At 42.7% G+C, this 72,089-nt stretch overlaps 1 long non-coding RNA gene across 1 annotated transcript; it reads left to right on the plus strand.

Annotated features, from left to right (window-relative positions):
- The first annotated feature begins 23,685 nt into the window (after positions 1 to 23,685).
- Positions 23,686 to 25,147, plus strand: LOC123579733. Its single transcript, XR_006702925.1, has 2 exons — positions 23,686 to 23,754; positions 24,060 to 25,147. It is a non-coding gene; the product is annotated as an uncharacterized LOC123579733 (long non-coding RNA).
- Positions 25,148 to 72,089: the final 46,942 nt, after the last annotated feature.

The following is a 72,089-nucleotide window of genomic DNA, read 5'->3' on the forward strand; positions in this document are numbered from 1 at the left end:
TAAGAATAAACCTGGGGTGGGGGAGGCACCTGGGTGGCTCAGTCTGTTAAGCATCCGACTCTTGGTTTCCGCTCAGTTCATGATCTCACAGTTGGGGGGGAGGGGTTGGAGCCCCGCTGTGGCTCTGTGCTGACAGCGCAGAGCCTGTTTGCTTGGGATTTTCTCTCTCTGCCACTCCCCCACTCTCAAAATAAGCAAATAAACTTTTAAAAAGTTTTTAAAGAAGAATAAACCTCTAAATTTAACATATTATTTCTGAAAGATGGAATTTCAGATCAGTTTTTTTGGTCTCAGTTTTTTTTTGTTTTTTTTTTATTATAACCTATGAAAGCAAGCCCTCCAGCCAGGGTTACCTTATTAACTGAGCGACTATTGAAAGTCATTCTATTGTCTAGATTCTGGGGGTATTTCAAGCAGGAAATTCCAGGCTTTCTGAAAAGGATAAAGAAAACTCATGGGGGCAAGATCAACAGAACTCCATATCTGCCCAGCTTGTCGATAGATGGCTCGAAACCTAAGTAAGAAAGACAAGGGGGTGACTGAGTGTCTGAGTCAGTTGCGTGTCCAACTCTTGATTTTGGCTTAGGTCATGATCCCAGGGTCGTGGGATCAAGCCCTGAGTCGGGCTCTGCGCTGATCGTACAGCCTACGTATGATTCTCTCTCTTCCTCTGCCCCCACCCCCACTCATGCTCTCTTTCTCATTGTCTCTCAAAATTTAAATAAATAAATAAATAAATAAATAAATAAATAAATAAATAGACAAAACAATAACCTGCACTTATAAAGCCAACAAGTAGCAGCCTAGATGTGGATTCAGGTTGCACTATATAGTGTGGGGGGGGTTAGGCAAATTGCTTCCTGGTTCTGTATCTCAGTTTCTCTATCTCAGTTTCTCTATCTGTAAAATGGGATTAATTTCTATGCTACTGTCCATCAGGCTGTTGAAAGATTAAAATAAGTGAGCCATGTAAAGTTCTCCATATGGTACCTAGAACATAGAATAAGCACTTGTAGCTCTCAGAGGCCTCTTGAAGGCAAGAGGATTTCTCCCCTGCCAAGAGCTAGAATCTGCCCCTGGGCCAGTGCTTCTCAGACTTCAGTGTGCCTTTGAATCCCGCCCCCACCCCTACGAGATGTTGCCAAAAGGCCACTTCCATTCAGTAGGTCTAGGGTGAGACCCGAGATTTTGCATTTCTAGCTAGTCCCACTAAACCAGTGCGACTGGTCTGCCAGGCTGGTATCATTAACCGTTCTGCCTCGAAGAAAACCTAACACATAAAAGCTCTTCATACCTGTTACCAATATGCAAAAGAATCATCAAGTAACTGGGAAGCTTTAAGAGTGGAGCCTTTTGGTTACTTAGATGTTCTAGTTGAATTGGGGTTAATCAGTACCACGTTTTCAGTTTCAGCTCCTGGAGCAGCCATTTCTAAAATATATTATTAGTTCACTTTTTGGCTTTGGTAAGTACAGGACATAATTTCATCTTCCTTTGATGATTTGTGAGGCACTCAGGCTTTTGCAGCGCCTCGGGTCATTATTTAGAACATTCATTTTCATTGCCTGGCTCCAAAGCCCAGGACGGAATTACAGGATAAGAAATTGGACTGAATTTGTTCAGACTCAGAGCATCAGCTGAACTCTGTTGAAGGGTTTTACATGTTTCTCCTAACTCTGGAACAAGTATCTTGCCATAAACCGAGATGCCATAAACTTCTCTTGCATAAATCAGGATGCTATTCTGGTGAAGTGAAGGGCCCAATTGTGCTCTGCATAGTTGAGTTATACACAATGCTACATGATAATCCCATGCCAGGGATGTAGCCAGGGCCTCCCTCAGATATAAGCTGCCCTGACCTTCTGTGGAGAGCGCTAAAGGGACCTTCCACCGCCATATTGCCTCACCACTAAGCCAAATGCTTCCTTCCTCCCCAGTCTTATCTTAACAAAGAATTAGGACAGCTCCCAAGCCACTTCTCAAATAAACTCAGGGCTGCTACTACTAAACATTTAGAAAACTTGTGTTTTTCTTTTCCTTTGTGGTGGTTTTACAGGGGGTTTCTGCTCCTTGGGTGGTATTTCTCAAGCTGTTTCAAACACAGCATTGGTTAGAGACCACACGAACCATGTCTCGTCTCGCCCAGCTACTTTTGTCAATTCAGTTCTCTCTATTCCCTTCCTTCTCCTTATTCCCCTCCTTCCTTTCTTCTTTGACTGTTTCTCCTCCCTCCCAGCTGTTCTTACTGAGGCAGGACCCGTGGTGGTCACACTCACCAAGAAGGCCACGTCTTATTTCCAGGGCCACTCTGGCATCCCCTTTGTTTCCAACTCTTGCCCTCTGAGCTTTCTCTGTTAACACCAGTTCCATTCTTGTAGGAACGCTTCTGACATAGTTAAGTCAGGCACCATTTCTTCTGAACGTTTCTCTGATTTGGAATCTTTCTGAATGTCTCCCTAGTCTCAGCACACATGACAAATGCTCCTCTTGGAGCCTGAGACATCATATCTGATCCTTCCATTCTGGCCATCAGTAGACATGAACGTGAAGGTTTGCTTGGACAGCTGTGCAGCACAGCCCAGGCCAATCCAAAATAAACCCAAATCTAACCCCAGAAGCTTTGAAGAATGATGTAGATTAGTTGTATCCAATAGAAATACAATGTGAGCCACTTAGGTAACTTTGAGTTTTCTAGTAGCTACGTGTTTTTAAAAAATAAATAAAAAGAAACAGGTAAAATTGATTTTGATAATTCACTTTAATCCAGTATGTTAAGAATACTATCATTTCAACAATTTTCGTTGTAAAAAGTTATCAATGACACAGATATTTTACATTCTCTTTTTCATATAATTTTTCAAAATCCCAGGCACATTTCAATTTGGACCAGCCACGCTTGAATGGCTCCGTATCCGCACCTGGCTCCTGGCTCCCACGCTGGAAAGACTGTAGATATTTAGTGATTTTCATAAGGAAGCAGGGGGAGAGGTTTTTCCCCAGCGTATCATAAAGGCTATGTCCTTAAAACCTTTTCTAGACCATTCTCTCCACCCAAGGCAACTGCTGACAATCTCTCTCCCCATGTACCCCCATCCCTTCTTTTCTTCCTTTTCCCTCCTCCCTCATAACTTGCCATCCTGGCCCAAGGGCCCTGACACCGAAAACTCTCCTGTGACCGCTTTTTAGTAGTCACTAATTTAGTAGTGAATAAAACCGACTATTTTGTTTGCTTATTCTTCAGGGTTCACAGCTGAGCCGGCGCCAGCTTGCCAGTGGCCCAGGTTTCTCGTGGGGGCCACGCCTGGGTGAGCACTGGAGCCCCCCAGCGGTGAGCAAATGAGCCACTCTTCGGATGCGTGGGGACTTTACCAAGGCAGCCGCATCTGCCTGTGGCGAAAATGCTCTGGCCACCCAGCCCACTTTTCAGAGCCGTCCTCAGGACGGAGGCCAGCCCTGCGGCCCTGACAGAGGGTGAACACGAGAGAAAGGATTCTGCTCCTTGGCAAACACCGGTCCCTCCCTACAATGCCCGAGAGCCTCGGGAGAGGGTAGGGGAACACGGATGCAAAGCAGCCCTCCCTGGACCCCACTTTTATTATATTCAGCTGCAAGGGCTACGGAATTCATCGTGATCTGTTTATACAGCTTTTCTGTCGACACCAATTAGATCTACTCCCTGCTTCTCTAAGACTCACATGGGCCATCCCCCAAAGACACGCGGGTTGAGTTACAGCTTCCAGTGGTGAGAATGGAATTGTCCGTGTTCAGTTCTCTCCCCCCACTAAGATTCCTTGTGAAACTCAGAGTTTTAAATCATGACGTTTGCTCCTAGGATTAGATGCTCTTATCTGTGGAAAATAGACACACACAATAACATCTAGGTAAGCAGTCTTGACCTTCTTAAGACATGTTGGATCCCACTGAACGACCCCTCAGTATCACTACATCCACACGAAAGATAGGATTGGACCCTGCGAGACCTATCCCCCAAATGACCCAAATTTTCACAGGAATCAGAATTCACTCAGACTCCTCAAGGTCATTCAGATCAAGAGAGGCCTAAAGCTAGTCTATTGGAACCCAGTAGTTCTTTTAAACCAATGCAGTTCTGGCAGAAATGGGTCATCCAGGGAGAGAGTGGATTTGAACTACATTCACATCACCATCTTTCACCTCATATCCATCACTCATAGAAACCTTGGGCGTCAGAGAAACCTGACTACTCTTGATACACCCTCTGTATCTAAACATTAAAAATACCTAAGAAATATCGATTGTTCTTTTCATTTTTCCCCAGCTGAATCAAGTCATTCTAACATTGAATGGTTTTTTTAATATCTTTGACACAGTCCTCCTCCTATGCTTGCCAATAATATAATGCATTAGTTGGCTGGCGAATTTTCTCATTTCTTTTCTCAACTCAGCAGCCAGAACTGCTTCTCCCTAGTTGGCAGAAGTTGAGGATGCCCACTTTTGCTGACTTTTGTGCCTGTTCATTGCCGGAAATCCATAATATTTAAGATTTTTAAAAATTTCTCATCTTTTGCAGGGAGGCTATCAGCTGTGGCCAGAAAGCCAACATTTCCTGAATTTACTCTATGCTTAAAAGGTACCCAACACAGGTCTCTACTTGCCTGCAATCCTCAAGAAACATTTGCCAGGTTAGACAAGTTATGCAAGAATTCTGTGTACAATTCAATCACCTGGAAGATGTTTTGTTGCTGTTGATAAGTATAGGAGCATGTCCTTCTGTGTGTGGTGTAGAGCTAATTCATTTATGATACTTCTCTCTGTTGATCTGGATGAATGACAATTTCTGAAAAGTTTAAGACCGTTGCGGGACAGCAGAAAAGGTGCCAATGAACTGGACTCTGCCACTAGCTAATTGTGTTCTTGGAAAGTCACTTAATCTCCATGAACCACATTTATCTTTGTCTATTAAAATAGGCGATTAGATTAGATCAGTGGCGTATGTAAGTGATGAATCACTGGATTGTACTCCTGAAGCCAAGACCACACTGTATGTCAACTAACTTGTGAATGAATAAATAAATAAATAAATACGATTAGATCAGTGGTTCCCAAAGTGCAAGTCTCACTTTGGAAGCCTCCACATCCCTGGGCTCTCCGAATCCTTGTGTGCACCTAGAATGCTATAGCTGAAACAAATGACACGTTATGCTCATATAGATATAGTTAGTTGTTTCAAATATATGTAATTACTGTTCTGATTAATAAAGTTTAAATTCATGCAAATGATTGTTGAATTCATAGGGGCATATTGTCATTGTGCACCTTCTGACCCATGCATGCTACAATACCTATTGTATCCTGGGTGCTAGATGCATGGATGCTACGTAACATGTAAGTCCTACTGAATGAGAAACCAAGATATGTTGAGGTCAAAAAGGGATGCTCGCACTTGAAAAGGCTTGAGAAATCCCCAGCAATAGAATTCTATGGCTAAACATTTCCATTTTGACAGGGGGTTATTCCATGCTGTAACTCAAAGACCAGTAAGGGAAATAACTGAGCATGGGGCAGACTTCAAGGAACCGTCAACTCTCACCACGCAGGCCAGACCTCCCCTGGTCACACTGCACTCTAATTAACTGCAAAAGCTCTTGCAGAAGAGAGGAAAATTCCAGATGGGGGCTATTACTGTCTTGGAAGATTTCTTGAGACTTTTTTTTTTTTTCCTTCTCTTTTCCATTTAACTATCAACTCACTTCTGGCTCTATGTATCTGGAAGAGTCCATCTATATTAACTGTAGCAGCCAAACATAAAGCAAGTATGTTTAATTATAGCCAAAGTATTTTAACTTGAAACCAAGAAGTCTTTTCAAAATAGGCATATGCAAATATTAAGCAAATTATACCCAAACCACAAACCACTTCTTCTGGGAACCATCTAATTATTTTTTTTCACCTTAATATAAGCCTTAGGATAATCCTGATAGTGAGAATTATTCCAAGGATGTAGGACCACATAGTCATTTATGTAAGAAGCCAAGTTTAATGATTATAAAATAAAAGGATATAATATCTTTTTAAAATGTTAATTCCAATATAGTTAACATACAGTGTTATAGTAGTTTCAGGTACACAATAGAGTAATTCAGCAATTCTGTACATTATTCAGTGCTCATCACAAGTGTACTTTTAATCCCCTTCTCCTGTTTCACCCATCCCCATGCACCACCCCTCTGGTAACAAGTAGTTTATGCTCTATGGTTAAGAGTCTGTTTTTTGGTTTGTCTCTTTTTTTCTTCATTTGTTTTGTTTCTTAAATTCTACATGTGAGTGAAATCATATGGTATTTGTGTTTCTCTGACTGACTTATTTCACTTAGCATTAAATTCTCTAGATCCATCAATGTTGCATATGGAAAGATTGCATTCTTTTTATGGCTGAGTAATATTATATATAATATATAGTAGTGTGAACATTTTAACAATGTTGGTTCTTCCAATCCATGAGCATGGATTATCTTTCCTTTTGTGTTGTCTTTAATTTCTTTCATCAGAGTTTTACAGTTTTCAGAGTATAGGTCTTCACCTCCTTGGTTAACTTAGTCCTAGGTATTTCTTCTTTTTGATACAATTATAAATGGGATTGTTTTCTTAATTTCTCCTTTCTGCTACTTCATTATTAGCATATAGAAATGCAACAGATTTCTGTATATTGATTTCATATCCTATGATCTTACTGAATTCATTTATCACTTCTAGTAGTTTTTGTTTTTTTGTTTTTTTTGTTTTTTTTTGGTGGAGTCTTTAGGGTTTTTTCTGTATATTGTGTCATGTCATCTGTGGATGGTGAAAGTTTTGCTTCTTCCTTACCCATCTGGATGCCTTTTATTTCTTTTTCTTGTCTGATTGCTGTGGCTAGGACTTCCAGTACTATGTTAAATAAAAGTGATAAGAATGGACATGCTTGCCTTGTTCCTGATTTTAGGGGAAAGCTCTCAGGTTTTCACTATTGAGTATGATGTTAGTTGTGGGTTTTTCATCTACAGCCTTTATTATGTTAAGGTATATTCCCTTTAAACCTACCTCATGGAGGATTTTTATCATGGATGGATGTTGAATTTTGTCAATGCTTTTTCTGCATCTATTGAAATGATCATATGGTTTTTATCCTTTCTCTTGATGTGATGTATCACACTGATTAATTTGAACATGGAACCACCCCTGGAAAAACTCCCACTTGATCAATGGTGAATGATTTTCTGATGTATTGTTGGATTTGGTTTGCCAATATTTTGTTGAGGATTTTTGCATCTGTGTTCATCAGAGATGTTGGCTTGTAGTTCCTTTTTTGCTTTTTGTTTTTTGGTTTTTTTTGGCATGTCTATATCTGGTTTTGGTATCAGGGTAATGCTGGCCCCATAAATTGAATTTGGAAGTTTTCCTTCACCTTCTATTTTTTTTAGTATAGTTTGAGAAAAATAGGCAATAACTCTTCTTTAAATGTTTGGTAGAATTCACCTGTGAAGTCATTTGGTCCTGGACTTTTGGTTTTGGGAATTTTTGATTACTGATTCAATTTCATTGCTCATAATTGGTCTATTTAAATTTTCTATTTCTTCCTGTTTCAGTTTTGGGAGGATATGAATATCTCTTAAAGAGATAAGAAAGGGACAACTTACTTATTATGAGTTCCTTGAAGGGTGGACTATCTTATTTATCTTTGCATCTTTGAATACTAGCATTTGTTTATGGTCATTGTTATAGATAAATATAAATGAGGAATTTCCTGAATATAAAAAAGAAAGCAATAGAATTGAAAGAGGATCTTGATGGCCCCGTGACTAAAGAGGATAGAATTCGAAATTATCAATCACAGTCTGTGAAGTTAATATGAATGATACAGAATTGAAGTTTATTTATGTGAATATGTTTTTGAAGAGCCTAGGGAAAAAAAACAGGAAATAAGCCAGAACTACCAGAACATATCAGTGTAAGTGATAGGTAATAATTTTTCCGCTATCTTAACAAAAGGACTTCCTGGGGATTGGCGTATCAGATTAAATGTGGAGTTTGCAAACTATCATGACAATATGATGTGACTAAAAATGTCAGAGGAATGACTTACAGGGACCATTTCTCCAATCTAAAGATGCCAGAGAGTAGTAGGCAGTAAAACTCTTAGCAAAAGAATGAAGCAAAATGATTAAAAAGAGAGGTGCTTTCCTGAGATCAAGATACTCAGAAAATACATGAGGTGCCTGGGTGGCTCAGTGGATTGAGTGTCTGACTCTTGATTTCAGCTTAGGCCATGATCCCAGGGTTGTGGGATTAATCCCTGCAACAGTCTCTGAGCTGAGCAAGGAACCTGCTTAAGATTTTCTCTCTCTCTCCCTCTGCCCCTCTCCCCCACTCATACGCTTTCACTCTTTCTAAAAAATAAAATTAAAAAGTTTTTAAAAACCAACTTAAAAATGATGCTCAGGAAATACAGAGTTTAGGCAAAAACAAAACAGCTGACTTAGAATGTTTCAAAAGAGAGACAGCCTTGGTGAGCTTGTGACATGTGACTAAGCAGTTAGCATGACCACAAAGAGAAACTTCAACCAAAGAAAGAATTATCTACAGGAATAATAAAAGTGGGCATCAACATTTTATTATTTAAAGTAAACCCAATCCTAGGCACTTTACTTTCTCATCTAATTCCATTTTCTCAATTCTGCCAGGGAGGTATGTGCAACATGATACCACTCCAAAGATGAGGTTGGAGAAGTTTGCCCCAACTGGCCCAACCAGAAAATGGCAGGGCCAGGATTCAAAGACATGACTCTTTGACATGATCAATGTTCAACATTACATGGCTTCCATTAGGGATCCTAATGGAAACCAAAGGAGCGAGGGATTTAAGGAACAAGAGGAGAAGTGCCCTTGACTGTCAAAAGTTTGGTGTTGACTTCTACTAAATCCATGAGAAAAGCCTGGCCGCACGTAGAAGGAAGGTGAAATGGTCCACCCTATGAAACAGAGTCTGAGCATCATTTTAAAAGGAGGAGAAAGAAGGAATTAGTAGCAGAGGCCATGACATTGCAAGACACTGTTGACAAGATTTTTGCACAAAATCTGCTGCAATGGCTGGCAGAAACAGCCAAAAGCATGATATATACAACCTGGCGATCTGCCCTGGAGAGGCAGGAAAGAGCTGACAGTTTGGGTGAACTTAAGAGAAGTCACAAAGAGGGAGTGCAAAAGAAAGTTAATAGATTTTGAGCAGGGAAAAGGCTTTGTGCTCAGACAACACAAATCATATACACAAAAACTAGACAATAACACAAAGCAGTGTGATATCAAGGAGCATGGGAAATATTACTTGTGATATAGACTATAAGGAATATAGGAAATCAGATCTTGGTGCTAGATACCGTGTGTGCATTTTACCATAATTTTTTAAAAGGTAGTTCTAGACCCAAATTTGAAAAGTATTTTTTTTAACGTTTATTTATTTTTGAGACAGAGAGAGACAGAGCATGAACAGGGGAGGGGCAGAGAGAGAGGGAGACACAGAATCTGAAACGGGCTCCAGGCTCTGAGCTGTCAGCACAGAGCCCGACGCGGGGGTCAAACCCACGGACTGTGAGATCATGACCTGAGCCGAAGTCAGACGCTTAACCAACTGAGCCACCCAGGCGCCCCTGAAAAGTATTTTTAATTAGAATTCAGTTGAGCGAACAGAAACCAGTGAGGTTTCATTGAGTAATAATAGAGGAAGGACTGGACCAAAAGTCTAGAGATTTAATATAATATTTTTAAACAAATACATTGACATTTCTAAAACGTAATTTCCTCACTAGTAAACAGGCTATAATGATAATAGGAGGCTCAGAGGATCTTTGTGAACATTAAACGCAATGATGTTTGTGAAAATTGCCAGTATTATTCGGTCTTCCTCCTCCTCATTATTATTATTCCTGCCCCAGTCCTACTTAGCACTGTGACCTTAAACAACAGTAAAATGAGAGTGGAGATGGTGAGTTAGGCTAGATTATCCCTTTAAACTCTCCCATTCTCTGCTTATATGAATCATTACTTTCTCTTCAAAATCATGTAAGTGTATTTTTTAATAGATAAGCAATTACAATGTGTAAGAACACAGCATCCCCGTACCCAGTGGATAGGAAGAGAAATTAACAAGAGAGGCAAAACTGCTCATCTAATCTCATACATTTTTTTCATAATATATTTTATTTAACCAGTATACCCAAAATGTTACCATTCTACCATGTAATGAATATAAAAATGAGTAAGGATGTGCTTGCATTTCTTTTTTTATTGAAGTACCCTTGACACACGATGTTACATTGGTTTCAGGCGTACAATACAGTTGTGCATAGCTACCGTCTGTTACCATACAAGCTATTACAATATGGTTGCCCATATTCCCTGCGCCTTTACCCTCATGACGTATTCACTCCCTAACTGGAAGCCTGTCCCCCCCAATCCCCTTCACCCATTTTGCCCATTCCTCTACCTCCCTCCCCTCTAACATTCTCTGTATTTTCAAGTCTGTTTCTGCATTTTATTTGTTTGCTTCTTTACTCATTTGTTTTCTGCACATATAATTTCAAAAGTGCCTCCACCTAGCGGTTTTCCAACTAATATATAACTGAAATCACACTCACTGCCAAGAGAGACAACCCAGTGTCACATTTTGTGTCCTGGATCTCTGGGTGATGCACACATCTCTGACTTCCAGCTATGGGTCCTCTTGATCCAACAACCCGCAGTTTAAATGATCACTTTAGGGGTGCCTGGGGGGCTCAGTCGGTTAAGCGTCCGACTTCGGCTCAGGTCATGATCTCATGGTTCATGGGTCCGAGCCCCGCACCTGGCTCTGTGCTGACAGCTCAGAGCCTGGAGCCTGCTTCGGATTCTGTGTCTCCCTCTCTCTCTGCCCCTCCCCCGCTTGTGCTCTGTCTCCCTCTGTCTCAAAAATAAATAGACATTAAAAAAAAATTTAAATGACCACTGTAATGATCCCCTATACCTCCTTGACATAGTAGAGGAAAGAAAACAGCATATCTTCAATTAAAGGTCCTTTCGGAAAGACCAGCATGGCATGTGCCATACCCTGTAGAATAACTTACATCTTGACAGTGGAACCAATCTGGCCACGCAGGCTTTGCCCTGTAGACAGATCACCCAAGTTCATTCTTCTCCAAGGTATGCCTGCAATGAATGCAGAACAAAAATTCTTCTGGACGTCCTGCCCCTTAGCATCTCTTTTTTGTGGGGTGTTCTCACAAGGACCTGGGGATTGCCTTAGAAACCTAACCATCTCAAGCACATTGGAGCTGTCATTCCTCTGGCAATTCAATACATTTTTGTTAACTTTGTTTTTATGTTTATTTATTTTCGAGAGGGGGGAGCAGCAGAGAGAGAGGGAGACAGAGAATATGAAGTAGGCGGTGCAGAACCCAATAGGGGGCTCGAACTCACGAACCCGTGAGACCCTAGCTGAAGTCAGACACTTAACTGACTAAACCACTCAGATGCCCCAATTCAATTCTTTTTAAACCCCGGTCTTCTACTGATTTGAGCCCACTTCTGTAAGTGAAAACCAGAAATCTTGTCTTATCCTGTCCTTGATTACAGACCAGACTCTTTTGCATATCTGTCCCTTAGCAGCAGGTCTTAGCTCCCAGCTAAATGACTCCTCAGCTAAATGATGGCTCATCAGTGCTGTGCCCAAGCTGAGGCCATTGGTCGACTGTTTACCAGAGAGTGAATTATTACTTCACCACCAGCAAATGCTCAGCAGGATAGTTTGGAAGAAAGCCTTAAAGGATCAGGCTTCCAGATTTCTCAAATTCCTCCTGAGTCCCCTCCCACCTCCCCACTTCAGCCAACACTAACTTCCGCTTGGGACAGGGTTATTGGCTTCTGTACTTCCACGAGGCACGTGATTATCTGACCCACAGCAGTCTTAGATTACCACTCACAGCCAAACAGGGGAAGGGCATCTCTTAACAAAGTTACAAAGTATTTCCTTCCTGCTTTCAAAGGGATCAATTTATGTTGAAACTTTTTCTTTTCATGAAAGATATGCAAGAAGCAGGCAGCCTTCTACAATTTTGACAGCCCTTGGGGCGCCTGGGGTGGCTCAATCGGTTGAGCGTCCAACTTCGGCTCAGGTCATGGTCTCCCGGTCTGTGAGTTCGAGCCCCACGTCGGGTGGAGCCTGGAGCCTGCTTCGGATTCTGTGTCTCCCTCTCTCTCTGTCCCTCCCCTGCTCATGCTCTGTCTCTGTCAAAAACAAATAAACATTAAAAAATTTTTTTAATAAAAGTAAAATTTTGATCACTCTTCTAAAGTTCCAGTGTCAGCAGTTATGTGGTCTGAGTCCTAAGAAACAACAGGTGACCCTTCAGCCATATATTTCAGAAGAGCATAACAAAGATTGTCAAGTTTCCTGCTCTTGATAGGAGGGGCGGGCGGGGGTCCTCTGTGTCCTGTGCCACACTTAGACTCATCCAAATCCTCATAATAGAGTCTGTCCCTACCAATGGCTTATTCCTAATACCAATTCTATACCTTTTTTTTTTTTTTTTTTTTTTTTTTGGTTATATAGGACAGAAAACCAATTCAAACAATCTTAAGAAAAACAAAGGAAATTTATTGGTTTGTGTCCCTGGAAAGCCCAAGGGTAAAACTTCAAGCACAACTAGATCAAAGATTTCAAACAATTCACCTGGACCCTTCTCCGTTTCTCCTTCTCTTCCCACCAGCTCAGTCTCTGTCTCTCTCTATCTCTCAGACTGGCTTGTTTGTGTTTTGTTTGCTTGTTTCATTTTATTCATGGTGGCTTCAGTCTGTCTTACTATAGATGGACTGTTCACATGACAGGAAAGATGGCCACTGGCATCCCAACCCTACATCCATATAGGTCATAGTCCATACATGTAATTTAATTCAAGCGTCCTGATTGGCCCTATTTGGATTATATATCCACCCAGTCCAATCACTGTGGACAGGTTATCACAACCAACCAGGTCTAGGTATGTACTCACTCTGAAGTGATAATTGCACCAAAAATACATGGGTTGGGGGTATAAATGTTCCTCAATCAAAAAAACAAAAACAAAAACATGACACTGAGCAGAAAAGCAAAATAGATGTTCCATCATTCTGACATACTTGTCTTCTATGCTTGAGGGCATTCCCAATATTCATGGGATGATAAAATATACTACCCAGCCATCTTTTTTGAAAAAATGTACTTGAAGAAGAATTCTAGCTAACCAAAATTAAGATATAAGAAAGAAGATGTCCAAATACTAAAAAAATACTGGCATAGTTCTTTTCCTCAGTTTTGAAGGAAACGGTTTTGACCCTAGGCTTGGGAGTTGAGTTTTATTTGTGCTTTCAGATAGATCTTGCCATCATCCATCATCCTAGGGTGATTCTTCGTCCCATTTTTTTCTCAACTATGCTTCTCCTAGGTGCCTTTCCCAATTCCTAGAAATCTGATTCTCAAGTCACATCCTTCATCATGCATGTCAGAGGGCATTTCTTAATTGGATTTGACCAGTTAAATATCATAGCTGGTACGTAGCTAGTAGGGTGGCTAAAATCCAAAAATACCAACAACACCAAATGCTGACAAGTATGTGAAGCAACAGAAACCCTCCATTCATTGCTGGTGAGAACGCAAAATGGTACGGCCACTTTCGGAGATAGTTTGGCCGTTACTTCCTAGGTAAAACGGAGTGTCACCATACAATCCAGCATTCATACTTCTAGGTGTTTACCCAAATGAGTGAAAACTTCTGTTTATAGTAGTTTTACTCACAATTGCCCAAACTTGGAAGTACTCAAGATGTTCTTCAACAGGTGAACGGATAAACAAATTGTGGTACATCCTTTCAATGGAATATTATATAGCAATAGAAAGAAATGAGCTATATTTCTGATTCTCTAACACAACCTTCTGAAACAGCCACACACAGAGAAGTACAAGTCATTGACACCTTGACCAGGATAACCCAGTGAGCTCCCTGTTTTCTGCTATAACATGAAATTCAGGACAACTCTAGCATCCCAAGGACTACCCAGATTCAGGCCTGACCAGAACAAGCTTGGAGGACCCAACACTTAGAGCTACTTTCAGGAAGATAAAATGGATTTTAGGATAATTTTTTTAAAAAAAGAAAACCCTGGGGGCGCCTGGGTGGCTCAGTCGGTTGAGCGTCCGACTTCGGCTCAGGTTATGATCTCACGGTTTGTGGGTTCGAGCCCCACGTCGGGCTCTGTGCTGTCGGCTCGGAGCCTGGAGCCTGCTTCAATTCTGTGTCTCCCTCTCTCTCTGCCCCTTCCCCGCTCATGATCTGTCTCTCTCTGTCTCTCAAAAATGAATAAACGTTAAAACAATTTTTTTTTTTAAAAAGAAAGAAAACCCTGAAATTTAGAGATTCTGAGAAAAGAGTCAACTTTAGGTAATATGCCCAAGTTACAGGGAATCCTGGGAGATGGCCAAAATTAGCCTTGTTCAAGGGAACTCCTGATCAAGAATCAGGCAAGATGTATAGAGTATCCTGGGGTGCCTGGGTGGCTTAGTTGGCTAAGCCTCTGACATCGGCTCAGGTCACAATTTCACAGTTTGTGAGTTCGAGCCCCACGTTGGGCTCTGTGCTGACAGCTCAGACCCTGGAGCCTGCTTTAGATTCTGTGTCTCACTTTCTCTCCGCCCCTCCCCTGCTCATGCTCTCTCTCTCTTTCTCTCTCTCAAAAATAATTAAATGTAAAAAAAAATTTTTTTAAAGATGTATAGACTATCCCACAAGCACCACCAAAAATACTGAGCTTGTCTCAATATAGCTACAGCTTCTCAGAAATACTGTTAGTTAAATATTTCATTTCTCTCCAGCCTGGTATCTTTCTTTTAGCTATCCTTTAGCTACCCTTTGTTATTGATTTATTCCTTGATTGGGCTGTGCTTAAAGTTTGCGGTCTGTAGATTACCAATTCTTGAAATTTACTGAGACTTGTTTTATAGTCCAGTACATGGACAGTTTTTGTGAATGTTGTATGACATGCAGGAATCTATATATTTCATGAAATAAAACTTCTTAATGGTCTATGAAGCTATGAAAAGACACAGAAGAACCATAAATGCCTATTGCTCAGTAAAAGAAACCTGTCTGAAAAGGCTACATATTGTATGATTCCAACTATATGACATTCTGGAAAATGCGAATCTATAGAGACAGTAAAAAGATCAGTGGTTGCCAGCAGTTTGGGGTAGGGAGAGGGAGGATGAATGGATTGAGCACAGGGACTTTTGGGACAATGAAACTCCTCTGTATGCTACTGTAAATGTGGATACATGACATTGTGCATTTGTCAAAACCCCTAGAATGTACAAACACAAAGAGTGAATCCTAATTTAAACTATGGACTTCAGGTAATAGTAATGTAACAACACTGATTCATCAATTGTAACAAATATAGCATATCAGTGTAAGGTGTTAATAGGGGAAACTGAGGCAGGTGTATGGGAATTCTCTGCACTTTTTATTCACTATTTTTGTAAACCTAAAACTACTCTAAAAAAATAAAGTTTAGTAATTAAAAAAAAAAACATATTTGGCTGAAGCATCTCGTGGTGTCAGAAATAAGGAAGTGCTCAAAAACAAAATGTGGTTACATCAAAGGACACAGGAGGGATGCCCGGGTGGTTCAGTCAGTTAAGAGTCCCACTGTGGATTTCGGCTCAGGTAATGATCTCATGGTTTGTGAGTTTGGCCGGATGTCAGGCTCCACGCTGACAGCATGGAACCTGCTTGGGATTCTCTCTCTTCCTCTCTCTCTGCCCTTCTGACCCCTCTCAAAATACATAAATAAACTTTAAAATAAAATAAAGCACACAGGAGCCAATCTAAAGGAGCTCCCAGTAGCCAAAGCTAGATCAACTTACAACACAAAATAAATGATGATAGTGTAAGGTTATAATCTGAAGAATAAAATAAATATTCACAAGTCCATATTGATGTATATAAATAATTAAGTAAGTAAACAGAGAAAGGATAACTTTTCCTTATACAAGAATTCCAATTTAGAAATATATAAGGAATCAGGGTCATAGAAAATCACCATTAGAACACTATAGTAATGGGGCACCTGGGTGGCTCAGTCGGTTAAGCATCCAACCTCGGTTTAGGTGAGTTCTCATGGATTGTGAGTTCGAACCTCGCGTCGGGCTCTGTGCTGACAGCTCAGAGCCTGGAACCTGCTTCAGACTCTGTGTCTCCTTCTCTCTCTGCTCCTCTCCTGTTAGCACTCTGTCTCTCTCTGTCTCTCTCTCTCTCAATAAATAAACATTAAAAAAAAAAAAGGAACAATACAGTAATAACTGCTACCAGCTAGATCTTCCAATGAATGCTCAAATTAGTGGGTGAAAGTTTGAAGAGATACAGGATATTTATATAATCTCAAGATATTGTCCACAAACTATTTACTAACTATGATGGGAAAATAGTAACTGTACAGTAGAGAAACCTGGAAGATACCACCATAACCCAGTGATCAAGGTTAACATCCCTAGTAATGAAATATATTGACTCATTTACCCACCAATGTGGTATACTGAGAAGGGTATATAATCCCGATAAGATCCTTCCCAAATTGCATAGTCACAATCTAATCATGAGAAAACATGAGGAAATCCCAAACAGAGGGGCATTCTATAACAGTCTGATCAGACTCTTCAAAAGTATCAAAGTCTGGGAAAGGCTGAGGCACTGTCCCACATTAAAGAAGAATAATGCAACGAGATTGTGGCCGGTTCCTGGGACAGGAAAGAGACGTAGCGGGAAAACCAATGAAATCTGTATACAGTCTGCAGTTTAGTTAATAGCACAGTATTAACGTCAGTTTCTTCATTTTGATCATCGTATCGTGGTGATGTAAGATGTGAGCATTAGGAAAAGTTGGGCAAAAGGTATACGGAAAGTCTCTGTACTATTTTCGTAGTTCTTCTGTAAGCCTAGGCTTCTCTCAAAACAAAAAGGGGCACCTGGCTGGCTGGGTCGGTGGACCCTACAACTCTTGATCTTGGGGTTGTGAGTTCAAGCCCCATGTTGCGTGTAGAGATTCCTTAAGAATAAACTCTTTGTTGGCACTGGGTGGCTCAGTCGGTTAAGCATCTGACTCTTGGTTTTGGCTCAGGTCGTGATCTCACAGTTTGTGGGTTTGAGCCCCACATCAGACTCTGTGCTGACAGTGCAGAGCCTGCTTGGGATTCTCTCTCTCTCCCTCTCTCTCTCTGCCCCTCCCCTGCTCATGCTCTCTCTCTCTCTCTCTCAATATAAATAAATAAACGTAAAAAAATTAATTCAAAAATAAAACCGTTGTTAAAAACAAAAAAACTATACAGAATACAAAGTTAGAAACAATAGCTGTTGTTTCTTCTGTGCTGGTGTTAGTTCCCAGTGTCTAACTTGTTCATGGGGCTGGGAAGACCTACTAACTAAAACTTTCCTCCAACACGGAGTCATGTGGAGCACCAGTTAGGTTCATTGGCGAGAAATCTGAAGAATTTCTATATTTTAAGCATTTATACTAAATGGGCCTAATACTTGGCACGTCGCCTTTCATCTGGCCCACATGTTTGTCATGAGGACGAAACGTGTCATTAAGAATAAAGTACCTATAAAGTGCCTGGCCCTTAAGTAGGCACCAAAACAAAGATAGCTCTTGTGATGGTTGCTATTTATATAATCTCGTATCATATCACTTGGTTTTAGAACTTCAGGTGACATATATTTGTCTTTATACTTTCCTGTACTTTTCAGATTGGCTGTGATACTGCTATTATAGAAACAATGGGCTTCTAGGAAAGAGTCATACCCTGTGTTTGTAATTTTTGTAAAAAAAAAAAAAAAAAAAAAAAAAACATTGCACGTACAGTCATATCACTTCCTTCCCTTACTACCTCCTCATTGCCCTCAGGAAAAGGTCCTGAGTCCTTAACACACACACACACACAAAAAAGACTTCCAGAACCTGGCCCTTCTTCCCTCTTCAGTCTCATTTCTCATTCACAACCTCACAATCCAGCCATAATTGATTTCTCTCAGTTACTGAAAAATGCCACTTTCTGTCTCCGCCAAGCCTTTCTATTATGTCTCTTTCTTGGAACACTTTTCTCCACCTTACGGCACAGGTTTATACCTCCTTATCCCTCAGCTGTCACTTGTTTGTGCATTCATTCATTGATTCCATTCATTCCACAGAATTTTATTAAGCTTCTACTTTATGCCAGGACTCTGGGGAAGAACAGTGAACAAACTAGTTCCCTCTATCATCAAGACCCTGGTGGAAAGCAGACAACACACTCACACTGGGTAATCTGAGAGGAGTTTTATAATAGGGACGAATCAAGAAGGTGTGGGCAGGGTGTAGAGGAACTACAGAGGATGGTCACAGGGGACACCACTGAGCCCACTGGGCAAAGGGAAGAAGTGGTTTGGAGCCTGGAGAGAGAGCTTGTGGAGAGGCCACCTGACAGGACTTGTGACTTTCAGTCAAGGCCAACAGCTATCCTGATGTGACCCAGAGGAATAAAATTTCCCAGCTCATTCCCCCCTTGTCCCAATCTCCTGTCGGGGCTCCACATTAGCAAAACCCAACCTGAAGCCAGAAGCAAGCACTATTGATGCAGAGTGTATAAGCCAGTCTGCTGGGTCAGTGGGTAGGACAGAGAAGGCCGAGCATGGGTCTAAAGGAGCTAATGGAAAACATTCAGCACAAACCTTGCTCTTTATTCTAGTGGAGGAAGACAAACAGTATAATAATGGCTAACATTCAGCAAAGCCAGACACATCCTAAGCTCACATAACTCACTTTCTCCTCACAATAACTAATGGATTCAAATTAACAGGTGAGGAAACTGAGGCACAAAGAGGAACTGAAGGCATCAAAGCTCTGTCTTCTTGGTCAGTTACTTTTTTTTTTTTTTCCTTTTCTGCTGGAGACCACCCTGGGAGCTAGAGCCATCAACCATCATAATTTCCCAGGACTGTCGGTTTTCCCAGGATGTGGCATATTCAGTACTAAAACCAGGACAGTCCCAGGCAACCGAGATAGTTGGTCACCCTAACCGTGGCTTTTTTCAAGCCTGTAAGAAATCCATATTCACCTCTAGGTTCCTACCTGCTTCCTTCATGTACACAGCAATCAAACATTCTTGACAGATGGACAGATCAATCCTTATACAATTCAAGAGGAGAAAAGAAATGTACCTAAGAGAACTTACTTGAAAAAAAAAGACAAAGTCACATCTAAACTCTAAATAAACCATGCAATGTTTTTGGAAACTACAAAGCAATATTTGGGGAAGATGGAAAAAAGAGGGAAAAATGAATATTATGGATAAAAGACAGAAGGTTTTTTTTTTTTTTTTTGAGTAGTAAAATAAAGCACCAAGACTAATGGTCATCGGGATAAACTGAAATACAGTTGCCAACACATGCGTAAAAAAAAATAATAATAAAATGTCAAAAGAACTGGATCAAAAAAGAAAACACATTATCGAAAGAGAAAAGGAAGAAATAGAGGAGGGGAAAATAATATTAGCATATTCTGTTACACAAAATTAATATGCAATTATAAGCATTTAAGTATTCATGCTATGTAAATGCCTTTTGCAAATGAGATTATAGATTTGCTTGCAAACAGTAAGCATGCTAAATAAACGTAAGGTGCTATTATTTAAACAACAGCAACAACGAATGGATGATATTGGCAGCCGTCCCTACAGAAGCCTCAAGCCTCCAGGAAGATACTGTCTATAAAGAAATTTACACTGCTCACAGCATCCCCACAGCTAGACCGGGGTTAGCAAATGAGAAATAAATATTCCTCTCTGAGTTCTCCCATGAATTGAAGTTGATTGGCTGGCTGGACAGTTGCATGGTGGGTTTCAGGATGGATGTTAAGGGGACAGAATCCTTGGGCTTACGATTGCTGGACAAAAATCTCTCTGTGGGACCAGGACAAATTCAAACAGGGCCTTAGCCCAAGTAAATGGCCCTCTAGCTGCGGTACTCGTAACTGTGAACACATCTGCTGTCCACTCAAGTGCCCTCCTCCCCTTCATCCACAGAGCTGATGAAGCAGAGGGACCGCAGGGGAAACTGAAGTCACTGTGTGTTTAGACCCGTTCTGCAGGACACGGCAAAATCCGAAATGGATTGTGACCTGCTGATAATCTTTCACAGCGAACTAAGTGATCATTGATTAAAAATAGCTTTGAACGTGTATCGCACATCTATTTCAGGCCTCGTTTTATTTGGAATGCGGATAGCGCTGGAAGCCAGAGCGACAGGAGCAGCAGCTGGAAATCTACTCAGACATTCTAGCCAATTCACGTCAAGCCCAGTTGGCAAAATTAATGCCATTCTGCGGTCTCAGGGAAGGAGAGATGGTTAATTATGCCCCACTGCCCAGTGGTTCCCATTATGGACACATCTGGACTGAAAGGCTCATTTGAAATCCCCAATTTCACTGCTTCCCGGAGTCTAAACCGAGTTTAAAAATTGATTTGTGAGGATGAGAGTGTAGTGCATACAAACTGGCTTGCCCACAGACTCTAGGTAGGCTCTAATGAAAGTCTGTCCTGGTTTCAAAGGCTCTTTTATGCCTTGGGTACTCATATTTCCATCGGTGTTTCCTACCAGTTCCTAAAATGCAGTATTTGGACAGGTTTCTCAGTGAATAATAAATAAAACACACACGCCCATCTCCGCACCTCCGGGCTAAGGAGTCTAGTTTCCACGGCGCCCTCAACCACTGCAGGCTGTGATGTTTTCATCTCTCTGATAGGAAGGCGGGCTGGGACCTTGTCTGTTTCGAACAGAAAGCCTTCTAAGGAATGTCTCTGCCCTGCATCCAGGGACACTGCCATTTGTTCCAAGGAAAACTTCCCCCTAAATGATTGCTGGCTCCTGTGTTTGTAGCAGGAATGGTTGAATGGAAATGGCACTGTTGGAGGTGCCATCTTTGAGAAGAGAATCAAAACAGATCCTCCGTCAAACCCAGGGTGGCTATTCAAATCCTACAGGGCTTCAAGTTTAGCAAACCGGTCACTTCCTGTTGCACTTAGATCTCAAATAACACAGGTCCCTTTGCTCCGTTCCAACCTCCCGTGAGACCAGCGGTGTTCAGAGAGCAGATTGCAGCATCAGGCCAGGCAGCAGCCCCAAGGGGGAGACGTACCTTGGTGAGTCGGGTGTCCCTACAGGAGGTGGTATCAGAAACTCTGGGAAGCTGTGTTCCCTCCCTCCCCCCCCCCTCCCTGGAGCTGCCTGATGACTACAGTTCATTTTGAATCTGTTCCTTTACAACAAACCTTTCAAGGCTTCACCCTCAGTAAACGGTAAAAGCTCTTAGGAGGGGGCAGCCACAGGCCTTCTCAGTCACTTACACCTGACGGTGGCTGAGTTTCCAGACTCCTCCTGACAGCAGGGATTCTGACAGAGGAAGAAAAGTTAGACTGGAGAGGGTGAGCACGACCTCCCCCCTAAAGGAAAGCAGCATGAGTACGGCTATTGGGAGGAGGCTCCTCTGGAGACCCTACTGATATGTTTGCCAGGAACTAACGGTGCTCAGTCTGTCCTAATTCGCATAAACAACTTGGTCGATGGATCAGCTTAATAGAAATCAGCCTTTCATAAGAATGAGGAAAATCCATCAGCTGAAGGACTTGAAAATTATAGAGAGCAATATATAAGCTTAATTTCAAAACCGTTTCCGAGCTGCCCGGCTGCCTAACAACGTGCCAGTGAATGCAGGGGGACGGAGCTGTTCCACTCCTGGGAAGCATTTAAACAGCATCTGCATTTGTTCCTGACAACGGAGCCACAGAGGCCACGTTTGCCTCAGGCAGGTGTTGGAAACGGATCAAGTTGGAGGTCCGCTGCATTCTAAGGTTCTGATGGTGTACTCAATTATCTCATGGAGACGCAGGATTCCAACCAAGGACGCTGAGGTCAGTGTGACATCACAACAGCCAAAACAGAAACATGAGCGCCGGAGACTCGTAGGTGTAGGAGATCAGGCCACAGCTCCTCTGTGCCTCTTTGAACTGCCAGGGGACGAAAGAGGGGACTGCAAACTTATCAGGCTGGCCTAGACAGGGAAGTATTTCAGAGGCAGGGTCGCTGTGAAGGACCCCTGACTCACAGCCTCACCCTGAGCTTCCCAAAGGCCATAGGAGAGGAGGTGGTAGCTAGAGGGCGGGCCTCTTGTGTTTCTCTACCATGAAACCAGTAGTGCTGAGACTATGAATGGTTCTTCCAGCCGGAACTAAAGAACCAAGTCAGGGAAAGGGATGATAGCTTGGAGTGGAATTTGGAAGCTAGGTGGCATCCAGATTCGCTCAACACTAAGGTTAAGGGTGGAGCCTGGATTCGGAATCTAATGCAACAGCAAGTGCTTGGGAGGCAAACAGATTTGCATTTAAATTCCACTTCTCCCAGGAGATTTTTGGCAAATGCCTTACACTTTCCAAGCCTCAGTTTTCTCATGGGTAAAATGGAGCTGATGATGCTTCCTTTAAGGAACTGTATGAGAATTAAATTAGATAGAGTACGGGGGAAAAAAAACAAAAGGAAAAGCTGGGCTCAGAGCGGGCATCCTGATTTCTAATTGTCCTGCTTCCTACTCCCTTTGCATCACAGTCCTCCCCGCTGGCTGCAGAATTGAATCACCGGGGAAATTTTTTAAACCATTCCTATGCCTGAGCCTCCCCTGCCCCAGAGATTCTGATGTAACCAATTCAGGATGAGACGTAGTCATCAAAATTTTCAAATATTTAAAAAATCTCCCCAGGAGACTTTAATAAGTTCCCAAGATTGGAACCCCTGCCCAAGTATATCAGAATAAGTATCGTCTTTGGATTCAAAATTTTCTATTATGGTTTGGGCAAATATTTTACTTCTCTGAGGCTTAATTTATTTAGTATTTTAAGAAGGGGATTAATATTCCAATTTTATAGAATTCCTTTGAATATATAGTGAGATATATTTCATGAAGTTCCCAAAAGAAGTAACTGACAATTAATAGATGCTCAATAAATATTCATTTCTCTCCCTTTCTTTTCTTTTTTCCCCCAAAGTTTATTTATTTATTTTGAGAGGGGGGAGGGGCAGAGAGAGGGAGAGAGAGAGTCCTAAGCAGGCTCCACACTGTCAGCACAGAGCCTGATGTAGGGCTCTATCCCACGACTGTGAGATCATGACCTGAGCCAAAACCAAGAGTTGGACGCTTAACCGACTCAGCCACCCAGGCACCCCTCTCCCTTTCTTTTCTTGTCATTAATCAAGGAACACATGTGTTAAAATATAAAATATGAATAAATAAATAAGGCCAATAGACATGACATAGTACCAATCAGACAGTTTTGAAATTAATTACTAACTCCCTTCGGCAAGAGTATCTTACCTATCTTCTGCTACGTAAGGTTAAATCCTAAGGTGGGGCTGGCAAAAATGGCATTCATTAATCCCATTCCTCCCTTCCATGCTCATGGCAGACATCACTAATCAATCATAGCACTCTTTCCCACTGACCCCTAAAGAGGCATCAAATTCCTTTACCATACAGCCTATACTAACAATTAATCAGAGCTGCCATTTGTATTGAAAGACATTTGCCTTCCCTGTCTTAGGTCATGAGCTGCCTCAAGCCTGCAAATGAAGCATACTGCAGAGAAGATTAAGTGGGCTTCCAGGTAAGTGGAGAGAGTGTGGAGTGGAGAGAAATAAAGGCAGACCCTGAGAGTGCCCAGCTCTGTGCCCCCCAATCTGTACTAAGCTAAAATTCTATGCTTTCCGGTGAGTGCAAGGAATGCAGTGGGGAAACAAGTAAACGCCAAGCTAGAAATGAAAGAACCAGCGTCTGCATGGTGCCTAGTGCACTCAAGGTGCGCTCCCCTCCTACGATTTCCAGAAAGGGCTAGCAGACTGTTTTCCAAAGCCAGCTTATTTCTCTGACTCGGAAATGTGAAACTAACTATTGCAGTGTTTCTCCCCTAAGGTGATAGGCAAGGGCTCTGACGAGAAGGCGCCCATGAAGCTCAAGTCAGCGGGGGAAAGCCCGACATCGCTGCCTGAAAGGTTGTCACAGCTGAGACCTCGCACACGCCAAGGACACATGCGGACAGCTGGGATCCTCCTCTGCTGTGCCCACCCAAGGACAGCCAGCTCTTCTGCAGAGGCTTCTGCTGCTACTCCTTGTTGCTGATTAACCCCTTCCTAGGCCACAAGCACGTTCACTTGTCATGGCACCGCCTCAGCCCCTGCTGGGCAACACTGTGTGACCACTTGGACCTGATTCCACAGCAGGCACAGGTGGTAATTCTGATAGCCTGGTATAAAATCTTTCCTTTGGGACCTTAAATAAGACAGTAACTTACTACACTCAATCTCTCCCTTCTATCACAAGTGCTTCCCTTCGTGAAAATTCAGGACCAGGCGCTGGGAAATAGAACCACGGCACACGGCACAGAAGGTGGATTTTGTTCGTTTTCTTTTTTTTTTTTTTTTTGCCTCCAAAACGTTCACCAGGCTCCTTTCCCTTCCACCCCCAGCATGGAGAAGTCAGCATAACGACTGAAGTCACAGGGCAGTGACAGCGTTTGGGAAGCCACACAGAGGGTGGACAGGGAGCCCCAAGGATCCAGGGCAGGGAGGGGTGAGGCACCAGGCAGGAAGGGTGTGGGACGTGGAGCTGAGCAGGAGAAAGACAGCTGGTGTGGTTGGGAGATTGAGCAAATAGGTAAATACACTGAGGATTATACGAGCCAAAATTCTCATTGCCAGAGAAGATATTTATAAACTGAAACAGGAAGTTTAGAAAGAACCCTGAGGTGTTGGACTGGAGCTGAGGTATCAGTATGAACTTATGGTTTTATTAGTGGGTGTCTGTGTGTGTGTGTATGTGTGTGTGTAAATATATACAGACAGACAGATAAATACAGAAATAGTCACAGATGAAAATGTGTACACACGTGTATACCCATATACACATATAATGTACAGTATACATTTCCCATCTCTGTCCACTGAGTGAGTGAGCCTAAAAGCAATGTACCCCACTACCAATTAACACACTGAGTGCCTACATGTCGGTTCCTAAATGTCTTTTATTTTTTTAAGCCAGTTTTAGTAATTTGTTTATTTATTGATATTTTTGTGGGGGATTTTTTCAGGTTTATTTATTTTTGTCTAGAGAGAGCAGGGGAGGGGCAGAGAGAGAGGAAGACAGAGGATCCAAAGCAGGCTCGGTGCTATCTCGTGAATCGAGAGACCGTTACCTGAGCTGAAGTCAGATGCTTAACTGACTGAGCCATCCAGGTGCCCCTTTATTTTATTTTTAAGTCAGCTCTGCACCCAACGTGAGGCTTGAACTCACACCCCTGAGATCAGAGTTGCATACTCCACCAACTGAGCCAGTCAGGTGGTCCCTAAATGTCCTGTATTAAAAGAAACTAGAGAAGAGACTGGGTAGCTCAGTCGGTTGAGTGTCCAACTCTTGATTTGGGTTCAGGTCATGATCTCAGAGTCATGGGATCGAGTCCCTCTTTGAACTCCAGAGTGAGCATGATGTCTATTTGAGATTCTCTCTCTCCTCTCTCCCTCTGCCCCTCCCCACCCTCTCTCTCTCTCCAAAATTTTAAAAGAAGAAGAAACTAGATGTCCTTGGGGAAATGGTGGATTCCAGGGCTGCAACAGGAAAAGTACAAGTTGAACCTGAAACATCATTTATGCCAGAAAATAAGGAAATGCTCATGAACGATGGGGAGATGTCAAAAGGATACAGGAGGCAGCGTGATAGGGTCAAATCTGGGGCAAATAGATGCTCAAACAAGAATAGTAATAATGGATTACAACCCACTGAATAAAATTGGAATCCATGTGTGCATATTCATATACACAATGAATGAATGATTGAGGGAAAAGGAAAGCGTTCTAGTAGAATGCCAACGAATAAACATGGAAGAAATGATGGAACTGGACATTTCACCATCTGGCAACCTTCATAAATGTGGTCGATTCAGTCAATGGATGCTAAGGCCAGTGGTTAGAAGTTTAATAAGGAATAGAAGATCGATTAATCTCGGAATATGTTCCCATAAAACACTAATCAATTATAAAAGCCAAAATGTTGAATTTAGGGGGGAGAGACTCAACAGACAACATGATCAAGTAATCAAGGTGAGTGGTGGGAAGAGGTGACAACATGTGCCTCCTGGTGAACCAGGAAGAACAAGCATTACTTCTGTAGAATTACTTCCCATATAGATAGATAGATAGATAGATATAGATATAGATATAGATATAGATATAGATATATAGATATAGATATAGATAGATCTCCTCTGACCAAGTAATTACATTCCTAGGTATTTTCCCAAGAGAAATGAAAGTATGTCCACACAAATACTTGTACAAGAATGTTTAGAGAAGCTTTCATCATAATAGCAATAAATCAGAAAGATCCCAGATGTCAATTAGTAGGAAAACAGACTGTCCTGTACTTATACAACATAATACTACTGAATAGTAAGAAGGAACAAACTATTAACACAAGGAGTAGCATAGATGAATCTCAAAAACACTATGCTGAGTGAAAGAAGCATTACACAACAGACATATCGTATCATTCCATTTATATGAAGTTCTAGAACAGGTATCAACGGTGGAAAAAAAAAATCAGAGCAGTCGTTGGGTAGGGGGGATGGATACAGAGGTGGAGAAGTGCCCCAGGCAAGAGGCATGAGGGAACTCTCAGGTATGATAAAGTGTTCTCTGGATAGAGGTTTGAATTAAGCAAATGTAGGTATTCGCTAAAACGTATCAAACGGTACACTTAAGATTTGTGCATTTTTGTGTACCAATTTTACCTCAAAAGGAAAGAAAAAGCACTATAAACAAATATTTAACTATAGCTATTGATATGCATGCTGAAGTATTTAGGGGAACATAAGTTGACTGATGTCAGTGACTTACTTTGAAATGCGTCCCCCGGATGAGGTGGGTCACTGGATGCATAGAAAGACAAATAGACACACGATAAAGCAAAGGCAGTAAAATGTTAACTATGCAATCTGGCTCAATGCTCCCTATAAATTTATGTTATCTTTTCTGTATATCTTAAAATTCCCACCGTAAAATGCTGAAAATACATATTTTTTAATTTTTTTTTTAATGTTTATTCGTTCTGAGAGACAGAGAGAGAGAGAGACAGAGCAAGTAGGGGAGGGGCAGACAGTTTAACGGACTGAGCCACCCAGGTGCCCGTGAAAAAGTATTTTTTTAAAAACTTGCTGTGTGGGGCGCCTGGGTGACTCAGTTGGTTAAGCATCTGGCTTAGGCTCAGGTTATGAATGATCTCGTGGTTCCTGAGTTTGAGCCTTGCATCGGGCTCACTGCTGTCAATGCAGAGCCCACTTTGGATCCTCTGTCCCCCCCCCCAACCCCCCCGTCCCTCCCTCTCTCATGCTCTCTCTCTCTCTCTCTCTCAAAAACAAACATTTTTTAAAAGAACTTGCTGTGGACTAAAAGAAGAGGAATGGTGTCACGATGGTGAAACAGCATGATGCAAAGATTTGGATGAGCTGAAAAGCCTGGGCAAGTTGCGTCGGCGTAGGTCTCCCTAGCGTGTGTGCTAAAAGAAACGAGATACAGGAACACCTGTGGGTCAGTTCTTCCCATCATCCTTAGCGTCGCCATCACTCAGAATGCCTACCTATTTGACCACTGACTGATAGCATACTCTAAAACACAAAATCGACCTGATCATTTTTATTTTGTCTCTCTCTGAACGTGTTACCAGTTAACGACATTGCATGAAAACAGCTTGTTTGATGTAAGTGAATGTCCTTTCGTTTCTGTTCTGGATCAGTAGTTATCTCCCAGGGAGTGTGCATCCCAATGGAATGTATTTCTTTTTGTTGCTAGTGTATTATACTGGCAATGCATAATATATCACACTTAATATTCTGCTACATGTTTTGTGCCTATTATATCCCTGGACAGCTTTCCATGTCAATGCATATAAATCACATCATCTGCAAAATGGAAACATGATAGTTGTGAAGAGTAATTTAGTTAATACTTATAAATAATCTAGAACAATGTCTGGCACAGAGTAATTGTTTAGTGAATGTTAACTATTGTTACTCCATTGTACAGGCGTTCCATAATTTGTATAACTTATTGATGGGCATGTAGGTTGCTGCCGATTTTTCCCTATTACAGATAATATGGAATTGAACAATCTTGCACATGTATCTTGATACATATAAATATCACTAGGATAAATTCCTAGAATTGGAACTACTACATCACAGAAAATGTATTCTGTGCCAGTCATGTATCTAGTGCTCTCAGCCAAAGCCCATCCTCCCCCATCCTCTGCTTTATGACCCTGGTGTGGGACTCTTTCCCAGGCTGCCTTGCCGGCTGACCTCGTTTTGGTCTCTTCCAGGAAGATATTGCCTAATCAGGGGCGCCTGGGTGGCTCAGTTGATTAGCCATCTGACTTTGGCTCAGGTCACGATCTCACGGTTCGTGGGTTCAAGCCCCGCGTCAGACTCTGTGCTGACAGCTCAGAGCCTGGGGCCTGTTTCAGATTCTGTCTCTGTCTCCCCCCACTCATTCTCTCTCTCTCTCTCTCTCTCTCTCTCTCAAATAAACATTAAATTTTTTTTTAAAAAATATTGCCTAATCAACCTCCAAAATGGTTGCATCAATTTAAGTTCCCACCAATGGCATATAAAAGGGCATCTTCCGGGGTGCCTGGGTGGCTCAGTCGGTTGAGCGTCCAACTTCGGCTCAGGTCATGATCTCACGGTCCGTGAGTTCGAGCCCCGCGTCAGGCTCTGTGCTGACAGCTCAGAGCCTGGAGCCTGTTTCAGATTCTGTGTCTCCCTCTCTCTGACCGTCCCCCATTCATGCTCTGTCTCTCTCTGTCTCAAAAATAAATAAACGTTAAAAAAAATTAAAAAAAAATAAAAGGGCATCTTTCTGTACTTGTAAAGTGGTGGTGGTGGTGGTGTTTAATACAACTGTAATGCCCTAATCCAGACCTTCTGAGGGAAAATCTAGAGGGGTGGGGCCTGGGTATGCATGTTTTCTAAGAGCATCACAAGTGATCTGCACAGCCAGCTATGAACATTGTTCTAGATCTTTGATTCCCAAAGTGTGCTCCCTAGATCACACCTGGGAGCTTGTTAGAAATGCAGAATTTCAGAAGCTGCATTTTAACAAGCTCCCTGCGGAATCCGCATGCACATTAAAGTTTAAGAAGCTCTGCTCTATAAAGGATGCTGTCAGATGAACAGCAACACATCCAGGTTTTGTGGGACCTAAAGCTCATATAATTTGGGAAACCTTTTTTTACCAAAAGTGAATACAAAATTACAAATGAAAATTGAGTCCAAACTGAATATTCATTTACAATGAAGGAATAAGTCACAATAAAATACTAACTTCCATAAGCTGAAAATATCACAAACATCACAGAATCCAGGGGGAAAAATGACAAAACATGTATACTATTGAACTGATAACACCCATCTATAATATTTTTCTAAATTTTTAGCCATCTTATTATATGATTAACAATTTGTTCTATAATTTTTCTATCTGTAGAGAGACGAAAAAGGTAATGCGGTCTCCGAGAAATGTTTTTCTTAATACTGATAATTTAGAAAAAGTTTTTTTTTCAACTTCCAACTCGTTACATGCAATGTCATGTCAAGTCTTTAGAGTTTTGTCAAATCTGGGATAAGCTCTCTCCAGTGTCTTTCAGCTGTGAGCTAAAAGCGTCATGGTATTTCATGTTTCTTGTGCAGTCACTAGTTTTAAATACCCTTTGTAGCAATGACACTCTATTAACCTTTCTGTAGCCCACGTCTTTGTGTGAGCCATTACTTCCATCCTTCTGCTTATTTCTTTTTTTGTTAATTTTTTAAACCTTTGTTTATTTTTGAGAGAGAGAGAGAGAGATGGAGTGAGAGAGGGGAGGGGCAGAGAGAGAGGGAGACACAGAATCGGAAGCAGGCTCCAGGCTCCGAGCGGTCAGCACAGAGCCCGACGCGGGGCTCGAACTCACGGACCGTGAGATCATGACCTGAACTGAAGTCGGACGCTCAACCGACTGAGCCACCCAGGTGCTCTTTTCTTCTGCTTTTCTATTTCTTGCCCTAGAATGTGCCAATTCACATAAATTTCCTTCTTCTGTTATCATTTTGTGTATATTTTCTTTGCCATCATGCTCCTAATTGTCTTTATGCTTTGGACCACCAAAATTTTTAGCTTCTGTTGTGATCAAATAAGAGAGTTTTCCATATTTTGAAGTTTCTGCTGGTCTTCTTCCTTTTCCAGGAGGATACATCCCTCCCTTCGTATTTGGATTTTAGCGTAACCAACCATTCCAAAAACTGATACAAAATGAATGTGAAACTAAGGCATCCACGGGAGTGCATCAAATACATTTTTAGATTGTGTCTACAATATATTGAGCTACGTAATAGGATAACCAAATTACTCTTCTAACTACATCCATTGCCTTGCTGATGAATATAGGAGTTCTGTCACCAGACCCTTTGGTTCTTTGGGGCTTTTTGATGCACTGTATCAATATTACATGCTATTTCTGAAACCTGCAGAATTCATCTAGACAAGATGAGTCAGTTATGCTAAGACTTATTTTGAGATGCATAAAACCTGCAACATCACAGACTTACTATTTGCAGTACTAGTATTATGGTTTTTGTTCCTACAAACACAGGCTTTCTGGTAAATTCTATTTTCGGCACTTGTAATTTAAAAGAAAAGAGAAAACAGTATGTTTATAATGGCATATACTGTACTACTGAGTATATTCTTGATGAAAGAATATTCCCCCCCCCCCTTTTTTTTAAGGCATCATTGAGAACTGACTCCTCTATTTACTTTTACACATTTGATGATTGAAAGAATTTTCAACAGACCAGCTTCTGGCTCTGCACATTTCAAGACTCATTTCACCCCCACTCCCCACAGACTTCCAGTGCTAAGGGTCGTAGGATCAAGTTCATTCTATGACACCAGGTATGGCTTTGCCTCTTCATGCCACAGTGGTGACTAAACCAGCACAGTAGGTGGTAGAAATGTTCCTGGGGGCCACACGGACACGAGAACAGCAAGCTACAGTGTAACTATCTCCAGAAGTAACGATAGCCTGCATAAAGACATATCATTAAACTCAAAATCAACATATGCCCGACTCAGCTTCCCTTTATCTGGATGCCAGAAATGCCTGGCCAACACCTGGGGAATGGTAATGAAGGTGGGGAGTAGAAAGAGGCAGCTGTCTTAACCAATTTCTGTCAAAATATCTTACTTTTGAAACTTTATAAAAATATATAGCCATGTCAAGGACTCTGATGGGGCCCCTCCCATCAGAGGGGCGTAGCTTTGGAAGGAGCTACGCAAGCAAAGAGCCCTGAAGCTGAAGCTCCATTAAGTTCATGGTCAATCTGTCCCTGCAGAGGAGCACGTAAGATCAAAATGACAGAACAGAGAAATATCTTCACAGGTCACGAGTAGAGCCCCCTTGTCATGAAGATTGAGAAGCCGAGGGCCTCCGAGGTTGCGTCACCTCCCCAAGACCACACATCTGGTTAGTAACAGAGCTGAGACAAGAACCTGGACTCCAAGTCCAGTGCTCTTTCTCCAGAGTGCATCTAGCTTTGTGGGGTTGCCCCTGAAGATCTTCAGACTTTGAGAGCTAAACTTATGCTCCATGTGTATTGAAGGAAATCAAGTGTTAGAAGAGGTGTCACACCAGATTTCGTATAGGCAAAGTACCAAATAAATGCCCCTGACCCTGTGATCAGTCTTAGAGCCTCTCACGAAGTATTTGCCAATAGAGATGCTTTGCGCATCTATTGGATCTCACGGGACAAAGAAAGAAAAATCCCTTTGATAAGTTATAGTCACAATACACATGTCGATGAGATGTGATTTCATAACCAAAGTAGGCATTCTCTACCCCAAAGAAAGAAGGATTACTGAATGCTGACCCTAATGCTGGTGTTAGTCTATTACAAGTGTTTCATGCTGTGGCTCCATTCTGATTTGTGCCTTGAGATAAAGATTTAATATCCCTCATTTAAATTACAGTATCTATTGGGTCTTTATGGGCTGCAGTATGTTCCTATACTAACATTTCAATGCAGTCATTTCCACCCTGAAGATTTATTTGGTCTGACTATTCACACACATCACACAATGAAAACAACTCAAACATCAGCTCGGTGGGCCATATTCTTTTGTCCTTATGCATGCAACAATTATTTATTGAATGCCCCCCCTCTGCGACAGGCACTGTAATAGAGGAAATAGGAGAGGCGTGTGACATTGAAGAAGGGATACAAAGATGAAGGATACAAGATGTTTGTCCTATACCTGACGAGCGTCTCCCACCTGGCAGCCCAATGGTTACAAGGCAATATGGCAGACTCTGAGAACACAGAGGAAGGGAACAGATATTTGGCCAGGGAGAGGGAGATTCAAGAAGGCTTTGGAGAGCTGACACTTGAGTTCATTCTCAAGAGACAATGTTTTCCAAAGAGAGAAGAGGCAGGGTATTCGAAGTAGACGGGCCAACAATGTGCAAAGGTTTGGAGATGTGGGGGAGAATGTTCAGGAGACCGCCAGCAGTGTATCTGGGTGCCTGGGAGCAAGGAGGGGACAGCTGGAGAAAAGCTGAAATCTGAAGAGTGTCATATCAGTCCGGGAAGGCTTTGTGTAGCATGCTAAGGAGTTTGGACTCGCTTCTGTAGAAAAGAGTTAAGACTCAGGCCGCGTAGTGATATAATCAGATCTGTGTTTAGGACAACCAAGTATAGGAGGCCTGCAGTCACAATGCTGTGCAGCAAAGATCCAGGCAGGATGTAAGAGCCTGAGTTATAAAAACGCCGATGATCGAAGAACAACCTCCACTGGGAAAGGATTTCAAGAAGTACCTTCTGATAGGGGCGCCTGGGTGGCTCAGTTGGTTAAGCATCCAACTTTGGCTCAGGTCATGATATCACAGTTTGTAGGTTCCAGCCCCGTGTCGGGCTCTATGCTGACAGCTCAGAGCCTGGAGCCTCCTTCAGATTCTGTGCCTCCCTCTCTCTCTGTCCCTCCCCCACTCGTGCTCTGTCTCTGTCTCTCAAAAATAAATAAACGTTAAAGAAGTACCTTCTGATAACTGTCTCAGGTAAACGTCTGGAACTGGAAACATCAGGGCTGAGTAACCCTCCCCACCTTCTTTCATGCCGCAAGCCATTACTCACAACGTGAAGCTCTCGGATCATTTCCATAAATAAATAAGACATGTACCAGGATGACCTATATCTGATCCTTTCCTCCTACCCCCGCCTAGTGATGTCACATGCCATCCACTTCGCTTTTTCTTTTTTATCATCAATGAGGCTGAGTCTAAGTGGGCCAAGAAGTCTGAATCTTACAGACAACAACGATGTAAGAGGCTTGGGACCCAAAGCCCTTCCCTTAGGCCAGAGAGGAAAATACAGACACACACTGGCCCAGTTAGAAGGAAAGTGTCAGTTTAGGCCACCACACACCCAATAATAGCCCAAAGGCAGACTTCACTGGTAAAAGCTAGATGGGAGGACAACAGGTTAAACTTTAGGACAAATGGGGCCACTCCTTCCTTCCCAAATCTATACCTTGGGGCCTGAGCCCTTGGCATGCCTGTGATGAATACGCCCTCAGAACTGACTGCAAGTTCGCTCTCTCAGCCTTCGGAAGGGATGAGGTCTGCAGTGGGTAGCAGGAAAGAGTTTCCTGCTCCTTCCCTTATGCAAGAGAGGAGGGGAAGAGAGCCCTCAGCTCTGGAGTCCAGTGAAAGCCTGAGTGGAAGCCAAAGATCTTGCCTTAGTCACAGCTGTCCTCGTCAGTCAGTGGCCAGAGAGGTCCCAGCAAGAGGATGGAGAAAGGCAGAAACAAGCCCCTTCATGGTGAGAGGGTCAGACCTGTTTGGTGGAAGGCAGTTTGCCAAAACACAGAATTCCCAGTTAAATTCGGATTGCAGGTAAACAACGAATCATCTCGTAGTATAAGAACATCCCCAAATGTTGCGTGGGGCCACGCACTAAAAAGATGTGCTAGGGGAAGCTGGGCATCCTATACTTTTATGTGATAAATCTGACAACCCCAGTGGGAGGCTCTTCCTTTCTGGCCTGGGCGGTCACATCCCCCCCCACCCCCCCACCCCCCCCCCCCCCGGTCTGAATCAGAGTTCTAGACACGGAGAACTCTACAATCACGCAGTCCGGCAGCTTAAGTTTCTTCAGGATGAGGGCAAGGAGGCGCAGAGAACCGTGGTAACTGGCCAGAGTCATGCTGCTGATTAATGGCAGACCAGGGAGTAAAATACATCTGTAGATCCTACTGCCATGTTCTTCCTCTTTGGCCACCCTAAGTCCCCTTTGCCCCTTTGTCCTTTGGCTCACCAGCTCCTGAATGAGATGAAAATTCCCTCAGGGCAGAGGGAATTATTTTTTAATACCTTCTCCCAACGCCTCACACAAAGCTTTATGAGCCCATCACACAATGCTTTATGAGCTGGGAGCGCCATCGATATTGTGGAGTGGCAGGCCATGTGGCTAAATTACCTGGATCACCGCCACGCTCCCCACTCCACTCACACCTTCTGCCTTCTGCGCCTGTGAAGCCGTCTTGAGGGTGGCTGGGACGTTGGCCCAGCCTCGAGGCAGGTGTGAAAACGGTCCCAGCCCTCCGGAGAGGCCATGAAGTATGACTTTCTGGATAAGACACAGCCTTTGGGAAAAATCTTCTCTACTGAGGTGAGGGGTTCGGGGAAAACACAGCTGAGACCTGCTGGCTTTTGTGAAAGGCAGTCTTATTTTAATCGGGAACTTCATCTTCCTCCGCAGCAAACCTTTGACCAGAGCTGCCGGCAAAGAACCAGCTGGACTTTTAGGGTTTCTTTCTCTCCTTTCCCTCGCCTCCCTCTTGTGGACAAGCAGGCACGCAGTTGGTACAATGGACGTGAGGAGGTGAGGAGTCTGGAAACAGCCGCACAGACCGGTGGATGTCTCTTGTCGGGCCAGCCCTTGACAGCCTTGCCGAGTGGGGTGATCTTCGCTGCCCTCCGTTGCTTCTCACAAATCACACCATGTTGCCGGCCTCCCTCCCCCCGCCTCCCCGCCTCCCTCTCTTCCGCCTCCATCTCCATGTTCCTGACTTCCTTCCCCCACAACCCAACGAAGACGTAGGCTTGTTGGAAACCCATGCCCAGAGCGAGCAAGTCCTTATTATTCCAGGAAACAAGTTGCCTCTCCACACAATCTTTCTTTCTCTTAAGGTTTTATTTTTAAATAATCTCTGGGGCGCCTGGGTGGCTCAGTCAGTTAAGTGTCCGACTTCAGCTCAGGTCATGATCTCACAGTCCGTGAGTTCGAGCCCCGCGTCAGGCTCTGTGCTGACTGCTCAGAGCCCGGAGCCTGTTTCAGATTCTGTGTCTCCCTCTATCTGACCCTCACCCGTTCATACTCTGTCTCTCTGTGTCTCAAAAATAAATAAACGTTAAAAAAAATTTTTTTTTAAAAATTTAAGTAATCTCTGCACCCAACATGGTGTTTGAACTCACAACCCTGAGATCAAGAGTCACATGTGCTACCAACTGAGCCAGCCAGGCTCCCCAAACATAGTCTTCAGCAGGATGCTGAGATGCTTCATGAGGATAATAACAACATTTATTTAGTGCTTCACGAGTACGAGCTTCTTTTACTAAGCACTTGACACACATTGTCTCATTTACATTCATAATCTTCGCAGCAAACCAGTGAGGCACATATTGTGTTTGTATCCATTTTACAGATGAGGAAACTGAGGTTAGGAAACGCTAACTAATGCACAGAAGCTGGCAGAACTGGGACTCAGACTCAGAAAATCTGACACCAGGCTCCGGAAAGCCCTGCCCAGTCGGACTTGCCGCAGTAATGGAAATGTTCTACATCGTCCGGTATATGGGAGGCACCAGCCACAAGTGGCTACTGAGCACTCAAAATACGATTACGGCAACTAAATTTTAAATTTTATTTAATTTCAACTTAAACAGTCACAGATGACTAGCGCCTGGCTCCTTCATTGAACAGCACAGCTTAGAATAAAACCCCTCGGGACGCCTGGGTGGCGCAGTCGGTTAAGCGTCCGACTTCAGCCAGGTCACGATCTCGCGGTCCGTGAGTTCGAGCCCCGCGTCAGGCTCTGGGCTGATGGCTCAGAGCCTGGAGCCTATTTCCGATTCTGTGTCTCCCTCTCTCTCTGCCCCTCCCCCGTTCATGCTCTGTCTCTCTCTGTCCCAAAAAAATAAATAAACGTTGAAAAAAAAATTAAAAAAAAAAATAGAATAAAACCCCTCAGCCATTCCAGTTACTCACTTTCCCCTTCCCTACTACGCACATACTGACATGTGTACCCCCGGTGGGTGAGGGAGATCTTTGGTTCACAGCATTGCCTTGGCCCTCACTCCACAGAGTAGACTCCGAATAGAATGCTGATAATCGCCTTATGTCCTCTTTGACACAATAAGGCAAGGAGAAGCGAATTGATGATGTAAGAGACGGGGGCTTTTCTCCCTGTGCTACCGGTGACAAGTGGCTTAATTTCTCTAGGCCTTGGTTTCTGCCTCTTTACGAGGACAGAGCTGTACTCCATGATCTCCAAGATGGCTTCCAGCTTTGACATTCTGCAGTTGGAAAGCACTTCACGGAACCCCTCTCTGGCTCTCAGGGTGGCACATTTTAAAACAAGAGCCCCAGGTGATGAGTCTGGCACCAACAGTGATTACCTAGAGGAACAGTCAGCAAGCATGCTTGATTGTGCACATCCAACACCCCGTAATATATGGGGTTCTTTTTTTAGAACCCTAATCAGAGATTCCATTTGCATAATTAACATCTTTAGGAATAATTACAAATGACACATCTGTTCACTATCACTCCCTCCTCGGCAAACTATGTGTTCTAAACACAGTTTCTTTAGCTCTGTAAACACTTGGTGCCTGTTTTTTGCTTTTTGCGTTAGTCGCTTTCCACCTTAGTGAGAACCCTGTGTGCCTTATCCCTGCGTGGTTCATCCCTTCTGCCAGCGCTGCTCAAACCAGAGCGGGACCTGCTGGCAATACCTACCCATTTTGACTGGCCGCAGAGCATGAGTTGCTCATCTCGGTCGGCTCCCTGGACAAAGGCTTCAGAGGAGTCATGAAACTTTAGGAAATTCTGGGGGGGTATACAGTTATGTGTGTACATTCTGGGGAGAGGGCTCATGGCTTCCAGCAGAATTTCAATGGGTGTCCATGATCCAAACAGTAGTTAAGAATCACATACTATTTGGGGCGACTGGGTGGCGCAGTCGGTTAAGCGTCCGACTTCAGCCAGGTCACGATCTCGCGGTCCATGAGTTCGAGCCCTGCGTCGGGCTCTGGGCTGATGGCTCAGAGCCTGGAGCCTGTTTCCGATTCTGTGTCTCCCTCTCTCTCTGCCCCTCCCCCGTTCATGCTCTGTCTCTCTCTGTCCCAAAAATAAATAAACGTTGAAAAAAAAAAATTAAAAAAAAAAAAAAAGAAAAAGAATCACATACTATTTGATTCCATAAGTATGAAAGCCCAGAAGCAGGAAAGTAGATTAGCTGTTTCTTAAGGTAGAGATGGAAGAGGGGGACAGAAGGATGGTGGGGGTGGGAGGAGGTAATAGCTGAAGGATATGAGGTTTCATCCTGAGGTGATAAAAGCATTTGAAAATTGACTATGGTGGTTACACTTATCTCTGAATATGCTAAAAACCACTGGATTGCATACTTTAAGTGGATATGCATTATACCATAATGTACGGTATGTGAATTTCGTCTCACTAAAGCTGTTTCTGAAAAAATAGCTAAGAATTCCTGCTTAGAGAAAGGGGCCATAGACTACGTGTGCCCCTAGTGAGACTGGGCCCTCTCTGTTCCCAGAAAGCCTTGGGTGGTACCAAGCACAGTTCTTTTTTGGAAGTAAGGCCAGTTTTACATGGGGCCTCCCATGGGATATGATTTAATGGTATCAGAAAGGCCCTCTAGGCCAACGCTTCTCAAACCTTAATGAGCATACGTGTTAATTGATGATCTTGTTAAAAATGCAGATTCTGATTCAGTAGTTTTGGGGTGAGCCCAAGATTCTCCCAGCGTCCCAGTGAACACACTACAAGTAATGAGGCGCTAGACCAAAACCACGTGAGCATCTTTTCACCTCTCCTTATCATCATGCCATCTAACTACTTACGACAATACTTAATTTCCTGAGAGATATATAGCCCTGGGTACGTTTTATTCCCGACGAGGACTAGCTCCCCAACTAATTTATCTGTCACCTTGCTCCAGTGAACTAAGCTGAACAACTTAGAATCCTCAAGGGCCCGCTTTATCCTTCTCCTTTCAAGACAAAGCCAGGTACAGGCCCCGTCAGCTCATTAGTTTTATTTCCCCTCAGCCCCATACTGGCCCAATTTAGCCCTTCAGAATGAGGCTGTCGCCCCCAAAAGGCATACCTAGCTCAAATAGAACTTGGACAGAAGAAGTTATTCCATCTTTGTGTCCTAAATGTGTACTTCCTTTCACTCATCCCACTAAATGTTTTGTTTCCCCAGGACTGGATAAAGAAGCATGGGACCCCGAAGCTTATTTTGAACCAAAGGGGTATTTGTATGAAGGGAGAAGGCTGTGGGTGGTCAATCTGAAGCAGGTTTCCTCAGGGAAAAACAAGGACCCCTTCACTAATCTTATTCAAGTAGACCAATATCAGAGATGCTATCGCAAGGACTGAGTGATGTAGTAAATGGAAAACTATGGCCACACTATTGTGCAACAACTCTCCTCAAGGGGTGGAGTCTGTTTCTCTGCCTTGAATCTGGCCTGGCCGTGTGACCTGTTTTCACCAATCGAATATTGAGCCCAGCCCTCAAGAAGCCTTGCAGCCTCCTCCCTCTTGAAACGCTGCCTTGAGAACACCATGTAAGGAACTCAGTCCAGCCACTAGGAGGAGAGGACACGTGGAGAAGAATGAGGCACTGCAGCCAACAGCCAGGACCATTTGCCAGAACACAAAGGAGGCCATCTTGGACCCCGCCCTCCCCATTCAGTACAGCCACATAAGTGAGTCCCACATAAGTGAGGTGAAAACAGCAGAGGAACCACTCAGCCACCCCAGAATTGTGGGAAATAAGAAATCATTGTTGTTTTCAGTCGTTACATTTTCAGATGGTTTGTTATGCAACAGTAGATAACTAAAATAGGTGGGATGCTGGGAACAGATCATCTAGAGACCCTTCAAACGCGATTCTGTGTTTTAAGTAATGGTGGGGGAAGGGGAGGGAGTTGATTAAGCTCCCATCAAGCTTTTCCTTCTGTGTAGCTACAGCTCTGTTCTCCATTCACAAGTCTGGTTACTGCACGTGCTTGTGTTGCTGATCTGCCACGTGAGAAAAACAATGAATGCTCCCCACCCCAAAAGGCCTCTTCACATGTTTAGCGACACTAAACCTACGTAACTAATACAAAACTGATACCACGGCATGTCTTGCTCGAACTGCAGCAAGGATGTATGAACTATGCTCAAAGGTACTATAGTCCTGTCCTATCTCCCCACTGCCATGAAGGGCTATGCCTGCGGGCTTTGGGGTTTAAACTGGGCAAACACGGGATTTAGGGTGCCGACATGGGGTGCCTCAGAGAAGAGATGGGAAAGCAAGGTGACAACGGCAAGGATGGGGTAGTCTTCTCTGCACCCTGACTTCAAACCTGTTGCAAAGGACTAATTTTGAATTTCAAAAAAAAAAAAAAAAAAAAAAAAAAGGGAATGATGCCAGAGCTGAAGGAAGAACTTGAGGAAATCTAGGCACACACGTGCTGCTTTAGAGCCCAGGAGACAGAGCTGGGGACAGAGTCTCTCTGCTCTTCTTCACCCGCCTCAACTCCAACATGCATACAAAGCAGCTTCCCTCAGAGGGAAGACTATGGATGTGCTTACTAGGGCCCCATTCTTACCGAGAGCCCAGTCACCCAATACAAAGATAAGGGCCCCTGAAAAGGAGTTGACACACAAACTGAGATGCCAAGATACGCCAACACTTTGGGGACCTCCTTGAGATAACTAGGGGAGCCTCTGGGGAGAAGGAGAGGAGGTTCAGCGGGTGAGGCCCCACCTGCAGCATCAAAGGGAATGTGTCCAAACATGCACACACAGGCTGGTTTACCCAGTGAAATTAAGATCTTTTTCAGTTTCTCTTCCTGATCTGTCAGAGATTCCCATGACCTGCACCAGATGTTCTGATATCATCCAGGTGCTTTGTACATCCTTCCTTTTTCAGGAGCTGGTTTCCTACAGGTGTTTTAGGTCAGGTGCAAAACGAACGTAACTTCCCAAGCTGGGTATATATTTCCACTAAGTTTGAGGGTAAAGTTATGGAATGCAAGTTTGGAGCTCAGAGGGGTCACTTAGGACTTCTCTTCCAGCTACTTGCCTATTATCTATTTATGGCAGAATATATAGAGATGGCATGTATAGATATAGAGAGAATATAGGAAAATGCTAATTCAGGCACTATTTTACCTCAAGTAGGAAACAGATGGCAGTATATTCTTATTTCAAGAAGGGAAATACAACCATATATATCATGGACCAGGTTATGGAGAATAAACCCAACTGGCCTGATTCACCTAGTTTTTTGTTACATCTTGTCATATTGGTTTCCTACGGCTTATTCCTTTTTAGTCTAACCATTAGGAGAAAGCCATATAAACGATTTTCAAGTGCCCAGTTCACGAATTTGATAATAGTCAATGATATTGAAGGAAGGCTTACCTTATAACCCCACAATTCCATTCTTGGTTATATATTCAGAAGAGAAAATCTCATACTTGGGTCTGAGAAGACCTCAACAGGAATATGTATCCTAGCACGGTTTGTAGTAGGGAAAAGCCTGTTCATCAATAGGGGAGAGTGAAATAATTTGGAAAGCAATACAATGCCGTGGCTAAGATAATTGAACTAAATGTATTGGTATCAGTATGGATAAGTTGCAATATAATGTCAAATGTAAAAAAGTGTTAAAAGGATACTTATAGAAAAACCACAAGAGTTAATATTAAAAGCCCAACCCCAGAGAGGACGACATATTCTTTCTGTATATATATCTACATAGTGAAAGTAATTTTAATGAACAAGAAAGATAAATTCGATTATTGTGATACCAGTTCTCTCTGGAAAGAAAGAGAAATGAATAACACAGCAGAGTGAAAATATGGAGATGTGGCTATGCTGCAACCTTTTATTTCTAAGAAAGGAAGAAGGAAGAAGAGAAGGAGGGTTACCAACGCTAGGATGGCAAAATGGCAAATCTCAGTAGTTAGTACATGAATATTGGTTATAGTTTTTTCACAGTTTCCTTGTATATTTAAACTATTTCCTTTTTTAAAATTTAAAGATGACCAACAGCTTACCAGCAAAGGGACTCCACCCCTTCCACTGCGGTGCCTATTCTAAAGGAACTTCCCGGGTTTGCTAACGACCGAGGTACAAGAAAGTACATCCTCAGATTAAACACCACTACTCATCTCTTCTCTCCTCATACAAACTGTTTTTCCTCGCTGTTATACACATGCATCACCTTTGGTTTCTGCCCAATGACACTAGCCCCAGGGGACAGGATAAGAGGGAAAGAGGGTGGAAACACACAACCAAACCCTTGTAAGACACGAAGAAACACTCTGTTAGAGCCCACTTTGGAATGCCCTGTGTTTCTGTCACCTCGGGCATTCTGATTCATTCTGAGCATCTCCTCCAGATACAAGTCATTTAGCTGGGCGACAGGAGGAACAATTACTGCTGGCTTAAAAGATTGGTTGATTTCTCCGGCGTCTATTTGCCTGCAGTTCTGGCTCTCTGACAAATCAAGTCAGATCAATTTGTACCCTAAAGAGTAAATGGGAGGATGTGATTATTTTCTGGTTCAATAGAAAAGCATTTCATTTCAAAGGGCTGCTGCATAGCATTTCTTTTGAGATTCAGTAGGAACAGGTCAAGTCCATAGAGAGTAAATGACAGATTCTCAGGAGGGCAGCTGGGCTCTGCTTCTCGCCTAAGCTTTGGGAAGAGAGGCAGGACGTGGAGGTGAACAGAAAGTGTTCTCCTCTGAGAGGCAAGACTCTGGATATCCCACTGCCCTAGTCAGTTTGGGCTACCGTAGAAAAACACTATAGACAGAGTGGTTTATCAATAGCAGAAACTTATTTTCTCACAGTTCTGGAAGCTGGGAGTCAAAGATCAGGGTGCCCACATGGCCAGGTCCTGAGAAGGACACTCTTCTGGGTTTCAGATGGCTAACTTCCTATTGTATGGCAGAAAAGAGAGCTAGCTAGCATTCTGGGCTCTTCTTATAAGGCCACTAATCCCATTCCTGAGGGCTCCACCCTTGTGACCTAATCACCCCCAAAGACCCTCCCCCCTTCAGATACCATCACACCGGGATTAGGGTTTCAACACAAAAATTTTGGAGAGACACAGACCATCCCACTCATGTTTAAGGAATGTGTACTTTGCCTCCTCAAAAGGAGTGGGTTTTTAAGAGTTTAAAAAAAAAACAGCCTAAGATTCAAAAGGATGGAAATCTAATTCTACTGCAGCCAAACCAAGACCTAGAAAATTACCCCTCAAACAGAACCAAAAAAGCAGAAATAAACTTCTGAAGAATAAGAGGTAAACAGGGGTGAGAAAATACTCGAACCAGTTTGGTCCTGGGCACTTTGATGCCCTTTACTTGCCTGCTCAGAGATTTGTTCACTGGGATGCAGTGTTGGGGGGGAGAAGTCAAGTGAGAAAAGCCTTGGTTGGTTCTGTTTTCCTGTGACCGTGGGCTTCCCCATGCCCTCTGCCTTCTCAGATGTTGTCTGACACTTGAACTCAATCTTCAGGGTCAGATTCAACCCCCTCCACTCCTGCACATTTTCCACTGCCTCACCCCACAGACGGCATAGCTGACATGTAGGCGTTGGAATAATGTCTTGGAAACATGTGGGCTTTGGGGGCAGGCCACTTGGGTTCAGTTCTCAGCTCTGTGGTTTAGGAGTCGTGAAACCTTGACAAACGACGTCAGCTTCGATTCCCTCATCTGTAACACATGAGCAGTAACAGCACCGTCCTCACAGGGTTGTCATTAAAGGACACAGTGGGTATAAAGCTCTTAACACAGTCCCTGCTATAGATGAAACACTCTACAGATGTTCATTATGATTACTGCCGTTATTATCTACTGCCTTGGATGTGTGATGCTGTTTGGTTTCCTGTGAAAGGCTTAGAGATTTTTAAATCCGAATTCTAGTGAGAATAGATCTATTACATGAGCATCAGGTCTATCAATGCTAGTGGGCCTCTGTCCTTAAGGGTGAGCTATAGGCTTCCTCTGAGTCACTCCCATCTGTCATGTAATTGTCAACTTTCTTATGCTGATCTCCATGGCAGTCAGATATTTACCCTGGCTCCCCATCTCCACAACCCTCTACATGATGTCAATTTATTCATGAGCACCTGTAGTGTAGCAATGTACACGAAGTCGGAAGGCAAGAGTTCTGGCTCTTTCCATGGCAATAACCAGTTGTGTGTGGGAGAGACTGATTTATCCCTTCTGCTTTTTGGTTTCCTCATCTATAAAGTGAGGACCCTCTTTCACGTTCTAGTCACTCCACCAGGTTATGGAAAACTGAAAAAACGAACGTGAAGGTATGTTGACTTCTGAAGAGCAAGGGTGAAATGTAAGAGACCGTTGCTGGCTGGTTGTCTTTATTCTGCCATCTCCAAGTCCTTGCATGCAGGAACCCAACAGAGTCTAACATGGGAACACCTCTAGAGAATGCAGGAAAGCCCATCTACGTAAATTCTGCTTCAACAGGCCTCATATTGTACAAAGCATATTGTAACAACTAGGGGCTTCGTACGTATTGTTGATGATGGTGGGTGCTTTCTGACTACATGTTGAAAGTCACTAGAACTGTAGCCAAGCCCTTTAAAACTGTTGTTTGCAAGAGAAAATGGCTATGAACATTTTCTCTGGGTTTCTGTTAGGACTGAGCTAACACCCATTGCTATTGTTATCTGCTGCATGGTCCCAACAGAAATGATGCTCACAAGGTAAATTGCAAACAGTTTATTTGCAACAAGCATTCCCTGCTGCTAAAGACTTTTGAGCACCCTGCTTCATATCCTTGAGCAATTTGGAAATGATTAATCGCCACTCCTGCTCAAAGAATGCAAATATAGGCAACTAGGGAAAACGCATTTATTGATATTAATGGGATTTATTTCAGATTTTTTTTAAGTGTGCGGTCCCCATAGTTATGGCAAGACCAGAACTCTCGGGCCCTTTGTTCCGAGGAAATTACTATGCCCTTATCTTCATGCCTTTGCTCATACTGTTCCCTCAGCCTGGATGCCCCCGTTCCTCCACTATTTCTGTATCTGTCAACATCCTTTCACACACCACTTAGTTGGTGGTGCCTCCTTCACACCGCAGCCCCAGGCCAACTCCTATTCCTCTAAGCTGCCGGAACCGGGCACCTCTTTCTCTGCACTGATCATTTTGCTTTGCTTTTTAACCCCTTGTCTCACGCAGAATATTATGTTTCTTGAAGGACCGTGAACCACATCATTCAGATTTTTACTCTCTCTCTCTCAATACACATGCATATACAGCACCTGCGTGACGCTTTACGCATAGTAAACACACACTAAATATCAACTGACAGCCTCATAACAGCCATAATGTACTCATCCAAGAAGCATCTATTACATACCTCCCATGTGCAACGTTATGCCAGACTCTGCAATTGGAAGGGGATAACACGGATAAACAAGACACAGCCTGATGGAGGAGACACCCATGCCAAAAAAAATTACAGCACACTGTGATAAACGCTCAGATCAAAATGTACAAAGTCATATGGGTGCACAAGGAAGGGAGAGACGAACTCTATCTGGGGAGGTCCAGACGGGCTTCACGGAAGAGGCAGGCTTTGGTCTTCAACTAAAAGCATGAGAAGAATTCACCTGGTAGGAGGGGTGTGTGGTAGGTTTGGAAGGCATTAAAGGAAAAGGGAATCATTTGTGAAAAAATCACAGCAGTGTGGAAAGAATGACAGGGGACTAGGATTGCAGCCTGGGCACACAGGAGTAGGGGCAGAGGGAGGGGCCGGAGAGAGGTGGAGCCAGATTGCAGAATGTCTTCTGCGCCTGCCTAGGGAGTTCACCTTGTCGCAGCAGGCCAGCAGGAGGGAGACCTGTCCCGGGTTTGGCAGCAGGAGAGGAAATGGGCCAGAGCTGGGTTTTCGAATGATCCTGCCCGTGGCTGGCAGTGCAATTGGCCATAGCTTTTGGCCCTTGCTGTCCTTTCCTGCCCCCAGCCCTGGTGCTTCACGACTCACTGGGGGAATTTAGAACAGATGACGGTGAGTTCCCAGGAACTGTTAATTCCCTTTAATGGAATTTTTTCAGTCCGAAGCAGTCACATTCTCAGAATATAAATTTACTTCTGCATACCTTCACGTAGACAATCACAGTAAAATAAATGTTGTTAATTCGTGTTGGTCTTAAGACTAACAGCGTTTAATCCCCACCCCACCCCCTCCAACGATATTTCCTTTATGAGGAGTCAGAAAGGAAGGGAATGGGGCGAGTGAAATGTATGAAGAAAGCAATCACAGTAGTTTAATTAAGTGAAAGTCTACCAGCTGCTGTGAATGTGACCCCACAGACTTACTTTGTTTGTATTTCAAATCATCCCTTCCAAAGAAAGGGAAGAATCGTGTGGTAAGAATCTTCCTCCACTCCTCCGCCACCCCACCCCCCAATATGCACATTTTTAGGCAAGCCTGATCTAAATGGAATCATTTTTCACACCCACAGTAGGAGACAGTGGGAGCAGTTGACAGTGACCCTCTGAGCCTGCAACTACCCTAAAGCTTCCAAAAATAGGGAAGGAAGAGAGAGGCATGGGGGATGCTCTAATTCTCAGTTGGTACCACCACACCTTTTTGAGTCTTAAAGAGCAGGGAGCGGCCCTACTATGAGCTAACAACACCAAATTTCTCAAATACCATGCTCTGTTTTGGGGAACCATAACCTTTAGCAGCCCAGAATGCAAAGATCTCGTTCCAAATGGCCACTGTTTCCTTTTCCCAGTCCTTTGAGGAGAAACAATTAGCCTGTTCATTTCAACTGTTGACTCATCCCTAGCCAGTGAGAGCAACAGTTCAAGTTTGGGCTTGGGAACCGGGTACTTCCCAGGTTCTGACCTTTGATCCACAACTTTCTGGGTGATTTGGGGTATGTTACTTACCTTGAGCCCCTCCTCTGTAAAGGACAGTAAAGAAAGCATCTAACTCAACAAGTTGTGAGGATGAAATAAAATAATGGATGTGTCTGGCACAGAATAAGGACCTTGTAAATGTTAGCATCATCAGCAAGTGTCAACAAAACCTTATTATCTATTGCCTCGTATCTAAGAATACGAATCAGTGTGAACTGGTTCCTCACACTCCTTTAGAAATAGAATTATAGAATCTGGGTTGTCAAAAAGTCAAAGAACACCAAATCAAACATTTCTTTTTTTTTTTTTTTTAAGTTTACTTATTTATTTTGAGAGAGACAGAGCTAGTGGGGCAAGGGTGGAGGGAAAGGGAGACAGAGAATCCCAAGCAGGCTCTGCATGGCCAGCACAGAGCCTGGTGTGGTGCTCGAACCCATGAAACTGTGAGATCATGACCTGAGCCAAAACCAAGAGTCAGATGTTTAACCGACTGAGCCACCCAGGTGCCTCACCAACTCCAACGTTTCTACTCTTCAAAGTGAAGTTCAGCGATCTACCCGTGAGCCCTGCCTCTTTTACAGTCAAACTGGGACCAGTGCTCCTCCTCAGTTCTAGTGAACTGCCTTCCCCCCATGTCGTGCTTTCCTGTGTAAGAATCTGAAACTTCTCAGCTTCACTGAGTGCCTGAGGAGCTGATGGTCAGGTATATACCCAGTTCCTAGGCAGTGTTCTGCTTACAGTTAGGGTCACCATCTGGCCGAGTTTTCCCAAAACTGAGGGGTCTCCTGCATCACGGGGCCTTACGTTCTAAAACCTGGACAGTCCCAGGTAAACTAGGCAGTTGGTCAACTTTCTTAATACAGACCCTCAGTATTTATTGATGAGTGAAAGAATGTCTTCTGAGAGCCAGTCAGGCTCTCCATGTGAAGGTGGCTGGCTTAGGATAAGGGAGACACAGGTTTGCCTGGGCGGCTCACTTGACTGAGTGTCTAACCCTTGATTTCAGCTCAGGTCATAATCCCATGGTCGTGAGACTGATACCCATGTCAGGCTCCGTGTTCAACATGGAGCCTGCTTAAGGTTCTCTCTCTCTCTCTCTCTGTCTCTCTTCCTCTCTTTCTCTCTCCCTCTGCCCCTCTCCCCACTCATGCTCTCATAAAATAAAATAAAATAAAATAAAATAAAATAAAATAAAATAAAAAGGAAAGGAGACACATGAAGAAGGGAGAAAGGAAGGGTCCACCCCCTTTGGTCAACAACGGAAGTCTGTTTTTCTAGAGAACTGTATCTTCTTGGTTCAAAGGACAGTGTCTCAAAATGGATACTTAGTAAGAAAAGAAAAACTGAAAAGTAAAGATGAACCATGATGAATTGTATTTCAAGGAAAAAAAGCAAAAGGTTAGCCAATAAAAGCCACAGTCAGGGTGCAGGCTGGCCGGGTTCATTTTCCCGCAGGGCCCCATTCTAGCCGAGAACTGAGAACGAGGCTAGAGCCCCCTCAGACGCGCAGAGGCACAACTGTCCTGTTCTGGGGCAAAGAGACAGATGTGCCCTGTGTCTACACCTCCGAGGGCTGCATGGAATCAGAGACCCTTCCTCCAAACACAAAGAAGTAACACCAGATGAGTGAGAGAGATGGAAGGACGGAAGAGAAAATACAGCCACTGACCAGCTACTTTCAGAATAATATAAGGATTCTTCTACTGTGAGCCACGGGCAGCCCAGAAAGACAGGAAGTACAAAGCAATATTTCAGGGCCCAAGAATTTGCTGTGCATAAATAGCCACCACGGTCTCTCTGAAACAAAATGGTATTTCCCCGAAATCTAGGGCTGCACTAAACTGGTAAAATAAGTGCCTTCCTGCCATAACTTCTGTTAAAATTGCCTTTTGGCAATATGGTCTTTGCTGAGTCAGTGGGCTAAACCTTGAAACATGCAGAAAATATGTCTTCCCTTTTTAATACTACTAGGCCAATGGACACACTCAACCTGATGGTGCAAGGTAACAAACATGCCTGCTGGTCATTTTTAATTCGTTTTTGGAAAGTTCCCGCTTCAGCCAGATGCTCTTTCAGGTGATCTTGGGTAAATCACAGCCCTTCTCTGGACCTGATCCTTCTCCTGGACTTGGCAAAATAAAGAGCTCACTTCTGTTCTTCCGTTCTCCGCTATGACAACCTAATAACGCAAATATCTTGCCTATCCTCCCAACACAGCGTTAAGGCTCTGGCCAGTCTTAGACTGTACTTGGAATTGGTCATCGGAAACGGATCCAGAGCAAGATGAATGGGCCAGGTGTCTTAAGCCCCTAGAAACTGGGTTTAGGAGCCCAGCAGACAGATTTGCCCAAATTAACGAGACCAACCCTATAGACACCAGACATGTATCAAGGGGCAGAGAGGTTGTGACCCACCTGGTTCTCATCCAATAGCTCTGCTTGTTTCTGTTGCCAATTCATGCATAAGTTATTCTTGCAGCTGGACCGAGATCACTGAACCTGAAAGCATAAGGTCCATATGTCCCATGATGAAACCTGACAGCAAGTCTGGGATCTCCTTCCTCCACAGGGCTGTGGATATAGATATCTTCAGCATAAAATCAACTGGCTATGAACCATTGTTCATTCTCACCGCCATCAATCGCATACTTTCTCATATCTTCCCATGGTGCTTCTCCTGCTACCTACATATGCTAAGCAGGGTAAAGTGTAGTAGGCAGAATTTAACAGTAGATGGAATTTTCCTGAGAGACCCCCCCCTCCATGCCATGATTTGGGCCATGCCAGTTACCTCCCGCTGCTCCATAGTCAACAGGATACCACAACCTGAGCTTCCCAGCTAGAATTGCCAGTTCCGTGCTATTATGCTCCAGATCTTTATGGAACCATGTTCTTTCTTTGGAGTTACCTCCCTCTCTCCTCTTTTTCCAGGGCCTTTATTGCCAACAAGCTAATGAATCTTAGTTAATTTAGGTGCTAGAAAGGGATTCTGGCAACTTTTCACTTTATGTCCTTCACTTTTGTAAGACAAAGCAGTTATATAACAGTGGAACCAATGTCTCATCCAAAATGGTCTCATAAAAGTGGCAGAGGTTAACCATGGGGCACCTTGTGGCCCACAACTGAGAGCTAAGTGTCCAACTCTTGATTCCAGCTCAGGTCGTGATCTCAGGGTTCATGAGATCGAGCCCCACATTGGGCTCTGAGCTAACAGTGTGGAGTCTGCTTGGGATTCTCTCTCTCTCTGCCTCTCTGTCTGCCCCTCCCCCGCTCTTGCACACTCTCTCTCAAAATAAATAAATAAATGAAATAAAATAAACGTAGCAGAGCTGAGATTCCAAGTGGTCTGACTCTAGGTCCAGTTCTCCCACTATTGTGAACGGATGTGGCTGCACTCAGAGATCATTTTAATAGCGCATGGCTTCAACTGCCTTTATCCTGAGGGTCACTCTACTGTAACAATTCTGAACAAGGATCATCATTCATATCTGCTTGTGTATACTTCTCTAGATCATATCCCAGGATTCAATAGGCCTGAGGACTTCTGAGGACAGGACATTTCCAGCCAATTGAGCAGAACATTTCTCAGACTGTCAAATGAAGTAAGATATCAGGACAATTTGAATAAATAATCATGGACAAATAATTGCTGGCTCCCTGAGCCAGGATGGCAGAACAGGATCCTGCTACTTTCAACCCAGCTCCTCAAGGCATTCTGTTAGCCCACAGAGTCCCAACAGCCAGATGCCAGGCTGATAATGTTGAGAATGCCGCCCTTTGTTTTAGTTGGAAAGAAGTTTGGCAGCTTGGCAAGAGCAGTGGCATGAAGGAGAAAGCAGAATCTGGCTTAAGAGGGTTTGGGGAAATTTATCAGTAAGAAAGACACCAGCTTATGTCTTGGAACAAGTTGTTTTGATTTTCATTTCCCTTCAGTATACAAAGTACTAATGAATTACTTCTTAGGAGAAGTAAAAGACCACTGGAGCGAGTGACAAGGAAACCATTCTGTAACTGTTCCTTTTGTCCTTTTCCATCCCCACTTCTGACTTTCTTCGTCTTCTCTCCTCCAATCCTGGATTGAAATAAACAGCAGCAGATAACGAAGTAGCTAGCCCAAGCTAAGCTTGCACACTGCGTGAACTCATGCCCAGAGAACCAGAAAGAGAGGGAGGAAGAGAGAGTTTTCATTCAGAGTCCCGCCATGTATACTAAAAAATGAACACTGGGCTTGTTGATAGAGATGTAACAAATTAACAATCATCTCTTAGGCACCTGAAAATTCCAATATCCCTTAAGGGGAAAGGGGGAAAAGGGAAAAAGGTGTCAGGCAAGTGCTAGGAGTTACAGCAGGTTCCCACCGAAATGTGGAGAAGCAGAAATCTGTCTTAGAGCCACAAACTCCCATTCTATCCTTCTTTATCCCTAGGGTGCTCTCAACTGCACCTGCTTCTCAAACACCTGGATTAAGTTCTCTCTCTCCAAACTCCATTCAACAACCCACTCATTCTTCAAACCAAGATCCGAACGACTAACAGCAACTTAAAGAACTGTTGCTTTCACAGGCATTTATACTTAACCTCCACCAAAATCTTAAGCAAAAGGATTGCATTTTGTCGTGCATATCAGCCATTTGTACCTGACTGTGTCATTTGATATATTACATAAAAAGTAGGTAGCATATATTGTGGTGGTCAGTTTTATGTGTCATTTTGCCTGGGTCACCAGGTGCCCAGCTATTCAGTTGAACATTATTTCTTGGTGTGTACGTGAAGGTGCTTCTGGGTGAGATTAGTGTTTGAACAGGGAGACTGAGGAAAGCAGACTGCCCTCCCCATTGTGGGTGGGCCACTTGAAGTTCTGAGTAGAATAAAAGGCTAACAAAGAATTCTTTCTCTCTGCCTGCTTTTCTTTGAGCTGGGACGTTGGTCTTCCGCCTTCAAGCTCAGACTGGAAATATCTCACTGGCTCTCCTGGGCCTCTAGCTTGCCAACCACAGACTTGGGACCTCTCAGCCTCCACAGTCACATGAGCCAATTCTTTAGAGTAAATTTTTCTGGAGAACCCAAACTACCACACGTATGTATTCACTATAAAGTACTAGAAAACAACGCGTGCTTGTGGACCTACGACCCAACCCAAAAAGTACATTGTTGTTGCTCTCCCCTTTCTCTATCCCACCCCCACTCCTTACCAGATGGCCAAAAATATTTAGAACACTTTTTGACATTTCGATAGATCCCTACTCTATGGATCTTGCCTTCTCAACAATGAATTAAAAATTACTAAATAAAAGACTGTATTTCCCAGGGCTCCTTGTGCTGGGGTGCCTAGGGTGATTGAGATTCCACCAATCAGATGCACTCATATTAGACTGATTCAGAACTAAAGTTTATACGGAAGGAGGCAGGGCATATTCATATTTTTAGCATGAACTAGAACCAGCACTGTGGCGGCTTCCTGAGCATAGCATATGCTCCAGCTCCCTTGGAAGGTTATTTTGGAATATGGAAGTGCACACTGGGGTTATTCCTGGAAGATTACCTAGAGTCTGTTTCTTTAACCTTTATAATGATTCTTTAAGCTCTTCATCCCTTAACAAATTCCTTTCTGCTTAAAGTAACCAGAGGAAATTCATTGACTGCACCCAAGGAACTCTGACCAATACAAAAGTTGAACTGTAAGTGATTGCAAACAGTAGACTTCAAGGACAGGAAGCTTAGCCAACCTGACCTAGTTGGGTTTGAAGGATTTGGGGACTATTAAATGACAGGACACTAGTAATCCATGATATGGGAGATAGTAACACAGCAACTTAAATGATTCCCTTTTAGGGGTGTCTGGGTAGCTCAGTCAATTAAGCATCTGACTTCTGGTCAGAGCATGATCTCACAGTTTATGGGGTTTGAGCCCCACGTTGGGCTCTGTGTCGACAGCTCAGAGCCTGGAGCCTGGTTCAGATTCTGTGTCTCCCTCTCTCTCTCTCAAAAATAAACATCTTTTTAATGATTACCTTTTGTCATTTGGAATAAAGTGTCTACTGAAGCCAATTTTGATTGCTTCCCCACAAACACCATTACGTGGCGCTAAGGAATAAAGGAAGTGTGGGTTGGGATGGCTGCCTCCATTAGCATCAGTGAGCTTCTAAAAAGAATGACAGACTTTAAAGAATTTAAATTTTCAGACCAAGGTATTGTTAGAGAAACAGGGAGCTTCTAGTACTCCTCTAAAACAATTTTTTTTAATCTCATAGTCCCAGGGCTGGCATGGCCAAAAAGCAAAATGCAGAGTCAGATCTGGCCAGCTAGTTAATTTCAGTGTAGGTCGAACCATATCCTCATTATCTTATATGAAAGTCAGGGCATTATTTGGGAAAGAGGGAGCCACAAAAATTGGAATGAGGGCATTTGGGAGGATCTAGATGATTCTGAGTACCCTCAAACCTCATTGCATCTTTCTTACTAAAAAGAAGCAGTCCCTCCCCCCTCTAGCTGAAGATGCCAGCATGGTTCTGCCTGAAGACCTTATAATAACCTCATCTGGGGAAGTTATCTTATACAGGAATTCTGGCTCTCCTCATGCCCTCTACCTGTGACCTTTCATTCCCACCAGACTTATAACTAGCTCCAGATCAAGCATGCCCATAGGGGCCAATTTAAAAAGTCAAACATGGATGGAAAGGTTCACATGCCAAAAGAATTGCAAGATTTTCTAAAACTAATACTGACAAAAATCTGGAGAATATATTGGGTATTCCACCAGAAACACAATTTTATGGGCCAAATTATTGGCATGAATACACTAAACCAGAAATTCTGGATTCATTCTTCTTAGCTTGAGACAATTGTTAACTTGGTGAGTTGATTGAAACCTGGATTCTACTATGGCCTATTGCCGAAGGAAGTTGAAATGTAAGAGTCCAGACATTCGGAGAGATAAGAATGCTAGAAAGGATTTATAACATACAACATCTAACATACACCCAAACTAAGCCTAGAGAACACTCCCTTTTCTAGGGCATTGAGGAAAACATTAATGAAGAGAGAATCAGGACCTTCAAGAGTGCTTTGTTGAATTTCTTCTGTACTCTGGGGTCGACGGTAGGAGATATTGCTGTTGAAAATAGTTCCCTGACTTCAGCAGGGTTGATGGATACCCAGAAGGGCAGACACTACACAGTAGGATTGAACTACCAGGCACAGAGTGGATGTGGTTATTATAACAGCAGAATGAGGGGCGCCTGGCTGGCTCAGTTGGTGGAGCATAGAACTTTTGATCTTGGGATCATGAGTTTGAGCCCCATATTAGACATAGAGCTTACTTTTAAAAAAAAATAGAATGATTTGACTTGCAGGGATATTTTGATTAACTGATGATGGTGTTTCAAAAACTGAACTAGATGGTCAACCTCTGAAGGATATACTTGACCTGTATACCTGAAAAACAATTCTAAGTTCGGTGAACCGGACTTAGGTAATCATAGTATCTGACTTAAATCATCACTAGAGAATCATGAGCTATCTTCCAATATCCAGACTCTCAATTCAGTAAATGAAAGGGAAAAACTCTGAGTGAGGATATCGTAAGAACCTACAAAAATCTTCCTCTACCCCTTCAAAGTACCTGCATACCTTTACCAAGGTAATTGTGTACTAGAGAAAGGGAAATACCTATACCTTTCACAAATTATTGGACATGGCTTTGAATGTGTGCTAAATCCCAGTGACTCAGAATATCACCGTTTCTCTACACACCACACACACACACACACACACACACACTCAGAGAACAGTCTTATCTATGGGGATCCAGTGATAAATGGAGTTTGAGTCCAAGTCCACTGCACGGTGGGCACAAAGTTTCTGTCAATCCAACCCCTGATTATTTGCCCCAGTTCTTGAATTACAGTATGAATGGATAATTTCAGTAAATAGTAGAATCCTCAAATTGGCTTCCTGACCTAAAGTAAGCAGTAGTGGGACTGCCCCCTCCTAACAAAATAGTAAACCAAAGGCATGGCTATATTTTTAAGAGAATTCTGGAAATGAGTATCGTCATCAGAGAAAATTGAAGGAGTGGTGATTTCTATTATGTCCCCAGATTGAACTCACCTGCTTAACATGTGCACCGAACAGATGGATCTTAGAGCATGTCAGTGAGTTATCAAAATCTTAGTAACTTTTGTTGCTGTCCCTCTTCCTATGTCAGTTCTGGAGCAAATAAAATGGACACCATTCTGACCATCTAATATGCACGTATTATCTCTACAAATGCTTTTTTCCTTCTAGCCTAATAAGCCAAAGATACCAGAAGCAGTTTGCTTTCACCGGCCAGGGACAGCACATCACATCCGGCCTCTGAGTTACATCAATTCTCTACATATCTTTTACATGTGAAAAAAAGAAACTTCTATCTTGTGTAAGTATTACTATTTCAGGTGTCCTGCATTAACGGCTAAACAAAATTCCGAACAGAAATATGGATCATGTCAAAATATATACCGTTGTCAGTGGATGTGGAAAGAAGGACAGGGGGATATTTTGGGCCTTTCCTATTTAATAAATCAGAATTTAGACTCAAATTATTTATCTCAAAGGCTATTAAAAAGACTCTCTTAATTGTAACAATCCACCTGCTCTGGTTCACATGCTGTCAAGTTAATAGATAAATCAAACATGTAAGCCGTTTTGAAAAAATCCATCAAAGTGGTGGTTGGGCTGAATTGACCAGTTGTTCCAGGGGACTGACAAGTCAATTCTAATCAACAGCCCTGAATGGATTCAGTCTGGGAGGCTGAAGTGCCTTTGATTAACAAAATAGCCTACTTCCCATCATGCAATAGCAGTTTTTTAAGTTTGTTGTTGTTGTTGTTGTTTTTATGTAGACTTAGCCGCAGACCTATCCCTTTTCTTTTGGTTCTGGAACCAATACAGAATTTGCTAGTTTGACTGAAAGCTTAAGCTCTCTAGACCTTAGTAGGGGGAGAATAATAACACTACATTCCCCATAAATTTCATCAATAGAGGAGTTATGAAGATGGATGAGGCCATATTGGGCCAATTTCCTGTTTTATGTAAATCTAAGACATAGTCAGAGTCACACAGGATTAGAACCATAGGCACTGTGTTTTAGATTCCCAGAAGAAAGTCACTTTATCAACATAAACTTGGCACAATTTCGAAACACAACAACATCCATCTTATCAGCCCATTGACTGGCTGTAGTAAGTTGTGGTGTTCTCCTTATTATTTTATGACCAGAGCCACAGAAAGATTAATGTTACAAGTTAAAGCAAACAGTGTGGTATTTATAGCTTACTCTGGTGGTGAATATTAAAGTTCCTTCCTAGGTCCATCTTCCTGAGGACCACAGGAGAAGGTCACACATGTGCTGTGGAGACAGTCCGTGCACTTTCCCTAATGTTTAGTCCACCAAATTAATGTCCATGTTCAAAAGCAGGAAAGAAAAGGAAAAACTGCCATCTGTCATTAGGAGCCAGGGTGTAGAGTGATGAATCAATTTAGAGAAAATACTGTTTATGAATAAGAAAGAAGATCTGTACTCAGCTCTGGGTCAGAAACAAGCATTGATTTTACAGATGAGAAAGTGGCAATGAAATATCCCTTCCAAAGGGATCTGCTTGTTTCTAGTTTTTCAAAATATCACCTTCATCAAGGAGTCTTATTGAGAATGTCAGGTACACACCAGAGGCTACAAGAGGAACTGAAGCCCTTGAGAAGCTCTATTTCTGTGGCATCAGGGAAGAAGGGAGTGAATCCTAGGTGATGCTATAACCTGAGTATCATGGGACTCTTTTTTCAGTGCTGGCAGCATAATGAACACCTGGACCCCAGATTTTCCATAAAGAGTAGAATATGGCATCCCAAAATATGCCACTTGACATATTGATTATTTTGAGCTAAAGGCAATTGAGAAGAAGTAGATACAAGAAAAGTTCTCTATCCTTCCCCTGTTTGCCTAAAAGTAGGACATAAATTTATAAAGATGCCCCCCCCCTTTCCTCTCTTCCAGAAAAGACAGAATTCAATCATTGGAGCCACCTCTAGACCCTTCTCAGCCTGGAGGAGAATCCACATAAACTTTACCAACTAGCCTTTGTCTTCCATTAGTTCCCCTATATATTCACCTTTCCACAATTTGCCCCCCTAGAAACTCAAAGTCCTTTCCCTTTGTCTTGTCACTTCTCTAAAAATGTATTGTTCTTTTGTTAAGATACTATAAAAGCCCAAGTTCTAACCACCTCTTTGAGTTATTCATCTCTGAGTGCTCCCATGTATATGCACAATGCACATGTTAGCAAACTTCTATTTGTTTTTCTCTTGTTAATCTGTCTTTTGTCAGTCTAATTTGCAGAGCTCCAGTTAGTGAATCTAGGAGAGTAGAGGGAAAGAGAGTTTTGTTCCTCTCCTATGCCTGGATTAGGTCACCAAGAAGTCGGCTGTGATGCATATCTGAACACTCACCATGAATCAGAAACTTGACTATAATGGAAGACACACATGGGGTAAAACAAGAAGTCCTCAATGAATTCACAATCCACTAGAATAGACAAACATGCAAGCTAGCCATTAACATATGAGAGTTTCCAGTCTTCACCTATCCACCCTCCTACATAGAAAATTCTGTCTTTCTCCGCCCACTGGCTTCTTCCTGGCCCTTGGAGAAGTAGGCAACTTTCCCAGATAGTTCCAGGATGCTGTCTTGGAAAATGAAAAGATAAAGGCCTAAGTAGGAGATCTGCTTATAAAAGAGACTAGGCAGATGTACCAATAAGTACAGTAAAACCTTGGTTTGTGAGCATAATTGTTTCCAGAAACATGCTTGTAATCCAAAGCACTTGTATATCAAAGTGAATTTCCCCATAAGAAATAATGAAAACTCAGATGATTTGTTCCACAACCCGAAAATATTCATATAAAAATGATTATAATACTGTAATATTATAATACTGTAATATAATACAAAATAAAAAAGAAAATACAAAATACAAAGAAAAATAAATTAACCTGCACTTACCTTTGAAAACCTTCATGGCTGGTGTGAGGGAGACAGGAGAAAGGAGGGTTATTGTGTAGGACGACTTCCACTATCACTAACAGAATCATTGAGATCCATTGGTTCAATGGAATCTTTTTCTTTCCATGCAACTTTAACAAGGAACCTATATAATGACATTTGCTTTTGCCTTCTTTTGAAGATTTCACAGAAATGTAATATTGCATCATCATTAAACAGATTCATTGCTCACACTGCTACAGCCTTATTCAGGTGGTGCTTTTCTACAAAATTTTGCAGTGTTTCCCACATTTTACACATCTCCCTAATCTCATTTGAAGTGAGGGATTCCTCTGCTTTTTTCTCCTCCTCCTCTACAGACGAGATGCAGACATAGACTTCTTATAAAATCTTGCAGTTTCGGCCACTCGCATACCTCATTTGTACTTCTCGATTTTCTTAACTCCCACCATAATCATCTCCTTTTACCGCCTTTCTTTTCAACCTTTTTCTGCCTGGGGGCCATTGTATATGCTCACATGGATGTTGACTATAGTACAGTATTGATAAACTCTTGTCATATACAGAATTTAATGTATCTGGCAATAAGGTAGCAGAGGAAAGGGTCTATATCTACAGGCAGCCCGACCTAGAATGAAGCAAAGCATTCCTAAGCTTACTCTTGTATGGAACAGCAAAGGACTGTCCATAGATGCTTTGAAGTGACAAAAAATACACTAGTGCCAGGTGTTGGCATCTTCCAACATTGGGTTTTTTTTTTTAATTTTTTTTTTCAACGTTTATTTTTATTTTTGGGACAGAGAGAGACAGAGCACGAACGGGGGAGGGGCAGAGAGAGAGGGAGACACAGAATTGGAAACAGGCTCCAGGCTCTGAGCCATCAGCCCAGAGCCTGACGCGGGGCTCGAACTCACGGACTGCGAGATCGTGACCTGGCTGAAGTCGGACGCCTAACCGACTGCGCCACCCAGGCGCCCCCCAACATTGATTTTATGGATGCCAAACATCACGGCCTGAGACTGAGTATCTGAGTATGGGAGGTGATCACCCACAGTTCCACAGTGAGGGAGAGAGACAGAGAGAGAGAGACGGAGAAGATAACCATTGGCTCAGTTGTGATCATGTGACATTTGGCATCACATACTACTCGTATTGCAAGACATCGCTCATTTATCAAGGTAAAATTTAGAAGAAATGCTTGCTCGTCTTGCAGAACACTTGCAGAACAAGTTACCTGCAATCCAAGTTTTACTTGGAGGGACAGAGAAGAGTGGGAGAGAGGAAAGAGAATGAGATGGAAGAGAAAGGAGTATGAGAGATCCAGAGCACTTTGAAACTGTAGTGAACTGGAGAGGAAAGAAAAAGGGTTTCAATAAATGCTGTTGGGTGTTCTGGTCTTGGTTCTTTTTTAGTACTGTTTGGTGACTATAAGGTAAGATTAGGCTTCCTTTTCATTACTTTGGGCCACTTGGGCTGTTTCTTCATATTCTGTGTTCTTGTAGAGATCAGATCACATGGGACCTCAGGAGCAGGACTCAACTTCCCTCTGAATTTAAGCCCCCTATATCTGAGCCCAGAGGGCACTTTTCACCAAAGTTGCCAATGAACAATAGTGTAAAGAACAGACGTTAAACAGGTTCAAGCCATAATGGCTATTTGTAGAAAACTGGAAAGCCAAATAAACATTGAGAACACAAGACCATAGGTAAGGCTACAAAATATAGGCAAATGCATAGTGAGGGAGGCCAGCCAGGGAACCAGCCTGGGGAGCAGAGCACCTTCTCAAACCATAACCAAACAAGAGTACATTAAAATGCAGTGGGTGATGGGCATTGAGGAGGGCACCTGTTGGGATGAACACTGGGTGTTGTATGGAAACGAATTTGATAATAAATTTCATATTAATAAAATAATAAAATAAAATAAAATAAAATAAAATAAAATAAAATAAAAATGCAGATTCTAAACCAAAGCAGGAGGCATCACAATCCTAGACTTCAAGCTATACTACAAAGCTGTAATCATCAAGACAGTATGGTACTGGCACAAGAACAGACACTCAGATCAATGGAACAGAATAGAGAACCCAGAAATGGACCCACAAACGTATGGCCAACTAATCTTTGACAAAGCAGGAAAGAATATCCAATGGAATAAAGATGGTCTCTTTAGCAAGTGGTGCTGGGAAAACTGGACAGAGACATGCAGAAGAATGAACCTGGACCACCTTCTTACACCATACACAAAAATAAACTCAAAATGGATGAAAGACCTCAATGTAAGACAGCAAGCCATCAAAATCCTCGAGGAGAAAGCAGGCAAAAACCTCTTTGATCTTGGCCGCAGCAACTTCTTACTCAACATGTCTCCAGAGGCAAGGGAAACAAAAGCAAAAATGAACTACTGGGACCCCATTAAAATAAAAAGCTTCTGCACAGCGAAGGAAGCAATCAGCAAAACTGAAAGGCAACCAACAGAATGGGGAAGATATTTGCAAATGACATATCAGATAAAGGGTTAGTATCCAAAATCTATAAAGAACTTATCAAACTCAACACCCAAAGAACAACCCAGTGAAGAAATGGGCAAAAGACATGAATAGACACTTCTCCAAAGAAGACATCCAGATGGCCAACTCACACATGAAAAAATGCTCAACATCACTCATCATCAGGGAAATACAAAGCAAAACCACAATGAGATACCACCTTACACCTGTCAGAATGGCTAACATTAACAACTCAGGCAACAACAGATATTGGCGAGGATGCGGAGAAAGAGGATCTCTTTTGCATTGTTGGTGGCAATGCAAGCTGGTGCAGCCACTCTGAAAAACAGTATAGAGGTTCCTCAAAAAACTAAAAATAGAACTACCCTATGACCCAGCAATTGTACTACTAGGCATTTATCCACAGGATACAGGTGTGCTGTTTCAAAGGGACACATGCACCCCCATGTTTATAGCAGCACTATGAACAATAGCCAAAGTATGGAAAGAGCCCAAATGTGCATCGATGGATGAATGGATAAAGATGTGGTATATATATATATATATATATATATATATATATATATATATACACACACACACACACACAATGGAGTATTCCTCGGCAATCAAAAAGAAGGAAATCTTGACACTTGCAACTACGTGGATGGAACTAGAGGGTATTATGCTAAGTGAAATTAGTCAGAGAAAGACAAAAATCATATGACTTCACTCATATGAGGACTTTAAGAGACAAAACAGATGAACCTAAGGGAAGGGAAACAAAAATAATATAAAAACAGGGAGTGGGACAAAACAGAAGAGACTCATAAATATGGAGAACAAACTGAGGGTTACTGGAGGGGTTGTGGGAGGGAGGATGAGCTAAATGGGTAAGGGGCACTAAGGAATCTACTCCTGAAATCACTGTTGCACTATATGCTAACTAATTTGGATGTAAATTAAAAAAAATAAAAAATAAAACAAGTTAATAAATAAAATAAAATGCAGATTCTGCACTTCACACCATTTAGGGTGGCTACAAAGAAATAATGAAAGAAAAAGGGATAAAAGAGGGAAGGAAGGAAGGAAGGAAGGAAGGAAGGAAGGAAGGAAGGAAGGAAGGAAGGGTTGGCAAAGATAGAGGTTGGGACCCTTGTGCATTGTTGGTAGGACTATAAAATGGTGCAGACTCCATGGAAAATAGTATGGCAGGTCATTCCACTTCTGGATATACTGAAAAGAAATGAAAGCAGTCTCAATGAGGTATTTGTACACCCATGTTCATAGCAGCACTATTCCCAATAGCCAAGAGGGGGTAGCAACCCAAGTGATGCCCACCAACAGATGAGTGGATAAACAATCTGTGGTATAGACATACAATGGAATGTTATTCAGCCTTAAATTTAATTTCTTTTCAGGGTGCCTGAGTGGCTCAGTTGGTTAAGCGTCTGACTTGAGCTCAGGTCGTGATCTCACAGTTTGTAGGTTCGAGCCCCATGTCGGGATCTGTGCTGACGGCTCAGAGCCTGGAGCCTGTTTCAGATTGTCCCTCTCTCTCTGCCCCTCCGCCTCTTACTCTCTCTCTCTCTCTCTTTCTCTCAAAAAATGAATAACATTAAGAAAAAAAAATTTTTTTTTTTTAATTTTTTTTTTTCAACGTTTATTTATTTTTGGGACAGAGAGAGACAGAGCATGAATGGGGGAGGGGCAGAGAGAGAGGGAGACACAGAATCGGAAACAGGCTCCAGGCTCCGAGCCATCAGCCCGGAGCCCGACGCGGGGCTCGAACTCACGGACCGCGAGATCATGACCTGGCTGAAGTCGGACGCTTAACCGACTGCGCCACCCAGGCGCCCCTAAGAAAAAAATTTTTAATTTGATTTCTTCTCTTTCTCTCTCTCTTGTTTTTGTTTTAGAGAGAGCACATGTGAGCTGGGGAGAGGGCCGGAGGGATAAAGACAAAGAGAGAGAGAGAGAGAGAGAGAGAGAGAGAGAGAGAGAGAGAGAGAATCTCAAACAGGCTCCCCACTCAGTGCAGAGCCCAACAGGGGTCTCAATCCCTGGGATCATGATCTGAACTGAACTCAAGAGTCAGATGTTTAATCAATTGAGCCACACAGGCACCCCTATTCAGCCTTAAAAAGGAAGGAATTTCTGACATATGCTACAACATGAATGAACCTTGAGGACATTAGGCTAAGTAAAATAATCCAGTTACAAAAATACAAATACTGTATGATTCCACTTATATAAGGTACCTGGAATTCATGGAGAGGAAAAGTCGACTAGTGGTTACCAGGACCTGGGTGGCGAAGGGAAGCTGCCATTTAATGGGGGTAGAGTTCAGCTTTGCAAAATGAAAAGAGTTCTGTAAATAAGTTCCACAACAATCTGAATGTACTTAACACTACTGAGCTATACACATAAAAATGGTTAAGATGCTAAGTTTTATGTTATGTCTATTTTATAATAATTAAAGAAAAAATTTTTAATACAAACTCTGCTTCGGTCGATCTGGAGTGGGGCTAGAGATTATCCACTTCTGGGGGATCTTTTTTAAAATCCCAAAGCCTAGGCTGTACCCCGGACCTATTCAAACACAACCTCAGGCGGTATAACCCAGGCCCAAGTGGGTTTAAATCTCCCCAGTTGATTCCAGTGTGCCAACATGTTTGAAAAGCCCTGTTCTTGGGATTCTCCCAAGTTGAATCCAACTGGCTCTATTCTAATAAAGAACAGACTGGACAGCCCAGAACAGAGGTTCTCAATCCAGACTGCACTTTAGAATCATGTGAGGAACATTTAAACACACTTGCACTTTGGCTCCAATGTTTTCCACCTTCCAAGAAATTCTAACTTAATTGGTCAGGAGAAAGGCTCAGGCCTGGGTTGTTTTTGAAGCTTCTCGGGTGATTCTAATTGAAAGCTCTTAGCAGAGATGTTACCCACTGACCCTGGCCTTCTGTTCACCCTGCCTCTCTGCTCTCCGACGGAGCCTGCCTGCTCGGATACCACCCCTTGTCTGCCCTGTGTGAGTCCCAGCGTCCCACGCTCTGATTTCGGGTTGATTATCCATGTATTAAAGCTGATGATGAAGGAAGCACAGTAGCAATTGATCAAGTGTATCTGGCAGGCACTGGATGCTGTCAGAAATCGCGGAACCACTCCTTCTGTGCCAATTAGCTTCACGCCCAGAAAACTCTGATCTGCGGCCACAAGCCATACAGTTGACTTTAAGCCTCACAGATGCATATCATTCGTTACAAAAGAAGCCAGGAAAAGGGTGGTTGATTCATACAACCTTTCCCACTATGGGGGTGGGGCGGGCAGGGTATTTGGAGAATATGGGTGTGATGGTTAATTTCATGTGTCAACTTAACTGGTCCACAGGGCGTCCAGATATGTGTTTAATTATTTCTGAGTGTGTATGAGAATGTTTCCAGATGAGATTAACATTTGAATAGGTAGACTGAGCAAAGCAGGTTGCCTTCCTCAGAGTGGGTGGGCCTCATCCAATCCACTGAAGGCCTGAATAAATTAAAATGCAAAATAAGAACAAATTTTCTCTCCCTGCCTGGCCGTCTTTGAGCGGAAACACTGATCTTCTCCTGCCTTCAGACTCGAACTTGGACTGGAAATTGTACCTCACCTTTCCTGCTTCTCAAGGCCTTCAGGCTTGACTTGGAACTCTAACTCAGCCCTCCTGGTCTGGATTTCTCTCTCAGCCCCCGTAATTGTGTAAGCCAACTTACATATGAATGTATATATGCATATATGTACATATATGTGTATATTATATATGTACATATACATATTTGTGTATGTACACTTATGTATATGTGTATATATGCTATATATAAATATATTTAAATAGGGGAGCCTGGGTGGCTCAGTCGGTTGAGCGTCCGACTTCGGTTCAGGTCGTGATCTCACGGTTTGTGAGTTCAAGCCCTGCATCGGACTCTGTGCTGACAGCTCAGAGCCTGGAGACTGCTTCGGATTCTGTGTCTCCCTCTCTCTCTGCCCCTCCCCTGCTTGTGCCGTGTCTCTCAAAAATAAATAAATGTAAAAAAAAAAAAAAAAAGATTTTCTCTCTCTCTCTCTCTCTCCTCCCCGCCCCCTGCCCTGCTCACACACTCTCTCTCTCTAAAATAAAAAAAAAATTTTTTAATTTAATTTTTTTTAATTTTTAAATATATTTAAATTCTCCTCCACATACACATTCTATTGGTTCTCTGGAGAATCCTGACCAATACAAGGTACCCTAGTAGTATTTCATGCATTCATTTTATCATTTAAAAATACATATTTATTGAGAACCTACTATATGCTGGGCACAGTTCAAGGTACTTGGAAAAAAACAGCATGTACTCTCCTAGCTGTGGATGACACCCTTTCCCAGATTAGTATCAAAATCCAAAGACTTGTATTTTATACACAGTATAAGATGCAGATTCTGTGCAGACAAGCATCAGTGCTTATTAGCAGAGCTTTGGCAGTCAGGCGACATGTTAAGTTCCTGCCTGTCATCTCTAATGTTAGACCCAGAGTTTTAGGCAACCTCAGGGACACAGTGTCAGGCAGGGCTAAGGAGAAAACATACTTTATAAACACTGATTGCTTCTTGCTACACCTCCCTAATGTAATCTGCGTTGCAGATTAGAATTAGCATAATATTACAGGTAATGCCAGTAAAAATGGTCTGAGCTGCAGTGCTGTTTGTGGCTTTGGTTTTGTTCTTCAGGAAATTGCTGTAGGAAGGGCATAGCGAGACCTTGTATTTTCTTGCCAGAGTTATAAGGGAGAACAATTTCTTTGCCCTTTCTTTTTTCAAATAATAAATCATGAGTAATAGGCTACATCACCACATCGTGTCTGACTGCTCCCGGCCAAAGAACATTTAACAAAATTCTGTTGAGTCACAGGGTTTGTGGGTTTGTTTTTTTTTTTGTTTTTTTTTTTTTTTCAGTTCCCTTTGACCTTTCAGATCAAAGCTGTGACTAACAGCAATGTCTGGGCCAATTACTTTTATGGTGTGCTATTTGTAAAGACCCTAAGCCATGGACTTTCTAGAAATAGGTGCTCATGCACACCTACACATAAGTACAGCTCTTCTGAGTGCTAGTTTTCTGCTGATTACATGTCGGCCTCCCTCATCTCCCATATTGTACTATAAATCTCCTGTGGGCAGAGGCCTTGCCGGTTCGATAGGATACATTACATGCCTGCTGAGTTGGTGGAGTTCTTGTGGCTTTTTTGATTATTGTTCACTCACTTCCTTTAATACTGAGAAGGACAGACTATAGGAGAGACACTAGCCACTGATGCTCCAGACAGCCTCGGACGCACAAGGGTCAATGGCGTTTTCTGGGTCCGGGCAGGATTTCAGGCGTAGGAGAGATGCTTCACATCTGCAGCCTTCAGCTTGGTCTCAATCTCTGGGCTCCGGATATGGTTCATTCTCTCAGACTCCCACCTGCTGGGAGACATCCCACACTTTGTTGTCAGCTTGAACATTCTAGACTAAGTCTCCATTTCAGCTCTCTGGAAACCCCTTAGCACCAGACGTCTGACCTGAAAAAAAATTGTTTCCTGACTAGGATATTCATTTTCATGTCCACTCAAGAGTAAAATGGGACCCTCGGCCAAAAGACTTAATTAAACTTTTCATTTTTTCCGATGGGGTAGAACCAAAAGATAAAGCTGTGGTTTTGATTTTCCACCAGGGAGAAGCAAGAATATGGAGATCACTATGCCACAGGCCCACTCTGACCCTTGGAAAACCATTTCTCCCAATGAGGCAGATTGGTGTTGGCCACAAATAACCCCTATTAGCCCAATTTTCACTTTTTCCTGATTTTAGACATTTCCATCATTGCCATTGTACCTCTCCAGGTTAATTATAGAGAAAGGTGATGAATTTGTTTTAAGTGCTTAACTCAAGGATGGTGAAAATTTTAAACTTGCGAGTACTCGAGATTAGGATGCATGAATTGTATGCAAGAGAGCTTTATTTTGTTCAACTGATATTTTTATGTTTTCCCTAACTGGCATATCTTCATTCTTTTTCTCTGACTATAAAAATAATATTTTCTCACTGTAAAAAAGTTCGGGCAGTAGAGGAATGAATACATGAAGAAGTAAAAATTATCTACAATCTCATTATCCAATAACTTCTGTGAATCTTCTTAAATTGAGATATAATTCACACAACATAATATTCATTCTTTAAAGTTAACAATTAAGAGTTTTTTAGTATATTCACAGGCGCAGCCATCACCATTACCTAGTTCCAGAACTTTCTCCTCATGTCAGAGAAACCCCCATACCTATTAGCAGTCACTTCCCTCCTCTGTCCCCTCATCCTCTGCAACCACTAAACTACTTTCTATCACTATAGATTTCTCTACTCTAGACATTTCATTTTAATGGAATCATACAACATGTAGTCTGTGGTAACCAGAGCCTTTCACCTTAGCGTGATGCTTTCAAGATTCATCCACATTGTAGCATGTATCAGAACTTCATTCTTTTTTATGCCTGAATAGCATTCTACTGTATGGATATACTACTACTTTTTATCCCCAACCCATTTGTCATTTGTTGATGAATATTTCGATTATTTCCACTTTGGGGCTATTATGAATAATGCTGCTATGGATATTCATGTACAAGATTTTGTATAAACGTTATGTTTTCAACTCTTCTGGCCTAAGACTATTTTAGTGAATAACATTTCAGACCTTTTTCTATGTGTATCTACATGTATAGATAAATATATGGTGAAACATTGTATTATTGTTCCCAACTATTTATTCCCCTTTCCTGGAGGAGAAACAGTTCCTGTAGGCAATCAATCAGTTGCCAAATGGCTTGCAGTACCTTCTGTGGTAAGAATATATCTATCCCCAATCCATCACCATGCCCAATATGTTGCTTGCCTTGGCCAATGCCTATGAGTGGTTGTAACATACACCATCACCAGGCAGAAGTTTTAGAGCCATTGCGTGCCCGTGAGCTATCTTATTCTTTCCCCTCCACCATGAGCAGGAGATTCAAAATAAGCCACACCCAGTCTTATTCTGGATCCCAGAATAAGAAGGGACAGGAGCTGAAATGCAGCTTACTGTAGCCATTAACATATATATGGATGAGGAATAAATTATTGTCGTAAGCCACTGAGATTTGGTGGGGGCGGGGGGCATCGTTTCTGTAACAAAGCTGACAAATGCTTAAGTAAATAATTTATCATCTACTTTTCCCACCTAACGAAATAGCGCGGACATCTTTTACAGATGTAAACGTCTAACAATGATGTTACCAAAACCGAGGTCCAAACAGATTAAGTGACTGGTTTCAGGTGACAAAATGAGGAAGAGAGACAAAAGCCAATTTTATATCTCGGTTCTGATTGGCAACCCAGTTTTCTAATGAAAGTGAGGGAGAGGGTAATCTTGGACACTTTGGGGAGGTTACAGGAGGTTTATAAAGATCCTCGTGAAACTGCCTTTTTGTTGGGCTGAAAATTCCAAACTCGCTCACGCTGTACTAATGAGTTCATACCAATTAGAAAATTGTAAGAAGCTGACATGTGTGTGTTGTGCTTCTTGCAAAAAGTTTTTTGAAGTAGGAGAGTATATTATAAGAGTTAATCCTTCTTCTTTATCATCGCAGCCTTCGGGTCTGGGCTAGATTGCTACCGACAAGTAGTTCTCTGCTTTCAATTCATTCCACTGCCTCACCCAACAGCCACTGCATTTTGCAAGATTGAACACAACTGCCTGCCTTTGCCCCAGAGACTGGATGCTTAGCCTGCAAGGGGCCATGGATGGAAGGAAATCTTGGCCAGCATCTGCCCACACTCCGTCTGGTTTAAAGCAGTACTCTCATCTTTTTTTTTTTTTTTCTGTCTTAAACTCATAAATAAACAACAGTTTTGCATAACTTATTTTCAGAAAGAAAGGGTTTTGGTAAATCACCACTAATGTTTAATAATAGCTGACCCCTTACAAATCACGAGGGTTGGGGCACTCGGTTTTCACTATTGATTTCGCTTGGAAGTGCTAAATAGCCACTGGCAAGCTTGAGAAACCTAAACTCAGCAGGCCAATATGGGTAGAGTGCTCCTTCCTTACATTATACTAAGTAGGCGAAACCCCAATCAACAATAACTGATTTCCATGCTGTAATGTAAGAGTTACGAACAGCAGAAGAAAGAATAAGTAAGACGTTTCTTCTGTCAATTTCTTGTTTCTCAGTAAATTTTACACAGATACATGTCAATCGTGAACTTTTTTACCAAATCGATTTTATACTTATTATGGCATAGGCCTTTAGAGATCATCTTACAAGCAAGAAAATAATAATATCCTCAGAAAGAAAAATAATATCCTCAGAATGTCAAGGCTATTTCCCAAGTCATTAAGCAGGTGGTAATGCTGGGGTAGAACCCTCATGTCCTGACTCCCTATCCAGTAGTCTTCTTACTCCATGACACTACCTTAGCAAGAGGAAATGTCTAAGACCTGTCCAAGATGGGAATAAGATGCCCCACAGAATCTTCTAGAAAGTTGAGCTACCCATGCAAAGTGCCCTCTCAGTAGCCAGAGCCCCTGCCAAAGACTAGGAACAAAAATATAACTAAAGTGATAGCTGGAGGCAGACACAGGCCTTTATCCGGTGGCAGAATTATGACCAAGAATGTTTCTATAATCCTCACATTGCCCACACCACCTCCAGGGGGACAAGGCAGGACTAGTCAGGGACAGCAACCTCAAGAGCAATAGAACAAGGAACACTGTGAGAGGACAGTTGTTAAGACACTATGGATGTATTAACCCCTGAGCCCAGCAAGATCTGGGCTTAGTCTGTGAAAGGGACGAGCAGTTGTGGTCCCTCTGGCTCCCATTAGGTTAACATTCTTCTCATCCAGCCAGTAGCCTTCAGTAACTGGATCTGAAGAGAGAGAAACACTCTCTGGCCAGAATCACCAGGGTGTCCACATTTTGCCATGACCCAGGTGTCCTCTGGAACAGGGAGAAAGGTCAGAGGAAGCAAGATTCTGACCAAAGGGGGCAGAGGGGAAACTAAACTCAGCAGGTGACCCTGAAATACAACTACTGACTCTGATCCAAGATCAAGCTTCCAAGAGGGAATTAGAAATGCCCTTCGTGGGAAGCTTACACAGGACTTAGTCTATTTGTTTTTAAGCCACCAGGTTATTCTTAGGCACAGTGTTTCATAAGGTCCCCAAGATAAGCCAGTGTTGGAAGGCTAAAAAGCTGAGACACCCAGGCTCGGTAATTGGACTTGTGGAAAAAATTAGGTCATCCATTGTTCTAAGGCCTCAGAGAGCCAACAATCTAAATGGTTTTGCTTTCTGAGCTTTAGACAATTGCTGGGGGAATGTGGTGGGAGAAGGAAGCTCAAACTATAAAACAATGTGGAAAACAGACATGGTGTGAATAATCATGACAGAAAGACCTTTTTTTCTGTAAGTAGAAAGACTTGTGCATCAGTAGAATTTTTGGTAGAGACCTCTACATAGATTACTCTTGGCATTTTAAATTTCTTTCCCTTTCCTCCTTTCTCTCAACTCCCCCAAATAGCCTCTGCTCACTGAGAAAACAAATTCAAAATGCCAAATAAATCTTCACTCTGACTATAAAACTCCAATGTGCAGGCATCCTGTCACTGCTTGGTATTAAGTAATTTCTGCTTCCAAAATGTAATTTTTCCCCTTTTTCCTTTCAAACTTCCCCCACCTTCTATGCTCCCCATCAGCTGTTTTTGAGAACTTACCTGTTAAGCAGGTCAAGGAGAGTTTTATCTGCATATTCCACTGGAATGCAGAAAGTGAGGTTAACTGGCAACATCAAGGACACAGAACCAGCCAGGAGCAGAGCAAGAGCCCGGAGGCCCTACCACCCAGGGTTCTGCATGCCTCATTATTACACTGCCTCTCGAAAATCCTTGCTGAGACTGGAGTCCCTCCAGCTTTTATTGTCACCATTAAAAATATTAATGGCCCAAGAATCCAGAAGCCCAACTAGAATTTTCTTGAAATACCTTACCATGGTTGAGGCACACTCAGTGTGAAGCATCATTAAACCACACTGCCCACGGACCAAGCAAGACAAAAACGCAACAGAAACCTACTTGTGAAACTACAGGTATACTCAAGGGCACCCTCATTACAGTCACTCCTCTATTAACAAGGGGAACGAATTCCCATAGTGCTTTGGTGTCAGCATCGCCACTACCGGAGGCAGAAATTATCCCTGAGATGTTAAGATATATTTAAGTGCTCGCTTTTCTTCCCAGGAGGGCACTGGTGAATGAATCACTCCTCTACCTCACCGCCCCCTTGCCTCCTATGCTTTGCAACTGTTTCTTCCATATTTGTGATGGGACCCCACTGGGGACCACCAAGGACTGGATTCAGAAGAATCCTTCTGCTCCCAGGAAGCCAAGCTCCTTGGGCTCCAAGTGTGACCTTGCCCTGGGGAAGCTCAGAACCTAGAAGCACCTCCCATAGCCACTGTCAGCGATTGGTCTTCCTGACCATGACCCTGCCCTGAATGGATCAGAGCTGCTGCCTGAACTTTACTAGCCAAGGCAAAGTGGGATGCGTTCCTCTGGCCACTGAGGCTTACGAGTAAGATATCTATCAATATAGCAACACTACACCCAATTTAGAGCACAAATCTGGTGCTCTAAATCAACATTTGGGCTGTTCACGATGAGAAACTGGGGGCTGTCATTTTAAATTCTAATTTTAACTATTCATACTGAAAAATATTTGATACCTAAGCAAAAAGTCCTCAAAGGTCAATCCTGGATGGCATTAACCTGAATCTGTCTGATAACAGCCTGCAAAAGAAGGACACCTGCTTTCTAATCTCATTTCCATCCATAACTAGTCTTGTGACCAAGTCACAAGGCCTCTCTCAGCTGTGTGAGTTCCTTATCTGGGGAAAGGCAATGCTTCCCTCTTGACCTGAAAGTACTTCACCAGTGACATTAAGCAACACGAGAAAAGACACATGGTGAAATGGAAAGTTCTGTGTTCAGGAGGGAGACCATTGTTACTTCTTTGTTCACTTGTGCTAACGTCGCGCCGTATGAAAACTGGAGGCCTCTGTCAGCTGGAGCCAATGTTGTTGGCCAGATTTTAATCACCCCAGTGTAGTCCAGTGGCTGTCCATTATAAGCATTGTCTGAAGCTTTGGTGTATTTCTTCTGTTTTTAATAACAACGATATATTTGTATACCTCTTCATGGCACGCGCCCGCACGCGTGTGCCTGCGCACTCGCATTCTCATCTAAATCTTTCAATGACACAGGAACCAGTTTTCAAGGAATTTCTAAAAACGTATTTCCTGCTAAGGGCATCTCTTTTCTCAGACCTTCTCTCCAGCATCTACCTAAAATCAAAGGCTGTCAGGCAGCCTGCAGAGTCACCTAGACTTTTATTTAACCCTGTCTCGTGATGTTATGGGATGGAAACAAACAGGAATTGCCAAGATGGCAGCTGGTTGGTTGGAAAGCAGCCTGGGCTCGGAGCAGAGGCCTCCATCACTCAGCCTAAAAAGTGGCCATGGCCTCTGTATATAAACCAAACAACAGCAACTACAAAGCGAAAAGCATACAGACTCTCGGCGAGTCATTTGCAGTGGAAAAAGAGAGAAAGGGACAGATGGATGAAAGAGATTTAAAAAGAGACCTGAAGTCCTAGTGACACATAATGCCCATGAGAAGGACACTTTACCTCTGTGGTATTCTTTCCCAAAACCCATAACTTCAGTCTGATAATGAGAAAACACCAAATACATCCCAACTGAGAGACTGTCTACAAAATACCTGATCAATATGAAGGTCATGAGAAACGAGACTGAGAAGCGGTCACAAATTGAAGGAGTCTGAGGAATCGTGATGAGAAGTATTGTAGTGTCCTGGATTGGATCCTGCAACAGGAAAGGGGCGTTAGGAGGAAAATTGGTGAAATCAGAATAAAGCCCATGGGTTACTTACTGGTAACAGATCATGTTAATCTCTTTGCTTTGACAAATACACTGTAATTATGTCAGATGCGAACATTAGTGGAAACTGGGTGAAGGGCGCAC

This window comes from Leopardus geoffroyi, chromosome A3 (assembly GCF_018350155.1).
Source record: "Leopardus geoffroyi isolate Oge1 chromosome A3, O.geoffroyi_Oge1_pat1.0, whole genome shotgun sequence".
Lineage (NCBI taxonomy): Eukaryota > Metazoa > Chordata > Mammalia > Carnivora > Felidae > Leopardus > Leopardus geoffroyi.